Source organism: Lithobates pipiens, unplaced genomic scaffold, assembly GCF_037356315.1.
Source record: "Lithobates pipiens isolate NorthernLeopardFrog02 unplaced genomic scaffold, aLitPip1_a1.2 Scaffold_28, whole genome shotgun sequence".
Taxonomy (NCBI): Eukaryota; Metazoa; Chordata; class Amphibia; order Anura; family Ranidae; genus Lithobates; species Lithobates pipiens.
Window position 1 is genome coordinate 168,267,184 of NW_027507789.1, and position 61,741 is coordinate 168,328,924.

General features: G+C 43.3%; 2 protein-coding genes and 1 pseudogene across 4 annotated transcripts; all 3 read right to left on the reverse strand.

Moving 5' to 3' along the window:
• Nucleotides 1-8,413: 8,413 nt before the first annotated feature.
• Nucleotides 8,414-9,676, reverse strand: LOC143934917 (Ig-like V-type domain-containing protein FAM187A). Its single transcript, XM_077458482.1, has one exon. The coding sequence runs from the start codon at nucleotides 9,674-9,676 to the stop codon at nucleotides 8,414-8,416; it is 1,263 nt and encodes a 420-aa protein (XP_077314608.1).
• Nucleotides 9,677-17,069: 7,393 nt separating this feature from the next.
• On the reverse strand, nucleotides 17,070-18,332 carry LOC143934918 (Ig-like V-type domain-containing protein FAM187A pseudogene; annotated as a pseudogene).
• Nucleotides 18,333-23,767: 5,435 nt separating this feature from the next.
• On the reverse strand, nucleotides 23,768-59,238 carry SMARCE1 (SWI/SNF related BAF chromatin remodeling complex subunit E1). Of its 3 annotated transcripts, none has more exons than XM_077459860.1 (11): nucleotides 59,134-59,238; nucleotides 55,988-56,030; nucleotides 52,609-52,652; nucleotides 51,206-51,304; nucleotides 47,625-47,705; nucleotides 47,316-47,447; nucleotides 39,100-39,271; nucleotides 36,127-36,299; nucleotides 30,981-31,082; nucleotides 28,667-28,910; nucleotides 23,768-24,991 (listed from the first exon to the last, which is right to left on the reverse strand). In XM_077459860.1, exons 2-11 carry the CDS (start codon nucleotides 55,992-55,994, stop codon nucleotides 24,768-24,770), a joined length of 1,278 nt encoding a protein of 425 aa, XP_077315986.1. In that variant the 5' UTR covers nucleotides 55,995-56,030; nucleotides 59,134-59,238; the 3' UTR covers nucleotides 23,768-24,767. The 3 variants fall into 3 exon arrangements, with proteins under 3 accessions (XP_077315986.1, XP_077315985.1, XP_077315987.1); XM_077459859.1 differs by having other exon boundaries at nucleotides 51,200-51,304; XM_077459861.1 differs by lacking the exon at nucleotides 51,206-51,304.
• Nucleotides 59,239-61,741: the final 2,503 nt, after the last annotated feature.

The following is a 61,741-nucleotide window of genomic DNA, read 5'->3' on the forward strand; positions in this document are numbered from 1 at the left end:
TGCATTTACAGACTGATTTTAATTTTTTGGGTTTAGTAACACTTTAAATGGGTTGTAAACGCTCGTGTTCACCCGTATATCACCCCAACAGGAAAACTTTATGGTAATGTCAACACGACCCAAAGCACTAGGTACCCGGGGTTCAGCCCTCCAAAGAGAGGTGTTACAGGCAAAACCTCACTCTTCCTATACGAGGCCCGGGTACCATCCACTTTGACCTCAGTGGCACTTTGGATGGATCCGGTTTGCAAAGGCTGATTTTATTCCAAGGAAAAGGATCCTGCCAGCAAAGCTCTCTTAGAGCACATTTTTAACTGTGACCAAAACCTTAGACACTGGCGAGGTAGTCCTAGTAAGAGGAGGGGTTATATAGGGAGTGAATTTCCTGTCTTGGGAGTGCCAGTGTCCATCACCTGAAGGTGCCTATATACCCATATAGTTACTACTAGGGATGAGCTTCGAGTTCGAGTCAAACTCATGTTCGACTTGAACATTGCCTGTTCGCCTGTTCACCGAACAGCGAACAATTTGGGGTGTTAGTGGCAAATTCTAAAAAAACGGTGGAACACCTTGTACAAGTCTATGGGAGAAATCTAAAGTGCTAATTTTAAAGGCTTATATGCAAGTTGATCCATCCGCTGGTGGACGCCAGTACTGTAAGATGACATAACATCAGCTCCAAACTGCCAGGAGACACCTGCTGGTTGACCTCAGTACTGCACGGCAAAAGACAGATATTACCAGGGGATGGAACATTTCCTGACAGACCCAAAAAAAACAAAAAAACAAAACAAAAAGCAAACCCCCCTCCCCCTTCCAATACTCCTCTCTATTGGGGGGGTGAACAAATTCCATATTTGTTCCGTGCATGGGTCCGACGGCATCTATATTGATGTCGTTTGTCTTCCATACCTTCTAAGGGTAAAAAGCTCTCCAGTTAGAGAGCAGGGCTTCGGCTTCTATTTTCCTGATCCTCGATTTTATATAGAAGCAACCTATTTGTTTTTTGGAGGGATTCCATTTGCGTGTTTATTTCCACCAGTTTTTGACCATATTTATCCATTCTCTCCTCCATTTCTTCTACTCGTCCAAGAATCTGCCCAATATCTGCTCTCACTTCCGCTATATCCACTTTCAGTGATATTTCAGCTTTAGATAATGTCTCGGTCAACATCTCTACTTGGGCCCCCTTCAATCTCAGGGGACGCCCCCCTTTTCCTCTTCTGGTCCCCATTAGGTGTCTTAGCACTTCCTTGGGAGCTTTCCCTGGTATTTCTTGACCGTGTGAGAGATGTGTCATTAGTTTTAGCCACTTTAGTCTCTTCAGCTGTCACTTTGGGTTTACCAGCCCCGGCCCGTGTTGTAGTTGCCTGCCTAAGGCTACTGTGTCCATTCTCCACCAGGCTCATATCTAGTCATAAACCACTGAATACCCCCTGGGCTGACAGCAGGTGGGCCCCTTTTACTGTTTTGCTTGATTCCCCCCTCATTGTGGTTGGCTCTACCTTGACAAGATTCCTGTTAAGATAGGGGTTGGGATTGGGATTTCTCCACCGAGGTCCCTTCATTCAATAATTACTGGTAGGTGGGGTTTATCCACATATATTATCTGCGGGCCATTACACTTTTAAAATCCTTGGTAGAATATGTAGCTCTCTCTCCCCATCTCTCTCTCTCCCCACCCTCTTCTCTCTCCCCCCCCCCTCTCTCTCTTATTCAGTTTGTTTTGTTGTGATTAGCTATGATTGGCCAGAGCTAATCACATAGAACAGATTGGTTGTGATTGGCCCTGTCTGTACCTGTGATTGGCCCTGTCTCTCTCTCTCCCCCACCTCTCTCTCTCCGCCTCTCTTTTCCCCCTCTCTTCTCTCTCCCCCCCACCCCTCTCTCTCTCCCCACCTTTCTTTCTCCCCCCCTCTTCTCTCTCTCCCCCTCTCTCTCCCCACTTCTATCTCCCCACCTCTCTCCTCACCTTTCTCCCCAATTTCTCTCCCCTGCCTCTCTCTATTTCCCCATCTCTCTCCTCACCTCTCTCCCCAATTTCTCTCCCCCGCCTCTCTCTCTCTCTCTCTCCCCCCCTCTCCTCTCTATATGTAACTCTATATATAACTCAACTTCCATATAGTTAAATAGTGTGTGACCAGACCAATGACTTGTAGTGACCCATGAACGACTCCTTAGACCATGTCTGCTATGCATAGTGATGGAGAACACTTACAATTATAGGCGCTGCATTTTATGCAATGGACTATCACAAAAATAAGGAAAAAAATGGCAAAACTGACACCAATAATTCTCTCTGCGCGGATGGAGTCAGAATCTGTGAACTTTCGCTTTTCTGTTGGGTCCATTGAAAGGGTTTAGCTTGATGCCATCTTTAAGCTTCCCTTGCAGCCAACAGTAATATGTTGCTTGGTCGCTGTAGACAGCCGGCATACGCCGTAGACAGCGATGCCTGTCTTTCGGCAAATATCTCCTAAACCGCGTAGGTTTAGGAGATATTTCTTGGACCTACAGGTAAGCCTTAATCTAGGCTTACCTGTAGATCAAAGTTGGTTGTAAGGGTTTACAACCACTTTAATAGGCTGCTTTCATTCCATCCGCTACAGTCAAGGTTCTCTGCCGGTTGATTGACAGTTATATCAGTATAATGGTGGTTATATCTGTTTCGATAAACAATTTATTTTTCAATCAATCTCTTCCATTAGGAATAATCAATTTATAGTTAACCCATTTGATCGATATGTCACACAAAAGAATGTGGATTTCGATTGATGGTTAAGATATGATAACTTTTGATTGTACATTATCGATCCCATTTCTGCATTATCTAATCGTATAATCTGATTGATTGAAATACGATCGTATTCCTGACCAAAGGTGTAAGGATGAGCTTCGCCTTTTATTTCAAATAGATCAAACAGTTCTCATGAAATAACACTGTTAAATGTTTTATTCAGAATTAGGTTACAAAAATAGACAACAACAACTTTAACAATATTAACATAAAACAATGTAAACATAAAAGGAAAAGAACTGCTTTCCCTAAGTGCAAGTGTGGTATTAAGGCAAATAAAACAGGGGGGGGGGGGTATTTTAGGGAATCTCTCTTTTTGCTAGTTCATTCTTTTCAAAGTCTCATTGAAAGAAAGTCCATTTTGAATGGAGAGTTTCATGTCAGCCCACTGGGCTTCTAAAAGGTCAACGTTGTCCTCAAACTCATGCAAAACATGCTTTGCAATTCTGTGCAACTCGGTCAATCCAAAGTTGAGGATGTGTGCTTTGTCTGGCCATCAGATATATTAAAAATTTGCACAATATCAGAAGAAACTGAAGAAAGCCTCAAAATGATATATCTTTCAGCTTTGTCCAATACAGTTTGGCGTATAGAATGAAATTCTCTTTCACCGGCATCAAGGTTGGTCAGCTGTAGCCCATAAAGTGTTCCATCACCTGTAAACTTATCTAGAAATTCAAGTTTGTTTTTTCTTCTCACTTTACAAAGATCCTGGAGAATTTTAACTGAATGTTCTAGTTTGGTTTTTACACGACAGATCATAAGTTCTTTGTTTTAAAGACCCTCTGACAATGGTTTCAGCTTGCCATAAAAATCCAGTAGGAAAAACAAAAGTTTCACAAACTTCACCTGTTTTAGGTCTTTCAGGATACCTTTAACCTTAGCAGAATCAATGGATCCTTCAGATGATATCTGCTCAAAATGCCTCACCACTGATTTCCAGTTTTGACGAAAATCACGCAAAGCATCAACTTTGCTGCATAACCAGCGCACTGTGTGTATATCTTTCAGTTCCAAGATTTCCTCGCTTAACGATTTTGGCATTTCTTTCAGTTGCTGTAGGCGTTTGGCAGAGCCATGATAATATTTAAAAGCAGGGGCGGACTGACCATTGGGCAACTCAGGCACTGCTCGAGGGCCCCATGCCACTAGGGGGCCCCATTAGGGTTGCCAGCCTCAGTAAAATCAGGGACAGTATGTAAAAATGTGTGTTTTTTTTTTACATCTGTCTGTGAAATGTCCCTTACCGACATCCTTTTGGTCTAAAAATCCCAAGATTATAGCTGCCCCACCTCTCCAGTACCTTCTCAGCCAATAGAAACATGTCCGTGTATACTGTGTGATTGTAAACAGTGTGTGTGTGTTTTTGTGTATACTGTGTGGCCCCATAATCTCTGATTGCTTGGGGGCCCCATAATCTCCTATTGCCCGGGGGCCCCATGAGTTGTCAGTCCACCCCTGTTTAAAAGTACGCCGTACCACATCATCGAATGTGTGTAGGTATGGCACTTCCTTGCAAACACCCAAGACTGCAAGCTGCAAGCGATGAGCCACACAATGTATACTCATCATCTGTGGGCAGATGTCTTTCATCTGGACTGCCAAACCAGACTTGTGGCCAAGCATGCTTGCAGCCCCATCCATTCCCAAACCTGCAACCCAAGAAGTGCCTTTGTAATTAAGATGCAGACTATCCAAAAAGGCAGTCAATCCTTTGAAATAACCTTGATAGGTAGCTCTTTCTAGAGCAAAAGTACCCAAAAAATATTTTAGTTCTCCTTCTGAAACATAACGGACATAAATGTTTGCATGTTCAGTGGACGTTCGATCAGTAGATCCGTCAATCATGATGCCACAAGACTTTCTCTGATTGTTTTTGCAATGAAATGAATGAATTGTTTGCATTGCACATCATTTCCATACTTCTGCAGAACTGGTACATCAAGTTCAGCAGCTAACATTAATAAATCAGGGAAATCTCGAAAATGGCTTTTCATATTTAGCTACATAATAAGCAATGTTAAACATGTGCGTCATGTGCTGAAACACTGCAGTGTCCATTCTTCTGACACACACAGCTAAAGGTCTCTCTTCAGGGTTTTCTTTAGCCTTTACTTTATCAACATTCTCCTTGTGCTTATTACTTTTCTCGTGCCATACAAAGGTTTCCCTTTTAAAGGGAGCCTTTATCACATCTTTCCATTTTGCATTAGCAGTTTGGGGGAACCGACTGCAAACTTTACATGTAACTGTATCTGTATCCTCTGAGAAAATAAGCCATGAAAATTGTTGCGGCCAATGCATATTGAAAGAGCATTTTTTAGAGGTCTTGTCCGCATCACCATCGTTTTTCCTCTTAGGTGTTATGGCAGTTGGGTTGTGAGGCAAACTAGAGCTAGCAGCTGGATTTGTTCTTGATTCATTTTCTTTTTCTATAGGATTTGGTTGTGACTCCACAGTAGTAGGCCGAGCTTTTGCTTTAATGAAAAAGTTGAATTTGCTGTTTGCTGTTTCGTGTTTCTTTTATGTGCTTTCAAAAACCTGTAAAGGCTTCAAAACTGAAGAGAAAAGCCAGTTGAATTTGTGGACTAAGATGAGGAGTCACATCTCTGCTGAGAACAAGAAAGTGGCAATACAGAATACCACCAGGACTACATATCCCAGCAATACATAATACCACCAGGACTACATATCCCAGCAATACAGAATACCACCAGGACTACATATCCCAGCAATACAGAATACCACCAGCTATAGAGGACTACAAATCCCAGCAGTATATAATACAGCAAAGCAAAATACCACCAGCTATAGAAGACTACAAATCCCAGTAACAGAGATAGAACATTGACAAATTGTGCAGTTCATCTGATTCAGGTGCCCTTCTCCTCTCCTGGTGGTGGTAGTGGTCATGGGGTGCAACAATGTTCTTCTTACATTGGTGTCCTCTGCCCCCCCCTGCATATCACAATCCCCCTTTTACATCACAGTACATGTCTACCTCCAACGCCTCCCTAGTACACCTCTACCTCCAACGTCTCCCCCAGTGCAAACAAATGGCCACTACCCTCACCTATAACTGACCTTTGCAACAAGGAGCAACACATGCAAAAGAAAATCAGAGAAATTACTTGCTCAACTTATCGACCGGCCTGCTAACCAGCTGAATTTTCCTGTTTAACAGTATGCGGCAAAACCAGGGGTTTAGTCTGCACATATTTGCAAATACATGCATAAGCTACAGAGCCCCGTCAAGGCACCCCAGTATTTTCTGTAGTCCTAACTCTAAATTTTGAGAGCCTCCACAGTGGAAGCCCATGCATTATAATGGATAGGCAGAGGGCAAGTGAGTCTGGAGGGAGACCACCTCTCCTTAAAGGCACAGGAGCACACTGGACACCCAGCACATGGCAATAAAGGTGTCCAGTGCCCACCCTCACCAATATTTTCCCAGTACAAACAAATGGCCCCCGCCCTCACCTATAATTGACCTTTGCAGCAAGGAGCACATGGAAGGGGAACACATGCAAAAAAAAAACTGAAATTCCTTGCTCAACACCTCTATCTCCATCACAGTACACCTCTACCTCCATCACAGTACACCTCTACCTCCAACTCCAATCCCTTCTCCCCCTAGCACACCTCTATACCTATAATCCTTCTTGCCAGTATATCTCTGCCTCCAAATCCCCCCCCCAAGCAAACCTGTGCTTTGTGCACCTCCAATGGCCCCCAGCAACCCTCCATTCTATCATACCTATGCCTCCAATTCTGCAGCAGCAGTAATGCCGTGATCACTGATTGTAGGCTTTGTGAGCTCTCTGCGAAGTATGTACCTCACAAACTCTGCTGTCTCAGTTGTCTCTTCCTTTATGCGAGGTGTTGTTGGCTGAATGGTGCTGATTGCGCTATCTTTGACATTGTTGTTAAAGGACACAGGGAAATATGGTGCAGCAGATGCGTTCAAGTGAGTTGCTTGCTTGAAGTCGGTTGTTCCAATGGTACGTTGAGCTTGCAGCTTGCTCTGACGCTCTGTGACGTAAGAAGTAAGGTTAGGTAGGCAGGCAGGAAATACACTGGAGTGATTTTGCGTGTTGGAAGTTGCTGGAACCTCTTTAACTTGAAGCTGTGAAAGAGTCTCTATGTTATCAGGAGCATTGGAGACGATGGAGTGTACACTGCAGTGCCTTAGGACATAGTCTTTAGTACGTTTGAGGGGATCTTCCATATCTGTTATGTTGAGGTTGATTCTGTCTTTCTTACTTATTGACGTGCGGTCTGAGCTTCCAACTCTGCTCTTTGACGTGCGGTCTGAGCTTCCAACTCTGCTCTTTGACGTGCGGTCTGAGCTTCCAACTCTGCTCTTTGACGTGCAGTCTGAGCGTCCAACTCTGCTCTTTGACGTGCGGTCTGAGCGTCCAACTCTGCTCTTTGACGTGCAGTCTGAGCTTCCAACTCTGCTCTTTGACGTGCAGTCTGAGCATCCAACTCTGCTCTTTGATGTGCGGTCTGAGCATCCAACTCTGCTCTTTGACGTGCGGTCTGAGCATCCAACTCTGCTCTTTGACGTGCGGTCTGAGCTTCCAACTCTGCTCTTTGACGTGCGGTCTGAGCTTCCAACTCTGCTCTTTGACGTGCGGTCTGAGCTTCCAACTCTGCTCTTTGACGTGCGGTCTGAAGCACTGTCTCCGTTTTCAACTCTGCACTCTTTTCTGCATATGCGACTTGCACCTTGCTGGCTTCCGCTTCAGCGCGGGCTCTAATAAGTCGCTCACTGAGTGTTGAGTATTTTGAACTATGACTTAAGAAGCAGAGGAAGCTTCTCATTCATCAGGAGCGATCGTCATGAATCTGTGGCCTCCCCCTCAGGACGGATCACCCCTGAAACAAAGCCGACCACCTCGAGCACCGGGGGGGACGCCCATGGGAGGGAGTAACGTATGGATACATTACTCTGCCTGCCCATGCCATTCTACTGCAAGTGGTTAAAGCTGAGTTACACTAGGGCGGCTTTGTGCTCTCTTCTTTGTGTTTTGTCTAGATGTGTTCCTGCCACCCAGAGGATCCACAGAGAGCAGCCGCACCCCCTGACTTGTCTAATTATCACCAATAGCCAGCTGGAGGGCTATACCAAACTGTTGATCAGCGCATCTGCTAGTTTTTTCTTTTGTGTGCATTTTTAGTGATGGCTTTGCTGGATATCTCCTTGTACTGTAGGCTGCGGAATTAGAGCCTCCCACTCCTTGATTTGTAGTGACCTTAAGAGAGTCTCCTTTCTCTCTCTCCCAATGTCTCTCTCTCCCCCCACCGTTTTCTCTCTCCCCACCCTCTTCTCTCCCCCCTCTCTCTTTCTCTTATTCAGTTTGTTTTGTTGTGATTAGCTATGATTGGCCCAAGCTAATTACATAGTACAGATGGGCTGTGATTGGCCCTGTCTCTCCCCCCACCCCCCACCCTCCACCTCTCTTTCTCCCCCTCTCTCTTTTCTCCACCTCTCTCCCTCCCCTCTCTCTTTTCTCCACCTCTCCCCCCCCCCCCCCCACCTCTCTCCCTCCCCTCTCTAAATAAATAGTGTGTGACCAGACCAATGACTTGTAGTGACCCATAAATGACTCCTTAGACCATGTCTGCTATGCATGGTGATGGCGAATACTTACAATTATAGGCGCTGCATTTTATGCAATGGACTATCACAAAAATAAGGAAAAAAATTGCAAAACTGACACCAATAATTCTCACTGCGCGGATGGAGTCAGAATCTTTGAACTTTCGCTTTTCTGTTGGGTCCATTGAAAGGGTTAGCTTGATGCCAGCTTTAAGCTTCCCTTGCAGCCAACAGTAATATGTTGCTTGGTCGCTGTACCGGACGTAGCGGAAGTTCAGATGATTGCCGTGATCTATAAAGATACGTGACGCCTGCTTTTGGCCAATCAGATAGTCTGATTTGTAGAATTGTTTGTCGTTTTTATCCCAGGCAACAGCATCTCCTGGTTTGGCACCTGGGCAGGCAAGAGTAAGACTGCTCCCCACGGTGTGTGTATGTTTCTCAGTCGGAGCCTTGGAGAGGAATGGGATATAATTCTTAAGCTTGCCTACTTTGTGTAGCCAGTATTGGGCGGTACCTTTTAACCCTGGAACCCTTGTGTGGCAGGGGGTCCGACAACTCCTGATGAATATTTCTGGTTTTCGATCGGAAATTTCCTTTCGCAGGTTGTCGGGAATCCCATGTGAGCCACAGGGAACAACGCTGTTCTGTAAGAGCAGGTGCCTTGGTTCAAGATGGGCACTGCTGACATAGCAAAAGCCTAGCTTTCTTTGTTCCCCGGGGACATCACAGCGGTCACACTTTTCCCAGTTCCAGAAAGCGGTGAAGGCTGTCAGGTGCTCCGTTTGGAGGTCTGGCTGTGGGTCTTGGTAGTGCTCCTGAAATGCCACATAAGCATTTGAGGTATCCTGCACATCAATGTCGTACCCCCAGAAGAACGCACCATCGCCGTTTCCACATATGTAAATTCCTGAGTCTTTTACACGAGCCTTGTGTATGATGATGTTGTACACTTTGATGACGATCTTCGACTCCACATGAAGAGACTTCTGTGCTCCATCTGATGTCAGCATCTTAGTTTTTACACTGTTCACTGATTTTTTATAGAACCAGTAAACACGTGTCTTTGTGTCTGGTCTGCACTTACAGGGCAGTTCTATGGTCATATCGGTGGCATAAGCCACACTTTCATAAATCGGAATAGACGGGCATAAAAGCTTTTCATTTGTTGGTTCCTTTTCTGCAAGAACATAAGCATTCACTGTTGTGATATGCCAACAGATGAAAAACAGCAAAATACTAATAAGCTTTGTGAATTCCATACTAGAATGCATCTAACAGTCTGCACTGTACTGAGGTCAGTGTCTTCTGAAAGGAGCAGTGAGGCTGCAGGCTGTTTATATCCTCAGCTGGAGCCGTTATTATGATGTCATAGAGTTCAGTGGTTGCCATGGAAACCACATCCAGGCATTGCAATGGAAAACAGAGGAAAAATACAACCCTGTAAACTGCTCTAGCAGATGAATTAGTTTGGTCTGGCAATATTACTGGATGGAAATTGCTACATATTGTATTGGAATTCATTTATAAGCATTGAAAGATATGGATCAGCCTATAGAAACCAGAGATAGTAGATTTAATTTTATCAGATTAAATGCAATCAGCAAACCCTCCTATTTCTTCTATAATGAGTTTAATGAATAAAGATTTAACAGGATCGGGGTCTTTATTTTCAGCTGTGTGAGTGTAATATTCAAGTCTGTTTAGACATGGATAACAATATCTGTGTTAGCGATGACAGTTAGCCAGAAAACAAATTCAAATTCCAACTGTCATTTGCTAACTGCGGGTCTGGAAGTGGGGATGTATTTTTTATTTTTTATTTTTAAATATCTGTAAACCCAAACACTATATTTGTGCGAATAATTCCCTAAGGACAATTTCCATGATGTGAACAGACCCAAAATGTGAGGTCTCATATGTTATAATAACGTTAGAAAAATGCCAGTAGCTTTGCAGTGAGTCTTTCCATGTTTTTGCAATAGCATTTTTTTTTTGTTTTTTTTCAATGGCTCAAAAACATAAAACACTGGTGTGATGCGTTTTTGAGTGTTTATCGACGTTTATCAGTGCTAGAGCATTTTTACAGCTGAAAAACACCTCTCAGAGCCCATTAGTTTTGGGCTTTTTTTCAGCCAAAAAAACACCCCAGCCAAAAACAGTTGATAACAGCCTATGTGTGTATGGACACACAGCATAACATGCTGGAGAGTTTATTGATTGTAGAAAAAATGTCTGAAGCCAAAAACAGCAGCTGTAAAAACATCCAAAATAATCCAGTGTGCATGCGACCTAACTGTGTAAGGCTTCCTAAATAAATGCCTGTTTTTTAATTTAATAATATTCAAATTTCATTTTATTTATTTTTAAATAAATATCTAGTTTCTGCTCTGAGACCCTTGTTAATAGGCTGCTTTCATTCCATCCGCTACAGTCAAGGTTCCCTGCCGGCTGATTGACAGTTATATCAGTATAATGGTGGTTATTTCTGTTTCGATAAACAATTTATTTTCCAATCAATCTCTTCCAATAGAAATAATCAATTTATAGTTAACCCATTCGATCGATATGTCACACACAGGAATGTGGATTTCGATTGATGGTTAAGATATGATCATAACTTTTGATTGTACATTATTGATCCCATTTCTGCATTATCTAATCGTATAATCTGATTGATTGAAATACGATCGTATTCCTGGCCAAAGGTGTAAGGATGAGCTTCGCCTTTTATTTCAAATAGATCAAACAGTTCTGATTTTGCGAGCAATCTATTGCTCTGATCGTCTAGGACAGGCCTAAAAATGTCAGGTCCTGAGCTACTAGCCAGGCCTTAAGAGTTACTCGCCACCTATTGCCCCACGCAAACCCTACCCTGCCAGGCCCCTAAACACGCCCTTGTAAATGATCTCATGAAATAACACTGTTAAATGTTTTATTTAGAATTAGGTTACAAAAATAAACAACAACAACTTTAACAATATTAACATAAAACAATGTAAACATAAAAGGAAAAGAACTGCTTTCCCTAAGTGCAAGTGTGGTATTAAGGCAAATAAAGCGGGGGGGGGGGGGGTATTGTGGGGAATCTCTTTCTGCTAGTTCATTCTTTTCAAAGTCTCATTGAAAAAAGTCCATTTTGAATGGAGAGTTTCATGTCAGCCCACTGGGCTTCTAAAAGGTCAACGTTGTCCTCAAACTCATGCAAAACATGCTTTCCAATTCTGTGCAGCTCAGTCAATCCAAAGTTGAGGATGTGTGCTTTGTCTGGCCGGGACAGGCTGTCAGATATATTTAAAGTTTGCACAATATCAGAAGAAACTGAAGAAAGGCTCAAAATGATATATCTTTCAGCTTTGTCCAATACAGTTTGGCGTATAGAATGAAATTCTCTTTCACCGGCATCAAGGTTGGTCAGCTGTAGCCCATAAAGTGTTCCATCACCTGTAAACTTATCTAGAAATTCAAGTTTGTTTTTTCTTCTCCCTTTACAAAGATCCTGGAGAATTTTAACTGAATGTTCTAGTTTGGTTTTTACACGACAGATCATAAGTTCTTTGTTTTGAAGACCCTCTGACAATGGTTTCAGCTTGCCATAAAAATCAAGTAGGAAAGACAAAAGTTTCACAAACTTCACCTGTTTTAGGTCTTTCAGGATACCTTTAACCTTAGCAGAATCAATGGATCCTTCAGATGATATCTGCTCAAAATGCCTCACCACTGATTTCCAGTTTTGACGAAAATCACGCAAAGCATCAACTTTGCTGCATAACCAGCGCACTGTGTGTATATCTTTCAGTTCCAAGATTTCCTCGCTTAAAGATTTTGCCATTTCTTTCAGTTGCTGTGGGCATTTGGCAGAGCCATGATTATATTTAAAAGCAGGGGCAGACTGACCATTGCGCAACTCGGGCACTGCCCAAGGGCCCCATGCCACTAGGGGGCCCCATTAGGGTTGCCAGCCTCAGTAAAACCAGGGACAGTATGTAAAAAATTTGTGGTTTTTTTTTACGTCTGTCTGTGAAATGTCCCTTACCGACATCCTTTTGGTCTAAAAATCCCAAGATTATAGCTGCCCCACCTCTCCAGTACCTTCTCAGCCAATAGAAACATGTCTATGTATAGTGTGTGTGTGTGTTTGTGTGTGTTTGTGTATACTGTGTGGCCCCATAATCTCTGATTGCTTGGGGGCCCCATAATCTCCTATTGCCGGGGGCCCCATGAGTTGTCAGTCCACCCCTGTTTAAAAGTACGCCGTACCACATCATCGAATGTGTGTAGGTATGGCACTTCCTTGCAAACACCCAAGACAGCAAGCTGCAAGCGATGAGCCACACAATGTATACTCATCATCTGTGGGCAGATGTCTTTCATCTGGACTGCCAAACCAGACTTGTGGCCAAGCATGCTTGCAGCCCCATCCATTCCCAAACCTGCAACCCAAGAAGTGCCTTTGTAATTAAGATGCAGACTATCCAAAAAGGCAGTCAATCCTTTGAAATAACCTTGATAGGTAGCTCTTTCTAGAGCAAAAGTACCCAATAATTTTTAGTCCTTCTGAAACATAACGGACATAAATGTTTGCATGTTCATTGGACGTTCGATCAGTAGATCCGTCAATCATGATGCCACAAGACTTTCTCTGATTGTTTTTGCAATGAAATGAATGAATTGTTTGCATTGCACATCATTTCCATACTTCTGCAGAACTGGTACATCAAGTTCAGCAGCTAACATTAATAAATCAGGGAAATCTCGAAAATGGCTTTATCAACATTCTCCTTGTGCTTATTACTTTTCTCGTGCCATACAAAGGTTTCCCTTTTAAAGGGAGCCTTTATCACATCTTTCCATTTTGCATTAGCAGTTTGGGGGAACCGACTGCAAACTTTACATGTAACTGTATCTGTATCCTCTGAGAAAATAAGCCATGAAAATAGTTGCGGCCAATGCATATTGAAAGAGCATTTTTTAGAGGTCTTGTCCGCATCACCATCATTTTTCCTCTTAGGTGTTATGGCAGTTGGGTTGTGAGGCAAACTACAGCTAGCAGCTGGATTTGTTCTTGATTCATTGTCTTTTTCTATAGGATTTGGTTGTGACTCCACAGTAGTAGGCCGAGCTTTTGCTTTAATGAAAAAGTTGAATTTGCTGTTTGCTGTTTCGTGTTTCTTTTATGTGCTTTCAAAAACCTGTAAAGGCCTCAAAACCGAAGAGAAAAGCCAGTTGAATTTGTGGACTAAGATGAGGTGTCACATCTCTCCTGAGAACAAGAAAGAGGCAATACAGAATACCACCAGGACTACATATCCCAGCAATACAGAATACCACCAGGACTACATATCCCAGCAATACAGAATACCACCAGGACTACATATCCCAGCAATACAGAATACCACCAGCTATACAGGACTACAAATCCCAGCAGTATATAATACAGCAGTGCAAAATACCACCAGCTATAGAAGAGTACAAATCCCAGTAACGGAGATAGAACATTGACAAATTGCGCAGTTCATCTGATTCAGGTGCCCTTCTCCTCTCCTGGAGGTGGTAGTGGTCATGGGGTGCAACAATGTTCTTCTTACATTGGTGTCCTCTGTCCCCCCTGCATATCACAATCCCCCTTTTACATCACAGTACATGTCTACCTCCAACGCCTCCCTAGTACACCTCTACCTCCAATGTCTCCCCCAGTGCAAACAAATGGCCACTACCCTCACCTATAACTGACCTTTGCAACAAGGAGCAACACATGCAAAAGAAAACCAGAGAAATTCCTTGCTCAACTTATCGACCGGCCTGCTAACCAACTGAATTTTCCTGTCTAACAGTATGCGGCAAAACCAGGGGTTTGGTCTGCACATATTTGCAAATACATGCATAAGCTACAGAGCCCCGTCAAGGCACCCCAGTATTTTCTGTAGTCCTAACTCTAAATTTTGAGAGCCTCCACAGTGGAAGCCCATGCATTATAATGGATAGGCAGAGGGCAAGTGAGTCTGGAGGGAGACCACCTCTCCTTAAAGGCACAGGAGCACACTGGACACCCAGCACATGGCAATAAAGGTGTCCAGTGCGCACCCTCACCAATATTTTCCCAGTACAAACAAATGGCCCCTGCCCTCACCTATAATTGGCCTTTGCAGCAAGGAGCACATGGAAGGGGAACACATGCAAAAAATAAAATAAACTGAAATTCCTTGCTCAACACCTCTACCTCCATCACAGTACACCTCTACCTCCAACTCCAATCCCTTCTCCCCCTAGCACATCTCTATACCTATAATCCTTCTTGCCAGTATATCTCTGCCTCCAATCCCCCCCCCCCCTGTGCTTTGTGCACCTTCAATGGCCCCCAGCAACCCCCCATTCTATCATACCTATGCCTCCAATTCTGCCCCCCCTCCCCCATTCTATCATACCTATTCCTCCAATTCGGCCCCCCCCCCCATTCTATCATACCTATGCCTCCAAGTCCGCCCCCCTCCCCCATTCTATCATACCTATTCCTCCAATTCCGCCCCCCCCCCCCCCCCATTCTATCATACCTATGCCTCCAATTTGAGAAGAGACTGTACTCACTGTAGGAACTTGGATCAGTCTCGGTCTCTGCAATTTTCCTGATGAATTTGCAGAAGAAAGAGAATGGAGGGAAGGAGACCTTGTTCTGTTTTTGTATGATGGCCCTAGTGCAGACCATTTCTCTTGTAAACCATACGGGAGCTTGGAGACGATTGGGTTTACCCCTCTTGCAGTGTCAAGGTAACTGAGTCCTGGTAGTTTTGGGTCTGCCTTGGCTAGCTGAAGCTCAAGGAGAAAGTCAGTCTCTGGAACTCCTTGTTGTCCTTACCAGATATCTTTGGGAAAGTTTCCAGACGCATAAACAAGGCGTTTTCTATAGCTTCTGGACTGCCAGAACTTTGCTCTACTCCCATGCAGCTGTGAGGCCTGCTGTAGGATTGTCCATGAAAACTGACCTTAATGGCTTAACACGGGCAGCAGATAGGATGATAGGAAATTGAGACTTGCTTGCAGCTTGCTCTGATGCTCTGTGACGTAAGAAGTAAGGTTAGGTAGGCAGGCAGGAAATACACTGGAATGATTTTGCGTGTTGGAAGTTGCTGGAACCTCTTTAACTTGAAGCTGTGAAGGAGTCTCTATGTTATCAGTAGCATTGGAGACGATGGAGTGTACACTGCAGTGCCTTAGGACAGTCTTTAGTGCGTTTGAGGGGATCTTCCATATCTGCTATGTTGAGGTTGATTCTGTCTTTCTCACTTGCATCTTCGTCTGCACTGATAGCTTGCTCTAGGACCCTTAACTTTGCCATAGCTGCATCATGTTTACACTGTTCGTTTAAGATTTCTATTGTTGCTTTTTGACGTGCGGTCTGAGCTTCCAACTCTGCTCTTTGACGTGCGGTCTGAGCTTCCAACTCTGCTCTTTGACGTGCGGTCTGAGCTTCCAGCTCTGCTCTTTGACGTGCGGTCTGAGCTTCCAACTCTGCTCTTTGACGTGCGGTCTGAGCTTCCAACTCTGCTCTTTGACGTGCGGTCTGAGCTTCCAACTCTGCTCTTTGACATGCGGTCTGAGCTTCCAGCTCTGCTCTTTGACGTGCGGTCTGAGCTTCCAACTCTGCTCTTTGACATGCGGTCTGAGCTTCCAGCTCTGCTCTTTGACGTACGGTCCGAGCTTCCAACTCTGCTCTTTGACGTGCGGTCTGAGCTTCCAGCTCTGCTCTTTGATGTGCGGTCTGAAGCACTGTCTCCGTTTCCAACTCTGCACTCTTTTCTGCATATGCGACCTGCACCTTGCTGGCTTCTGCTCTAATAAGTCGCTCACTGAGTGTTGAGTATTTTGAACTATGACTTAAGAAGCAGAGGAAGCTTCTCATTCATCAGGAGCGATCGTCATGAATCTGTGGCCTCCCCCTCAGGACGGATCACTCCTGAAACAAAGCCGACCACCTCGAGCACTGGGGGGACGCCCATGGGAGGGAGTAACGTATGGATACATTACTCTGCCTGCCCATGCCATTCTACCGCAAGTGGTTAAAGCTGAGTTACACTAGGGCGGCTTTGTGCTCTCTTCTTTGTGTTTTGTCTAGATGTGTTCCTGCCACCCAGAGGATCCATAAAGAGCAGCCGCACCCCTTGACTTCTCTAATTATCACCAATAGCCAGATAGAGGGCTATACAAAACTGTTGATCGGGGCATCTGGTAGTTTTTTCTTTTGTGTGCATTTTTAGTAATGGCTTTGCTGGATATCTCCTTGTACTGTAGGCTGCGGAATTAGAGCCTGACACTCCTTGATTTGTAGTGACCTTAAGAGAGTCTCCTTTCTCTCTCTCCCAACATCTCTCTCTCCCCCCTCTCTCTTTCTCTTATTCAGTTTGTTTTGTTGTGATTAGCTATGATTGGCCCAAGCTAATTACATAGTACAGATGGGCTGTGATTGGCCCTGTCTCTCCCCCCCCCCCCCCCCACCCTCCACCTCTCTTTCTCCCCCTCTCTCTTTTCTCCACCTCTCTCCCTCCCCTCTCTTTTCTCCACCTCTCTCCCTCCCCTCTCTTTTCTCCACCTCTCCCCCCCCACCTCTCTCCCTCCCCTCTCTAAATAGTGTGTGACCAGACCAATGACTTGTAGTGACCCATAAATGACTCCTTAGACCATGTCTGCTATGCATGGTGATGGCGAATACTTACAATTATAGGCACTGCATTTTATGCAATGGACTATCACAAAAATAAGGAAAAAAATGGCAAAACTGACACCAATAATTCTCACTGCGCGGATGGAGTCAGAATCTTTGAACTTTCGCTTTTCTGTTGGGTCCATTGAAAGGGTTAGCTTGATGCCAGCTTTAAGCTTCCCTTGCAGCCAACAGTAATATGTTGCTTGGTCGCTGTACCGGACGTAGCGGAAGTTCAGATGATTGCCGTGATCTATAAAGATACGTGACGCCTGCTTTTGGCCAATCAGATAGTCTGATTTGTAGAATTGCTTGTCGTTTTTATCCCAGGCAACAGCATCTCCTGGTTTGGCACCTGGGCAGGCAAGAGTAAGACTGCTCCCCACGGTGTGTGTATGTTTCTCAGTCGGAGCCTTGGAGAGGAATGGGATATAATTCTTAAGCTTGCCTACTTTGTGTAGCCAGTATTGGGCGGTACCTTTTAACCCTGGAACCCTTGTGTGGCAGGGGGTCCGACAACTCCTGATGAATATTTCTGGTCTTCGATCGGAAATTTCCTTTCGCAGGTTGTCGGGAATCCCATGCGAGCCGCAGGGAACAACGCTGTTCTCTAAGAGCATGTGCCTTGGTTCAAGATGGGCACTACTGACATAGCAAAAGCCTAGCTTTCTTTGTTCCCCGGGGACATCACAGCGGTCACACTTTTCCCAGTTCCAGAAAGCGGTGAAGGCTGTCAGGTGCTCCGTTTGGAGGTCTGGCTGTGGGTCTTGGTAGTGCTCCTGAAATGCCACATAAGCATTTGAGGTATCCTGCACATCAATGTCGTACCCCCAGAAGAACGCACCATCGCCGTTTCCACATATGTAAATTCCTGAGTCTTTTACACGAGCCTTGTGTATGATGATGTTGTACACTTTGATGACGATCTTCGACTCCACATGAAGAGACTTCTGTGCTCCATCTGATGTCAGCATCTTAGTTGTTACACTGTTCACTGATTTTTTATAGAACCAGTAAACACGTGTCTTTGTGTCTGGTCTGCACTTACAGGGCAGTTCTATGGTCATATCGGTGGCATAAGCCACACTTTCATAAATCGGAATAGACGGGCATAAAAGCTTTTCATTTGTTGGTTCCTTTTCTGCAAGAACATAAGCATTCACTGTTGTGATATGCCAACAGATGAAAAACAGCAAAATACTAATAAGCTTTGTGAATTCCATATTAGAATGCATCTAACGGTCTGCACTGTACTGAGGTCAGTGTCTTCTGAAAGGAGCAGTGAGGCTGCAGGCTGTTTATATCCTCAGCTGGAGCCGTTATTATGATGTCATAGAGTTCAGTGGTTGCCATGGAAACCTCACCCAGGCATTGCAATGGAAAACAGAGGAAAAATACAACCCTGTAAACTGCTCTAGCAGATGAATTAGTTTGGTCTGGCAATATTACTGGATGGAAATTGCTACATATTGTATTGGAATTCATTTATAAGCATTGAAAGATATGGATCAGCCTATAGAAACCAGAGATAGTAGATTTAATTTTATCAGATTAAATGCAATCAGCAAACCCTCTTATTTCTTCTATAATGAGTTTAATGAATAAAGATTTAACAGGATCGGGGTCTTTATTTTCAGCTGTGTGAGTGTAATATTCAAGTCTGTTTAGACATGGATAACAATATCTGTGTTAGTGATGACAGTTAGCCAGAATACACATTCAAACTGGCATTTGCTAACTGCTGGTCTGGAAGTGGGGATTTTTTTTTTTTTTTTAATATCTGTAAACCCAAACACTATATTTGTGTGAATAATTCCCTAAGGACATTTCTCATGATGTGAACAGACCCAAAATGTGAGGCCTCATATGTTATAATAACGTTATAAAAATGCCAGTAGCTTTGCAGTGAATCTTTCCATGTTTTTGCAATAGCGTTTTTTTTTTTTTTTGTTTTTTTTCAATTCATTAAGTGCTGGTGTGATGCGTTTTTGAGTGTTTATCGACGTTTATCAGTGCTAGAGCATTTTTACAGCTGAAAAACGCCTCTCAGAACCCACTAATTTAGGGTTTTTTTGCAGCCAAAAACAGTTGATAACAGCCTATGTGTGTATGGACACACAGCATAACATGCTGGAGAGTTTGACTGTAGAAAAAATGTCTGAAGCCAAAAACAGCAGCTGTAAAAACATCCAAAAGCATCCAGTCTGCATGCGGCCTAACTGTGCAAGGCTTCCTAAATAAGTATTCTGGAGGAACTGGATAGGATGTGACAGCGCCGTACTTGATTTATTTCGTTTCCTGTTGTACCTGTCTTGTGGGCATCAAGTGGCAGCGACCGCCTTCCATTGTTACAAAGTATTCTGGAGGAACTGGATAGGATGTGACAGCGCCGTACTTGATTTATTTCGTTTCCTGTTGTACCTTCCTAAAGAAATGCCTGTTTTTTAATTTAATAATATCCAAATTGCATTTTATTTATTTTTAAATAAATATTTAGTTTCTGCCGAGACCCTTAATAGGCTGCTTGCATTCCATCCGCTACAGTCAAGGTTCCCTGCTGGTTATATCAGTATAATGGTGGTTATATCTGTTTCGATAAACAATTTATTTTCCAATCAATCTCTTCCAATAGGATTAATCAATTTATAGTTAACCCATTCGATCGATATGTCACACACAGCAATGTGGATTTCGATTGATGGTTAAGATCTTATCATAACTTTTGATTGTACGTACATTATCGATCCTATTTCTGCATTATCTACTTAATAATCTGATTGATTGAAATACGATCGTATTCGTGACCAAAGTATTTTTTGTTCAGGTCGATGCAAAACAATTAAAATTTTGACCTGATCAACTCTGTTTATTCAAATTTGTTCTAAATGGAGTTCAAAATGATCTGATGGGAACTTATGGTTATTCAATTGTTTGCAGATTTGGTCATTTTGATCAAATCACACATCGATTGGATCTTAAAATCAAAGTGTGTATTGCCACTATAAGCCTCATAATGAAGTGGGATACCCATCAAAGTGTATAATGCTTACTCACTGAACCCTGCAGAGCATTTTTGCACACGTTATGCTCCCTGGTATCCCCACTCCCATAATAAATCAATTGATTTATAAAATCTCACCTCCCCCTTCCTGAAGAAGTGGGTGAACAGTGCAAGACATCAAAATATATGGCTGTTGCAAGGAGAACAATTATGAAATTGATGTACACTAGTTTAATTGGGATCTTATTTTAAGTATGTGGGTTTTATGAGAATGAACAATTTTGTTTGTCTATATCAAAATATTTTATTTTAGTATATTATAATCTGTTATATACATATAGGTGTCATGTGAGAATCTTCCTTATGGTGGATCTTTTTTGATTGACAAATACTCTGACCCTTTAGCAGCTGGGACTGTAACTGGCATTGTTGCTCTACCAGCAGGATCAACTGGAAATAGAACTTTTACAGGGGAACCTAGAAATTCGCTGGCTGGGTAAATGCTAGTAACAGGTTGCATTATACTGTATTTGATCCCCTGCTGATTTTGTACGTTTGCCCACTGACAATCAGTCTATCATTTTAATTGCGGGTTTATTTTACCAGTGAGAGAACAAAAATATCCAGAAAAACACATTTCAAAAAAAGTTCTACATTGGATTTGCATTTTAATGAGTAAAATTATTTGATTCCCTATCAATCAGCAAGATTTCTGGTATGCAGATGTCTTCTATACAGGCAACATGCTGAGATTAGGAGCACTCCTAATCTCAGCTTGTTATTTGTATAAAAAAGACACCTGTCCACAGAAGCAAAGATTCCAATCACTCCACCATGGCCAAAAAGCTGTCCAAGGATGTCAGGGATATGATTGTAGACCTACACACAGGCTGGAATTGGCTACAAGACCATTGCCAAGCAGCTTGGTGAGAGGGTGACAACAGTTGGTGTGATTATTTGCAAATGGAAGAAAACTAGAACTGTAAATCTCCCTTGGTCTGGGGCTCAGTGCAAGATCTCACCTCGTGGAGTTTCAGTGATCATAAAAACGGTGAGGAAGCCCAGAACGACACGGGAGAATCTTGTCAATGATCTCAAGGCAGCTGGGACCATAGTCACCAAGAAAACAATTGGTAACACATTAGGCCGTGAAGGATTGCAATCCTGCAGCGCCCGCAAGATCCCACTTCTCAAAAAAGAACACCTACAGGCCCGTCCAAAGTTTTCTAATGAACATCTGAATGATTCCGAGGAGAACTGGGTGAAAGTGTTGTGGTCAGATGAGACCAAAACCTAGGTCTTTGGCATCAACTCAACGTTTGGAGGAGGATTAAATGCTGCCTATGACCCCCAAGAACACCATCCCCACCGTCAAACATGGAGGTGGAAATATTATGCTTTGGGGGTGTTTTTCTGCTAAGGGGACAGGACAATTGCACTGCATCAAAAGGGATTATGGACGGGGCCATGTACCATCAAATCTTGTGCGAGAACCTCCTTCCCTCAACCAGGGCATTGAAATTAGGTCATGGGTATTTCAGCATGACAATTACCCGAAATACATGGCCAAGGCAACAAAGGAGTGGCTCAAGAAGAAGCACATTAAGGTCCCAGAGTGGCCTAGCCAGTCACCAGAGCTTAATCTGAAGGTTCACGTTACCAAATTTTAGATTTGAAACCTTAAAGACTCGGAGAGCAAAGAGGAGTGGGAAAAAAACCCTCCTGGGACGTGTGCAAACCTGGTGGCCAACTACAAGAAACGTCTGACCTCCCATTGGCAATAAGCATTTTGCCACCAAGTGATGTTTTGTGAAGGGGTCAAATTAATTAAAATGAGAATTTAGAACTTTTTTGAAATGCATTTTTCTGGATTATTTGTGGTTTTTCCTGTCTCTGACAAAGAAATGATCAAACTATAATTTTAATGGTAGGTTTATTTTAACTGTCAGTGGGCAAACGTACAAAATCAGCAGGGGGTCAAATACTTTTTTCCCCTCACTGTGTATATTGTTTTCGGTTGTTGTGATCATGGCTGATCCTACTAATGTTTTGCCCAACGAGTGGTCCTCAATGGCCTCTTGACGCCACTTCTCCAAGGAAAAGGGTAATTGACCGATAGCTTTATGCTTTTCAAAACCACTTAACGTGTTTCTAAAGGCAGAAGGTTTGTCTATGCATTTTCATTCTATGCATGACGATAAAAAAAAACCTATGTGCAGCAGCCCCTTCTACCTCCTGCCCTACTACTTACCTGAGCTTCCTCTCGATCCAGCAATGTCCACAAGAGCCTTGCCTCTCCAGAGACTCGCACTCCTTATTGGCTTTTGGCAGCGGGAGCCATTGGCTCTAATTGCTGTCCATCATAGCCAGTGAGCCAATCAGGAGACGGAGGGGGTAGGGCCAATCCACGCCTTCATATGTGAATAAAAGGCGCAATTCGGGAGCGCAAATATTTAAAATTAAAAAAATATTAAACAAAAGCCAATGCTTCCTCTGCAACTCTGCCTCCAGTCCCAAGTGGAGGGACACCAATTGCACGTCGCCTGGGACCTTTCTAGCAGCCTGGATAGTGTTTAGTGCACTTTCTGAAATTGCACACAAAATCTCCTAAATGTGGGAGTTTTGGTGCGATTCCAGAAAGTGCACCACACCCGCAAGATATAATAGAAGTCTTTGGCCCAGTACAGGTAACCCGCAGAGCACTGGTGTGAAAGAAGCCCAATGGGGGGCTTGTTTACATTCGAGGTTAGGGTGGTGGTAAAACCCTATAGTTCATTGTGGTCAGTGACCAAATGACTTAAATGGCCCTTTCTCTTCAAAAAGTTGAGCACCTTTAAAGAATGTGCTGTCAATATTATGATAAAAAAAATGTGTTTCATCCCAGTTTCAATGCTCTGCAGGTCTAGTGTGTTCCAGGTGCAATATATAGGCTCTTGCATTGCTAATGCTCCAATGCGTCTACAGAGCAGTGCTTTTTTCAGGAATTCCAGCTATGGATATTCTATACATCTTTACATTGGCCCAGCTTGGATCAATGTAACTATGTATATACCATACCTGGTCAATGCCCCTGGATGCTGGAAAACACCGACGTTGACACCATTTTTCCAGAGGTCCCAACTTGCTTGTGGGGGGAGGGCCGTCCACTGAGCAGCTGCTCTGCTGCATTTTGAATACAGGAGCTTCACCACTTAGACAAAGCTTTGCATTTTCTGAATAAATGCAAAGCAATCTCTGATTGAAAGAGGTATAGTGGTGGTGATATCAGGCTCTCCATCTTGTTCAATCAGCAAACAATTTGCATTCAATCACAAAATGTAAAGCATTTCCGAATGGTGCCTGAGGTGAGCATCTGACCTCCCCTGTTAATTTAGCAGGACAGCCGTTCAATACCAGACCCCAAAGCAAGCAGAGATCACTGGACTAGCAATATTTACTTCAGCGATTTCCAGCGGGATTGGCCAGGTATGGTATATACATAGTTATATTGGTGCAGTTTGGACCAGTCTATGTATAAAATATTCATACCTGGAATTATTCTCTAAGCCATGGTAAGGCCATATCTCTAATTTGTGTCTATCTGATGAACCAGTAACTTACAGAGGCAGAGTATATTATATTTTAAAAGGCGTAGCTTCGGTTTACATAATGAAAATCAAACACAAGAAAGACGATTCGATCTTTATTCAATCTTCAGGTATTAAAAAAAATAAAAAAAAATACAACCTTGTACACTGTCATCGAAAAAACAGCATTAAAAATTGTGTGGAGAACATTCAGCTACAAAACTGCAGCAGAATTGGATGGAGGGGACGTTAAAGGACGCCTGTCATGACAGAGTTGGCCATCACGCTGACATGAAATGCTATGTTTCTGGCTGTCTCGGCTTTAGCACTTTGACCTGGAGCAAGTATGCACAGCAGCAATACTGACTTCACCCCCGTCGCTGCTTGCTGGATACTTCTCACAGCCCAGTGCTTCAGGGAGTACCGAATTCCAAGATGGTCAAAAAAATCTTGCATTTTCCAAGTGGCAGATTAAAAGGGAATGCGTCATGAGGGAAAATGTAAATTGTAACTTAAGCGATGTCTGATGAGTTAAAGTGACCTATACTGAGGTTTCAAAATAGATTTGGTAGTGGCATGTTTGTGTGTACAGTTCAGCCCCGGACTACCAGGTAAAACCTCCCACTGCTGTCAGTCTTATCCCTAAAACAAAGGGAGCAGACACACACACAAGGGTAGACAAGTACCTGCAAAAGGATGGCTGCAGTTCAATGAACATGAATATGAATATATCCCTACGACCAAAAATCTATTTCTCATTACGGTATATAAAGGCTTACTGATCTGTCAGGTGTGCCATTGTAGCACTGGGTTTAGATGGGTCCAATAAGGTTATTCAGATTAAGTGGAACAATCGTTGGTGATCCTCCCATGTACATTTGCAGCTATGCCAATTAGGATGTTACAAAAAACCCCAACATATAACAGCTCTACGCAGTTCTTTTGTCACTAAACCAATGGAACCCATCAAACCAGGGAAAAGACTGGCAGATATTATCCAACCTCTCGTAGCATTCTCTTTTTTTAGGTCACTAATGTTTAGGAATGACTTGGATTGCTGTCTAACCAAGGTTTGGGTCACGTGGAAAACTGTAGATGGATGCTCATTCCTTCCGCTCTCCCTCCTCTGTGATCGGATCGGCTGTTGGCTCTTCCACGGTTCCACTGTTAGTCTCAGATCCGGTATTACTGTCACTAGTTCCTTCATCCAGTGTACTGTCCACAGCCTCCTGTCCACTTTCCTTGTCCTCTGGAGTGGACGTCCCCTCCTCTCCATTCTGCTGGCTCTCACTAGTTTCTTCTGCAGGGGGCAGAGATGGCGTGTCCTCTGGAAATAAGAAATGCAATTTATATATTAGGCAGGCAAGTCCCAAAAAATGTGTTGAGTCACAGTCCTATTAATCCTGAACTGAGCAGGTTGCACCAATTATAAACCTCCCCCAACACACACACCTATCTCTCACTATCCAGTCCTCAATAATCAAGTAATTCCCAGCATCCATGTCAGAAGTGAGCTGCTCCTTCCAGTATAGAGCTTAGTTTTCACATTAACAGTTGCCAGTCTCCAGACTATGTGCAATAATCCCCCCAGTTGCTAGTCTATATGCAATAAACCTGCAGTGGCCTGCCTTGAGTGTATGATAATAAAGGCTCAGTTCAGTAATGGTCTGTGCAGTGGTTTTCCACAGAGCAACCCAGGTTCTCCTCTTCTCGGGTCCCCTGCTGGCACTCCTGGCTCCTGCCTCTTGCTGAGTGCCCCCACAGCAGGTGGCTTGCTATGGGGAACTCATGCACCCAAAATCTGCTGCTGTCTGAGCCAATGAGGAGGCAGAGAGCCCAGAGCAGCTGCTCTCATGCACTTGCTGGATCAAGATGTGGCTCTGATAAGTATTGGGTGAGTGGGGGTTGCTGAGATGGGAGCTGCAAATTAAAAGTTTTTCCTCTTTTCACCTTTAGAATTACTTTAACCCTTCAGTGGATAACTTTTCTTTTTTCCAAAGAGCCAAGAATAAGATTTCCTGAAAGGTAATGGAAGTCAGTGCAATAAGGCTTTTGATTAGACCAGCTACTCCACAGTACTGCCTGGCACTGCGTTCATTGCTTGCAGCAAAGATGTCAGAGGAAACAAATTTAGTTTAACTTAAGCCGGGAGGGTTATGAAATAATTCATGTGAAGCATTTTTCACCTTACAGCAGTGTTGCTTTCAGTGGGTCTCCCTTAATACAACATCAGTGGCTTAATGTAGTGGCGGCTCCTAGGCCATGACTGTCAGTGATCGGGATCTCATTTCCAGGTCCTCATTGGAAGCAGTGACTGAAAGCTTTCAGAAACAATGTGGTCACTAGCTTTGAACAACTGCACCCCCAGCCCAAACAAGGGATACCAGTTGTATGCATAGATATGGCAGCTTGGCGTTAAAGCCTACCACCATACAAACCAGGTGTAGCTCAAAAAAATGGAATATCAAAAAGTTAATTTCAGTAATTAAATGCAAAAAGTTAAACTCCTATGATATGGATTCATTACACACAGAGCAATATATTTCAAGCATTTTTCTTTTGACGATTATGGCTTACAGCTAGTGAAAAACTAAAAAAATTCAGTATCTCAGAAAATTTGACTATTACATAAGACCAATAAATAAAGTTTTTTTTCTTCCCAATATTTATTTTTCAAATTCAAGCAAGACAATGTCATAGAAAGTATATTCAATAAACAGTAAAAGATGTGAAATTAAGCATAAGCATCCGAATGTCCTTCCATCAGGATGTCAAGATACAACAACTCGAAACTTTAACCGCATGCCGACCAGCCGCCATAGTTATACTGCGGCAACATGGCTGGGCTGCACGAATCGCTGTCATGGTACGTCAGTACTATAGATGGCCACTAGGGGGGTGCACCCGCTGCTCGCCCACATTGCCAATGCAAGTGACCGGCGGTCGCGATTAACGTTGGGCTCTCCTGGTCGCTCAGGGCACACCAAAAACCAGGATCTGTGTAAGGGGAGAACAGACAGATTGTCTGTTCATACAGAGTATAAACAGATGATCTGTCATCTCCCCTGCATAGTCCTCTCCCCCCTTCAGTTAGAACACACAACCCCTTCACTGCCAGTGACATTTTTACAGTAATCAATGCAATTTTATAGCATTGATCGCTGCAAAAATGCCAATGGTCACAAATATGTCAAAATAAAATTGCCAAAAATAAATAATAAAAAAGCCATAAAACTATCCCCTATTTTGTAGGCGCTATAACTTTTCTGCAAACCAATCAATATACGCTTATTGCTATTTCTTTTACCAAAAATATGTAAAAATACGTATCGGCCTAAACTGAGGGGGGGGCAAGTTTTTAATATATTTTTGGGGGATATTTATTATAAAAATGGTCGCTCTTTTTTGTTTATAGTGCAAAAAATAAAAACCACCAAAATATGTGGGGGGGGGACACGACATTTTGTGTGCCACTTCGCACGACCACCCAATTGTCAGTTAAAGATAAACAGTGCTGAATCGCAAAGTGCTCTACACGGTTTAGGAGATATTTACCAAAAGACAGGCACTGCTGTCTACGGCACATGCGCAAATCAATATACACTTATTGCGATATTTTTTTTTATACCAAAAAAGAATACATATTGGCCTAAACTGAGGAAGAAATATATATATATATATATATATATATATATATATATATATATATATATATATATATATATATATATATATATATATATATATATATATATATATATATATATATATATATATATATATATTTTTATATGTATTTTTTGGGGATATAGCAGAACGCAAAACAAAATTTTTTTCTTCAAAATCATCCATCTTTTTGTTTATAGCGCAAAAAAATCAAAAACCGCAGGGGTAATCAAATATCACCAAAAGAAAACTAATTTTGTTTGGGTATGTCGCACGACCACGCAACTGTCAGTTAAAGTGACAGTGCTAAATTGTAAAAAAAAAAGTGCTCTGGCCAGGAAGGGGGTAAAATCTTCCAGGGCTGAAGTGATAAATTTGCTTGGATACAGCACTCTGAACAGCCAGCTTCTTTAGCAATGATCCTTTGTGACTTACCCTCCTTGTGGGGGTGGCAATGACTGTCTTCTGGACAATTGTCAAGTCAGCAGTGTTCCCCATGATTGTGTAACCTACTGAACCAGACTAAGAAACCATTTAAAAGGCTCAGGAAACCTTTACAGGTGTTGATTAGCTGATTAGAACGCGACACCAAGATAGTTTTCTGAGATACTGAATTTGGGGATTTCACTAGCTGTAAGCCATAATCAAAATTAAAAGAAAGAAATGCTTGAAATATATTACTCGATGTCTAATGAATCCATACAAGAGGAGTCTTTTTTAATTGAATTACTGAAATTAAATGAACTTTTTGATGATATTCAAATTTTTCTAAATTAACCTGTATGGCACGGCCAGTGTTTAGGGGTTAAACTTTAATTTAATTGATCATACTGTGCCTCCTGCTGATTAATAAACCTAAAGCTTACACTTTTTCCCCAGACACACAACCATTATGACAGATACGATTATCACTTGTGATGACACTCAGGATGAGTCATGTGACTGCCTCAGTGGTTGGTAGAGGGGTTTACTGGGTACCATAGCATTGTTTCGGATATCTGGAGGGTTGCTATGGCACCCAGTAATCGATGCAACACGTTAAATACTTATTTATATTGGAGTTTCGAGGGACTGAAGCATAAAACCCAGTTAGAGCGGAAGCAACAGTTTATGAAAAGCCATAAATTTGATTCCATATTCCTGCATGTACTTCAACACAGCATCCCATCTCTTATATGAAAGATGTCCAGCCAACCGGTATAGAGAAAAGCCATCATAAAAATGGTCACCCTCCTTACTGCCAAAACTCAGCCAATCACCATTACATTCAGAGACGGTGATAAAATGGGTTTTTCTGATGGTCAGGCATCAGCACTAGATCTATACTGGGACTTACCAGTCTCCATGGGAGGCGTTTCTTCCTCTTCTGTCTTCTCTTCAGACTTTGGCGTTTCTTGCTCCTCCTCGATGGCTGTGGCGGCGGCAGCAGCGGCAGCTGCCGCTGCCGCGATCTGGTTGCGCTCAGCTTGCTCTGCTGCTTCCTTCTCTCGTTCCTCTTGCCGTTTGCGAGCCTGCTCCTCAGCCTGGGCTATTTCTGCAGCAATCTTGTCCATGTCCACCTCCACCTTTAGGCTGCATAACTGGATGAAAAAACAAATAATCATACTTTTAGGAATCATGCAAGTACATACGATATTTATAGGAGCAAAGAACACAACACATCATTCTGCCATGTCTGTATCAGAAAAGAAGAACAGAGGGGCGCCAGACTAACTTATGATGCCACACCATTGAGACAATCCAGAGAGGTCCAGAGACTGACTGCCACCACGATATGTGCTTGAATTATTCATCCTTTTGTGAGTTGCCCTTTTTCTTACCCTCAAACTGTTGATTTTAATGCTGCACTTAGTCTGGCATCCCTCTGTTCTATTCCACAATACGGAGTCACTTGCTTCACTCTAAGGGTACTGCTTGTCATGTTATAGCCCTATGGACTTTAACAATAGACCTACTCATTTATCATGATGTTTTCTGATGCATGAGACTTTAAGTACATCCCTCCTGCTACTACATTCCTACTGTCATAGCTGTATAAGAGCAAGTATGTACTAAACACTATGCATAAGCCTACCTATGTGATAGGCAAAGTAATTACCCACTAGGACTCTGGGCTACTAAAAAAGTAATATATACTGATCAGCCATAACATTATGACAACAGAGGTTGAAGAACTACTGCAGTCTGCTCACATAATATGCTGCAGAAGTCTCCCTCCACTAAGTTTGGCTGCAACCATTTTAACTGAGCTATCCGCGGAGCTATCCTTTTGGGGAGCAGATACCTGGTTTTAAAAGGTTCCCACTTCCAGGTGAGTTCGCCACGGCGAACTCAACCAGACGTTTGCCTCCTTCCACCAAAGCTGGCCCAACCAGAGATTTGAGCATAGTAGGGGCCACCCAATAGCCGATTGAAAAATCAGCTCGGGTGAAGACGCCGCTGCATTCTATGACAGGTAAGTGTCCTAATATTAAGTGAGCAGCTACAGTATTTTTTTTTTTTTCTGCAGGAGCCTGGAGCTTCTCTTTAAAGCGGAACTTCAGTTATATTTTTTAATCTTCTGCCCTTGTTTTAACTTTGGATAGTAAAACATTTTTTTTCCTGGCAGTAAATACCTTATACAGCCCACTTTCTTGTCTAGGGGGGAAAAAAAAAAAAAAGCCTGGGCTTGTGGCATGCTCGCTCTCGGAGTCAAAAGGGGGCCAATGAGAGCTGCAGGACTGGAGGTGTGTCTGTAAATCCAGGAAGTGAACAGGCAGCAGCTGAAGTAGAGCTATCGTAGCTCAATTCGCTGAAAACGTTAATGCTGGTTCCAATAGAAAGGTGTCAGAACACACAGTGCATCGCGGTTTGTTTTGTATGGGGCTATGTGACCACAAAACCGGTCAGAGTGTCCATGCTGACCCATGACCACAGGCAAAAGTGCCTACCTTGGACCCGTGAATTGGACCACAAAGCAATGGAAGGTTGCCTGGTCTGATGAATCACGTTTTCATCATGTGGATGGCTGGATGCATGTGTATCGTTTATCTGGGGAAGAGACGCACCAGGATGCGGCAAGGGAAGAACGTAAAGCCAGTGATGGCAGTAATCAGCTACTGATGGTGCCAGATACCTCAGAATTTAGGGGAGTCCATGCCTCCATGGGTCAGGACTGTTTCAATCAAAAGGGGGCTCTACTCAATATTAGGTGGGTGGCCACAATGGTATTATTGATTAGTGTATAATGTACAATGAAATATGCATTCTTTTTCAAAGGTTCTGGGTTTGAGCCCAACACCCAAGTGGAAGCCTTCTTTTGGAACAAGCTCATAAGTACGTCAGTCAGTAAAGAATTTTTTTCCCCCTTCAGGCTGGGTTCACACTATCAATACAGGCTCACAGCAGGAGTCTGGTGTGTCTCCAGTCACCGTATCAGGTACAATTTCAGCCTAAATTTTGGGCTGAATTTGCGCCTGAAACTGACCAAGAGACGCACAGGACTCCTGTGCAATTCACACTTGCGGAGAGGTGCGAACTGGCTTCATAGAGAGTCGGTCACAATCTCCTGCTATGCGAATTGGATGCTGTGTAACAGACATCCAATTTGCAATATTGTGAACCCAGCCTCACTCTTGATAGCTGGTTCTCCACTTTAAATTAAGACTTACCCGTTTAAGCTCATTGTTGAAAGCTTCAGTACTTTCTAGGAACTTCCTTTTCTTCTCCTGGTGACGATCTTCAATCTGTAGTAGCTCTGCTTCCAGTTTACGCTGGTGAAAGTCAAGAGGATTGTGAGACAGTGGCAACAGGATTGCTCAGTAAAATATGTCCCATTTTTTCTAGGTGGACCAGATACTGAGCTAGCATGGTCAACATCCTCCTGGACCCCTTACTTTCCAGCTTTCTTCCACAATAGTCCACAGAAACAGCCCTACTAAAAGACACCCCTACTAAAAGACACCCCTACTAAAAGACACCCCTACTAAAAGACACTGGACACTAGTCAGTACTATTACCATTATACAGCCTTCCACACAGCTGACCACCAATTCCCCCTCAAACACCCCACTCCCTTGACCTCCAAGCCACTATTCTTTCCTGTTGCTTCTACCTACCGCTCCTTCAATGTCACCTACAACCTTCCTAATCCTCTTTTCCTAGGGGTTCCCTAATGCTCTGTCCCTGGACCTGTTTGATTCTAGATCTTTTCTTGGTCAGTTAATAACCTTGAGTAGCTTCCAATACCATCTTTATAGTGACCACATCCAAAATTTATCTCCACTCCCCAGCTCACCCCGTCAGCTTCCTACTATCTTACCAATTTAATACCAGACATAAAATCGGTAAGGGTGTCAAATCACCAATTCTTAGAACTCAGTCTTTAAAAAACTGAATAATATTTCCTCCCCCAGCAAAGTGCCCCAGACTTTTCCCATTGATATTAATAGCACAACTATACCCCCCCCCCCCCCCCCAATCCTGGGGTGCTAGATGTAATCACAGACTTTTTAAGCTGTATCCATCAATTCCTTTCAACCAAATACGAGTCCAAAATCCACAGCAGAGGGGGCAGAAGTAACAGATCTGGTTTAAGCTAACAGGAATGCCTATTAATTTGGCTTCTGGAATGCAATGAGCTGACAGACAGACATGGAAGGAAAACCCCTCAAACCCATACTTCTCTTAACTAGGACCACCAATTAAGATTTTATGGTTCATAAGAAAATTAACAACTGGCAAAGAAACAAGTATGCAGATCAAGAGTTTTGACTTCACCAACATTCCAAACTAGGGACTTTTGTGCTAAGTAAGGTGGCTGATCGTCAGAACTTTTATTAGTACTGTTTGCCAAATTATTTTCTAACCTTGTCATACCAGAGAAAGCACCATTAAATAAGGAATTCAAAATGTTTAGTAAAGCCTAGTTCACTTTAGCATGCCGTTAGCAGATCTGTGTCCCCATTATGTGAAGCTTTAGGATTCAGAACACACCTTTAACCACACCTGTGGATCTGGGTGAGGGAAATCTACCTCATTTTAGCAAATGCAGTGACATTTCTAGTTTGATGAAGCCATCAGCACTCTTTAGGACGAACTCCTACATAGCAGTTTATCTTTCATAGCCATTAACCACTTCAGCACCGGACCACTTTGCTGGTCAAAGACCAGACCACTTTTTGTGATTCGGCACTGCGTCGCTTTAATTGACAATTGCGCGGTCATGCGACATGGCGCCCAAACAAAATTGGCATCCTTTTTTCCTCATAAATAGAGCTTTCTTTTGGTGGTATTTGATCACCTCTGCGGTTTTTATTTTTTGCAAACAAAAATAGAGCGACAATTTTAAAAAGACGCATTATTTTTTACTTTTTGTTATAATAAATATCCCCCAAAAATATATATAAACATTTTTTTTCCTCAGTTTAGACCGATACGTATTCTTCTACATATTTTTACACAATTTTTATTGTGACTGCAACATTATGGCGGACACATCGGACATTTTTGGGACCATTGTCATTTATACAGCAATCACTGCTGCTGCTGTTAAATTTGAATGAGGCTGGTTCACATATGTGCGTTGCATTCGCACTCCACATTGCCCAAAAAACTTGTGCGTTTTCTGGGCATTGCGGTGCGAATTGCAAGCACATCATTTTCTATGGGAACGCATCTGATTCGCAGATGCATTCCATTGTGAACAGGATAAAATCCTGATGTAAACCTGACCTGATAAAAAACCGACGTGAAACGCTGAACTACTTCTTTGTCAATTAGCTGTGAAAACGGAGCTTCAATTCGCACCACAGATGTGTGAACCCAGCCTTAATGATTGGTAAGCTGCAATAGATTTGGTTTAGGATTTAATGCCTCTATAAAGGAGAAGTTTCCTTTATTTTAAGGAAAATACATTTTTGCACAGATAAAAATGTGCATTTACTTTTTTTTTTTAGGAGTCTGGAAAGCATTGTACAAACGATCAGGAAGACTCATTGAAATACCACAGTGCTCAACAGCAGAGGATGTGGTGACTTGTAATTCATTCATGGAGCCCCACACGGCCACTCCATTTTCAAAAAGTGGCGGCTAGTATGGGGGAACTTTTCCCTGTACTGCTGTCATGGGGGGGGGGGGGTGGGGGGGGAGTTATGCTTGACATTAGCTACCAGCTCACCCCAGGAGCAGAAAACGAAAACCTTTTTTATCAATACAGCAGCTCCTGTTTAGACAGAACTCTGGATCTGCATGTGTTTTTTGCTAGTTGTTACATTAAAGTACAAAATCACATTATAATATCTTGTAATAGTAGTTTCTACATGGCTTTGATTGTAATTACTTTTTTGTATCTTTCCTGACCATTTGCTACACTGATGTAAAAAGCAGTTCCTGGAAATCTGAAGTTTTTTTTTTTCCCTTCCTTTTTTAACAAATACTCCACATAAAAAGCGATTTAGTTGTTTAAGTTGCCAAGCACATGAGCCATTCAAAATATTGTTTAAAACCCATAAAAAACAGTGGTTTGTGCTTTTACATGACTGACATCAGACTTTAAATTTATAAAACCCCAAATCTGATCTCCAGCTTTTAGTGGAGTTTAACCACTTAAGGACAGCCCACATACATATAATGCGGAAGGGCGGACCTTAAAGCGGAGGTCCACCGTAAAGTGGACCTTCCGCTCATCGGAACCCTCCCCCCCTCCGGTGCCACAATCGGCACCTTTCAGGGGGGAGGGGGGTGCAGTTACCTGGATAATCCAGGTAACTGCACCCACTTCCGGGATAGCTCTCTGCGGAAAGGGGCGTAACTTACGCCCCTTTCCGCAAGTGCCCCGCTGCCTGCTGGGAAACACACAGATCCCAGAGGCAGCGGGGAGCGTCCTTATTGCGCAGCGCGATTCGCGCATGCGCAGTAGGGAACCGGGAAATGAAGCCGAAAGGCTCCATTTCCTGATTCCCATACCCAAGATGGCGGCGGCAGGACCCGACAGACGACCTAGAGATCGGCTTCGGGTGCCGACATCGCGGGCGCGCTGGACAGGTAAGTGTCACTATTTTAAAAGTCAGCAGCTGCAGTATTTGTAGCTGCTGGCTTTTAAAAAAAAAAAAACGCGGAGTCCCGGTGGACTCCCGCTTTAAGCACAAAATGAATGTACCTTTACACCATTCCATTCTTCAGCTCTGGGGTGCGCTGCTGGAGACCCGCTCCCACTATGACAGGATACAGCAGGAGCCAATCAGCGGGTCCAGCGGATGTCTGCCGGAAACCCAGAGATAGTTCTGAGAGAGGCAGATCACCATTCTGCTAGTAAGACAGATTTTGTGTTTCTTCTGAGCAGGAACACGGATCTCCGTATTCAGTCACAGTAGGATAGCACTCCCATGGAACAGTTAACCCTTTTGACCGCCCCTGATGTTAACCCCTTCCCTGCCAGTGTCATTAGTACAGTGCCTGCATTTTTTTTTATAGTATTGAACTTATGTATTGGTGTCACTGCCTCCCCCAAAGCGTGTCACTTAGTGTCAGATTTGTCCACTGCAATGTCACAGTTCTGCTAAAAATAGCGGATTGCTGCCATAACTACTACAAAAAAATAAAAAAATAAAGCTATCCCAAAGTTTGTAGACGCTATACCTTTTGCGCAAACCAATCAATATAGGTTTACTGGGGTTTTGTTTACCAAAAACACATAGCAGAATACATATTGGCCTAAATTAATGAAGAAAAAAAGATGTTTACATTTTTTTACTGGATGCGTTTTATAGCAAAAGGGTAAAAGATGTTTTCAAAATGGTCGGACTTTTTGTTTCTAGCGCAAAAATAAACACTGCCGAGGTAATCATATACTGCCAAAAGAAAGCTCCAATTGTGGTAAAAAAAAAAACGGACATCATTTTAATTGGTTACAGGCGTCACACAACCGTGCAATTGTCAGTTAAAGCAATGCAGTATTGCAAAAAGAAATGGCCTGTCAGGATGGGGGTAAAACCTTCGGAAGCTGAAGAAGTTGTTAAATTTTTTTGGGCCAAACTATTTCATTAACAGATGCAGCAGATCTCTGTCCTGTATGGACTTCCTGTCCCACACTCGGAACAAAATCAAGTTGGGCTGATCTCTGCTCAACCATTCACAGGAAACTTTGCCCTTTTTTTTGGAAGAACACAAAGCTTCCTCTGAATGGCTGAGTCAGAGATCATGATATCTGCCCATCTCAGTCATTCAGTGGAAGCTTTGTAATATTAACTACAAAATTCTCTGTGAATGACTGAGCAGGACTTGTCCTGACACTAGTTTGTTCCTTAGTGTGGGAGCAGATGTTCTTATCCCATTGCTGGACCACAGCGCTGTATGTGGCTAAAGCTGAAAGATTGGGAGGGGGGGGGGGGAATAAGCTTCAAAATGGAGCTCAAGGTTTTTTTCTGGAATTGGAAAGTTTTATAGCCCCTGGAATGCTTTTACTGCAGTCCATGTACTTGCTGGAGAGCCTTAACCCAACTTCCCATCTTGAAGGATACTACTGGAGCATACAGCACTTACAACAGATCATCTATGCCTCAACCCACTTCATTCTACCAGCCTCTAAAGTTTGTTGTAAAAACTCCAGTCAATTTCTGAATGACATGGCTCAGAGAGATTCTGCACAGAACTCGTGGCTTCCTTAAAATATAATCTAAAAGCAGCATCCAACAGCTAATCCCAATTTGTGCTTTCCTGAAAAAGACCATTTCTCATACCAATAAAAGCCAACATGCTCAAGAAAAGCATTGCAGCACAAACACAGCATAATATGGGGTTCAGTTTCATTGTTCTCACCTGATGCACCATGAGGGACTGGACTTGTCTCTTAAGAACCTGCATCCTGGCTGTTGTGACCACGGACCTCACATCTGGCACTACGCTCTCACTCAAGATCTCACTGATTAACCGGTGATTCCTCTGGAAGCGAGCAGCGGCAGTGTGCTTCATGGAAAAACCATCATCATAGTCTGCAAGACAAAGCAAAGCTTTGTTATACTAGTCTGACCATTTTTTTTTTACAACCTCCTCCTCCTCCCCCCCCCCCCCCCATATAGTTTGTAATGGCAACATTTGTTTATTCCATATGCAGGTTCTGTTTCCTGCCCAATGGTTCTACCCATCAACAGGAAATGATCTTCATGCAATCCAGACAAGAACTGTATAGTGGAAACCCAACCATAACTTTGTAATTGTGAGATTTCTTGAGGCGGATGCAAGATCCAAGTGTTACCATTTTACAGTTAAATGGTTCTTAACCTGCCATGTGGACAACTTACGTTGCTGAATTTTCACATTTAATATCTTGTGTGTTGGTCTTGGAATTTTTTTTTTTAAAAGAACTACTGGATCAAGAACACCTCTTTTTGAACCACTAAAGGGGGTGTTACAGCACATACAATGTGTCTCATAACTCAGTTTTAATATTGTCATTATACAAATTGCATGTACCAGTTTACTTCCTGTAATTACGTTTATCCTTGAAATGTGATCCAAGGCTGTTTCACTGCAATGTCGCGCAAGAATGTCACTTACAGCTTAAAAAGCAAGAAAAGCTAACTTTTTATTAGCTTTACCCACCCCTACCAAGTTTGTTTGTTACCCGTGTCCCCCTGCAGAGACTTCCTTACTTCCTGTCCTGGAGATTGAACAAATAGGAAATCTCTTGAAAATGTATATAATAGCCATTCCAGGAACAAGTGTCCTTAAGTGGAGGATTTGGCCTCATCTTATGCTGCGATTACAATTTAAAATTCTTGGATTTCCCCCACTTTGTCTTGGCAGCAATTGCCAGCAGACAAATAGAGAGGTAATTCCGCCCAGTGGGGACAGCAATAAACACTTAACAGATGGTGTAACCCTCTCCACTCCAGAGTGGGGGGGGGGGAGAAGGCCTTTAGACTGAAAAGGTGAACACATATGGGCAGTATTGGGGACATAACCCAAACTGTATAGAATGGTGGATATAGATGCTGGGTAAAGTTGATCTGAAGGACAGATTATACATGAAATATTACAACTTGTAAATTTTCTGCCCATAACAGAATCTGTCAGTTACAACAAACAAACATGCCATTCAAATAAACATATCATTCAAACATCAATGCCAGAGTCCATCAGTGTAAGGTGTAGCATCAGGTCAGAAAGAAGAGTCTGTAGAATAGAGCATTACCAGATACAGCAGGACTAGGCCTCTTGCATATGGCACTGATGCTTGAGCATCGGGGTTTATGGCATTTGTGCAATTTCAGGCATTTGTGCTGCGCATATAGGCCAAATTAAATATTCAAAACATTTATGCTCATATGCGCTTTCGCATTTATTTGCACATGCCGGTGCAATATATTGACCTGGAGCCCAGATCTTCTCACCCTCTTTTAATGCAGGAATAGGCAGCACTTATTTACGGCCCGTGTGTACAGCCACAATGTTAAACAGTGGACTGTATTTTAGAAGACAAAAATCGCTGCACTGAGCCTTCTCAAGCTGCAGTGTGTAAGAGGCCTTATTTTGGTTTTTGCCACATATACTCACTTTACGTTGATGTTATAAATGCATGTTTTGACAATGTCCTTGATTTGCGAATATATATATATATATATATATATATATATATATATATATATACACACACACACACACTTTTTTTTTTTTTAAGATAATTACTGTACATTTCCTATTCTCTGTCAATTGGTTGTACTTGCTTTGAAAATTCCCGAATTAAAATATAATCTTTAAAAATAAGAGGCAGCGAGGACTCTTTTTAGATGCATAAATATTGATCTGAGAATTATCAAAAATGGTAACTGCAGGTGGCACAAGGTACATTCTTCCTGCCACTACTACAGATAGTATCCTCGATAAGATTTGCTTTAACAGAAAGGATCCTATAGCTGTGTGTACATAGGTTCCTTCCTTAAGACATTACTCTAATTATATAAAAAGGTTATTTAAATCCAAAAATAAAAGTAACGCATTGCAGCTTACCAGCTTGTAAAAGTGGTGGCTGCATTGCTTTTCTTTGTTTTAGCACCTATCAATTCTGGGAATACAACTTCCTGCCCCTGGGTAGATACACTCATTCCACCCAGGAATGACTCCCAATGCACCCGCCTTTATTATCTTCCATCGCATAGGGAATGTAGATTAGTAGTTTACAGACAGCATTTTCGTGCCCCGTTCAGCTCACAGGTGACGATGGATATTGCATGTCTGGCAAGATGATCAGGTATTTTCCATATTTGCTGTAAATGTTTTAGCCTGTCAAAGTCTAGGGGCTTGCAAGTCGTAATACATTTTTTATTTAGTCAATCTGCAAGACACGAGGGTTGATTTACTAGAACTGGAGAGCTCAAAACCCTGTGCAACTCTGCATAGAAACCAATCCGCTTCACAGTTTTAGGGCATGTTCACACTGAAGGCGGGTTTGAAATCAGATGAACTTGCACAATTTCAGACCCGCATTTCAGTAGGAGTTTGGGGGGAGACAGGTTCATGCATAGCTGTCTATTGAAAGTCACCAAAAGTAGTGAAGGAACTACTTTTGAAAAGCAGTGCCGCAAAGTCTGTGTCGCACCGATTGAGACAGTGCCGTTGCCGGCAATAGGCTGTGACTTAACATGTCAAATCGCGCCGTGTGAACAAGGGCTTATTGTCAAAGCTTAATTGAACAAGCTGAAGTTAGAAGCCAATTGGCTAGCATGCACAGCTGCACCAGATTTTGCACTCTTCATTTTTAGTAAATAAACCTGAATGTTATGTTTGACTCACCATCAGGATCCTCTGCTGGCTGAATACTCATATAAGGCTCTCCTTTGTCTATGCGGGACTGGCGCTGGCGACTTTCTTCCTCTAGGGCGGCTTCGGCTCTGCTTTTGGCATTGATATAAGCGAGATAAGCAGGCGAGTTGTGGTAGGTTTTCATTGACTCATTGTACTCGATCTGCAGGAAATCACACAAAAGCCCACAATTAATACTTCACACAAGAGGTATGAACCCGACCTCCCTAAGTCCAACCCACACGATCATATAAAAGTAGTCAGTTTTATGGTTGGGTCTACTGTGTCTGCCCCTGAAAAAGAAAAGTTGGCTTGCTCTTTAAAATTACCTTCCAGGTGACACCAACTGTTTTCTACAATGAAGATGTGTCCTGAGGTATGTGAGCAGAATCAGAAGTCATACCTTGCCATGTTGTCAGGCACTTTTTTCACCTAGCACGGTCAAGGATTTAATGTTTATCCAAATAGAATAAAGGGTGCGAATACAACTGCCCAATATTTTGAATTGGGGTAGGAACATTTGCAAGCCTGTGAAATGTCCAGCATCAGAAGCAGGATTTTTTGAAAAAAAAGAAATTAAACTAAATATATATATTATACACATCCTCTCCAAAATGAGAATGGTCAGTGCACCAACTGTCCCATCATAAAACATTATCTATATATTCTTATCTATCCACCTCATGTGACAAATATTGAGGCCTGTGTCGATGGACATGTGTCAATGGCATCAGTCAGATGCTTAGGAGATTCAGCGTCAAATGTGACGATTATTAACCACTTGCTGACCGCCCTATAGAAGTTTTACTGCTACAGCACAGCCACGCAGGAGCACAATAAAAAAAGATACGCACACACGTGATCCTGGACTTTTGGGTAGCAGGCGGGTGCTGCTACCGGCTCGCTCCCACTGATTCTACACAGCGGGAGCCAATCAGCGGGTCCCACAGACTATGTTCACCAGCACCCGCTGATTGTTATTGACAGAACTGCCTTTGTACTGAACAAAGTAATGGATCCCGTGTTCCTGCAAAGCAGGGACACAGATCCATGCCTTCTCATAGTAAAAGAACCTTCCACACTACAACACTGGCTAGGCACACAGTTAACCCTTTGACCTCCCCAATGTTAACCCCTTCCCAGCCAGTGAATATTTTTTAGCACTGATCACTGTATTAGTGTCACTGGTTTCCAAAAAAGGGGGTCAGTTAGGTGTCTGGATTTTACTAGTAAAAAAATAAATGAAAATAAATACATTTCTATAAATATATCCCATAGTTTGTAGACGCTATAAAAAAAAAAAAACTTTTGCACAAGCCAATCAATATACTCTTATTAATTTTTTTGGTAAAAAAAAAATCCCATAAATAAAACCCACGTAGCAAAATACATATTGGCCTAAAATTAAGAAATTTGATTTATTATTATTATTATTATATTGGTTTTATAGCAGATTGTACTTTGTTTATAGCGCAAATAAAAAAAATAAACGCAGTGGTGATCAAATGCCACCTAAAGACAGCTGTGAGAGTACAGTGTCACATGAGCGCACAATTGTCAGTTAAAATAATGCAGTGCTGCATCAAAAAAAAAAAAAAAAAATGGCCTGGTCATGGAGGGGGAAAATCTTCTGGAGCTGAAGTGGTTAAAGTCTGCGTCAGATGCTTCTGAGAAGATTCAGAATTTTGCAGTCCTTTAAAAGCAAAGCACTAAATGTGCAAAAAGGTGTTTAAGGCCTCTTTCACATGACCGATCCGTTGAGGTGCGCCTGTCAGTTCTTTAGGCGGGCCTGAACGGATGCTCCAGACCTAAAAAAAAAAAATTTAAAAAAAACCCCCACACACCTCGAAAAAGTGTGACTGAGGAAAAACCTACTTTTCCATCCGTCTGCGGTCCGTCGTCACACGATTTCCCATAGGGGAGAGCAGCGCTCTGATGGGTCCATCCCTGCGCAGTGTGCAGAGACGGACCTGTCATCTTTCTGCTCAGAGGGGAATCGACAGACCAATACCCGATGAGCAAGCAGATGTTCACAGGTGGATCATCACGGATCCATCCCGTGTGAAGGAGCCCTACATCAAAAGTTCTCCCCTCCCCCCTGCAGAGTATAACCCAACAGGTCAGCGAGGCTTGTCCTTGCATTAAGCAAGGTTGGGGGTGAGGGGCGGGCAAAGCTCCAACTTTTGCACTGTTGGCTCACATATGCAGCGCAAGCATCTTGTGCTTCGGGGTACTTAGAAATCTCCATATTCTAGCACCACATTTCTGCTGTCTATATAACTGTACAACAGACCGGCTTTAACCCTTAGCTGACCTATACAGTGACCAAGCTAATGGCAGCATGGTGGCTTTACAGCAATGTTGCCTTGAAGCCCCAGTTTGATCTCCTCCAGAGCCTCCATTTGTATGGAGTTTATATAGTCTCCCTTAAAGTGTTACTAAACCCAGTAATATGAAAAATAGTTCTGCCACCCCACAGTGCCCACAGCCTATAAATCTTTTCACATTAAAAATATTGCCACAGTATACCCTTTTGGCTGATCTGTATACCACAGTTACATGGTAAACTTCAGAGTTTCTCCAGTGCCCAGAGTTCAGGAAGGTGGAGATTTTTACTTCAGCCTGTATACATGCCCACATGTGTGATGCGAATATCATGTGACCTGGCTAGCTCTGAGAACAAGTCAATGTTCTCTCCAGCATTAAAAAAAAAGACAACTGAGCATGTGCAGGTCGGCTACTCTGCCTGTGTTAGCTGGCTTCTGTCCAGGGTCTGTGCGTACAGGATAAAACAGCCTCTTTACACAATGCAGAGGATTTACCCCTTAAGTTCCAAAGTGAGTATATCAAGCATGCTATGCTGCATATACAGACTGGTTTTACTGTTGTGGGTGTAATAACACTTTAAAAGAGGAAGTAGACCCTGATGGGTTTTACGTCCTGTTTCCCTACAAAAAGTAAAGCGTAATGGGCTACTATGCACCGCATAGTAGCCCATTATGTGTCACTTACCTGAAACAGGAGCCAGCGATGTCACCACGGTCCCCCCTTCCACGTATCGCAGCTCCGGCGTGATTAGCCGGAGCCACAATGATGTCACTAAACATTTTCCCCAGTGTGTGTATATGATGCTGTATCCACAAAATAAAAGGGTATACTAAACTTCAGCTTTACCACCCTAACCATTAACCTAGCTAACCTCAAAAACTCAATAAGACTGACTTACCTTTTATGCCATTAGCAACACCGCACACACCATCCCACACTGTAAAGCAACAATGTGCCATTCCCATGCCTCTGGCTGTTCCAAGCTTCTCACCTCTCTTGATCCAAACACTTTGTAGACTGGCTTTTGATCAACCTAGCCTTCTCCTGTGAGTATAGATGTTCTAGGACTGTACTATGGATATCAGAGTGCAAGCCTCTTGGGGTGGGAGTCATATCTGAAGAGCAGAGGGTAGGACATATGCCTATCCTTTTATTGCTTGGAAGCAATGCGATATATTGTGGAGCTGACATGTTACTGGCACATACCTAACAAAAATTGGTAAATGGGAATAATTGATACTCCCTCTCACTTTCAACAAACTAGAAACTAATTGAATAAATCATGGAAGCGTTTGTAAGTAAGCACTGTAACATTTAAACTAGTCCTTTACAAAGTTATTTTACTGCTTAAAAACGATAAACCATGATGATTGGCAGTTGTGTGGGCACAGAAGGAATGATCCACCAGTAGACTCAAGGCTCCAACAATCAGCTTTTTCCACAAGACTGTAAGGGCTGATTCACAGCAGTGGTGAGGAGGCGTTATCTCCTCATCACCATCTGCTTTAAAGAACAAGTAAAGTCTTCCTTTTTAAGCCTATAATAAATTTAGGAAACATGGACTAGAAAACCTTGACACCAACAGCGCACACGCTCTGAAGAAACAGCCACCAGTGCCGATCCTTCAGGAACTTGTGCCATGACCGACGCTCTATGTGTAGGACTCCCACGAACCCAGTGCAAATTCTGGGGGAAATGTCAGCCAGCTCAGCGGTGTGGGCACTGCTGAGAGCTTCATTCTAAAGGGATTTCATAATAAGCTAGTATGTGATGCAGGAGAGTGGAGGGGGAGGAGTTACAAGAAAGTTGCAGGGCTGGATGGGGGAGGAGACTGCTGAGAGCACAATACTTGACAAAGCTCTGGACGTGAAACATGTTGACACAGTGACGGGACCCAGTACTGGAATTGCCTCCACTTACTCCATTGGTCTTTGCCGGGTTCTTCAGCATGGGTGAGCGAGGTCATCCTCAGATGCCGTGACTGCACGGAGCCACACAGGTTACCAGTGGAGCCTCCAACTGGATGTACAACACTCGCTGATCCCTAGTATATATCTCCACTCTGCTTCTGGGGTCCATCACCATCTACACCCACAACACCGCTGGTACCCACAGTGACACACCAAAGTCCCCTCCATCCAAGGACAGGCACGACCATATGCTACTTTGTGATCTGTGGGCAGAACATTGGCTTTTTGGGATGGCAGTTCCCATGTAAGTTTACATTTTTTTGGGTCAATAAATGATTTTTTTTTTTTGTAATTCTTGCTTATGCACACCCCCAGGCGCTGCGTCTGCAGCTAAAGAGGGTAGCGCTTGGGTGGCACAAGCATTGGGTTTTACTATCACCGCCCCCCCGCCAGTCTGAATGAGCTCTAAATCTGTTATGGGAGCATCTGAGGCACGGAGGTGGTGTTCTTGCAGCTGCATATTTATCCTCTCTACAATGGGTTGTGTGACATTATATACTTTGTAAAGGCTGTGGCAGTTAGACAGAACTGGGAATGCTGGTGGAGATTGCAATATTGAAAAGGTGTTTAAATAATTAAATTTCACCTTTTGGGAAACAAATGCAATAAATGCAGATTTAAAAAAAAAAAAAAAAAAAAAAAAAAAAAACTTGCATTTTTTTTTTTTTCCCTAAGGAGCCTAGTAAGCATTACATCCATGATCAGGGGTGCAATGCCAGGCTCCTGCAGACAAGCCCTGAATAAGGGCTGGCTGTTTACAAGCTGCAGGGCTTGTGAATGAACTATAAGGCTGCTCATCAGTGACCTTGCAGTCCATTCAGCACTACCAAGCCATCAGCTGCATTGGCGGATGGTAGTTGTAAGTTCATGCATTCACAGGAAACTGAAAGAATGACGCGCCCATGTGGGCGTAGCCTCGCATGGGTGTGTCATTTTCAAATAGTGACAGCGGATGCCAGGATAAGATCCCTGCTGTCACATGGAGGGCTGCAGCTGCTGGAACATATAACATGTTCCGTGTTGCACCCTAAATACAGGTGGAACTTGTAACATGTTCCAAAAGGTGGTCTTATACTTTAAAAAGACAGCATGAGAGTCTACATTCCAGCAGCCACCATATAGCAGTTGGTCATTAGAAATGTAAGCACCTGTATACTGTACATAGTGCCAGCACTAGTCAAAGTTTTACCAATGGTATCCTAACCACAAAAGCCAATTTTGCCAAGGCCCCCATTGCTAAACAATGCAGATTAGTCAGAATAGAAAAAAGTTACAAACAAACCAATTGCTCTTCTCTCTCCTGAGAATTTACATTCTCCAGTAAACATTTTCTAACACTTGGAAGTACATTTGTCATTTATAGTTTGTGTAGCAGAGCAGCAACATCTGTACAAAAACAGCTATTGTGCATTTATAAGCCAAAAAGAACAGAGATATGAAATACATCACAGCAACAAAAAACACAAGCTTCATGCATGAACATAACAGAATGCACAGATGTCTCTGAGGGCAAAATAAATCTAGAATACAGTTTATAAAAGGACAACATTCACATAATTTCTTAGGTTATATAGTAGATTATACAGAAAACACAGAGGTATGCATGTTTGTTCAAAGGGTGCCTATTCAGATAGCAAGTTTCTATAGAGGGATTAGGAAACCTATTTTCTCTTTGAACGTATCCTGCCAGACTTAATCTAAACCATAGCAAACCGGGAATGTTTACTGAGATCCATTGTCTGCCTTGGTAGCATAACTCAGTCATCTACCAAAGTCAGTCTGTCATTGTGAGGAACATCATCATAAAGGAGGACAGCTTAGTCTACCTAAAAGGACTTCATTGGGGTGTGGCGTGGAATCATTGGGGAAGTGGCCAGAGCCAAGTAGACCGAACGTGGAAGAAAGCAGGCATTACACAGACAACCCTCTCGCCTGTCACAGAGGACTCAAAGCCCTATTCAGAACAAAGGTGTACCCATTTTTACATTTTACAAACTGGGTCCAGGAATCCAATTAGGGAGCTCCATGGATAAAATATATTCAATAGAACTGCTGTGAGCCTATTAGAAATAAAATCAAAAACTAGGTGCCCCAACTATACTGCAGAACAAGTATATCACATTAAACACTTAGGACTCATTCACAATGCGCATGTTCCCACACTGCACAAAAAACCTTGCAGACGTGTGTGGGTGCCACCAATTCTTCACGTTGGTGCATGCCAGAACACGTTGCACGATTCTCGGGCATGTGGCTGCCCTAAAACATGAAAGGCAGGAATGTGGAAAATCAATTAAGCGCACACGCTCAGACCCACCTCCTGATATGAAGGAGCCTTTAAAAGTTAAGGCCAAGTAAGGGTCTTTATTTAAAAGGTAGTGGTTCAAATTTGGAGACCACTAAGCCTTAGAAAAAGCCTGTGAAAATTGCAGAGCCCTCGACTAGTGGCCACGGCTCAATGAAATCTTCATATCAGAGCTGTTCATCACCTTATAAAAATATAACTAGAACACAACTATGACTGTCCTACAGTTGGACAGGTAGAGATGCACTGAGGATTTGAGAATTCTGACACATATTCCATGCTCTTTTACCAAACCATATGCAATACAATGGCAAAATAGCTAGCACAGCTAACTGTGCAGTTCAAATCAATGTACTAAATACAGGCCAAACTGGAATACAATGCATGTGTCTATACTGCTATACAGATTCAACAATGAGGGTTCAACGAGTACTGTGTACTATTCTATAGTACGGAGAAAAGCGATCTCTCTTAAAAGAGTACAGCGTAAATTGATAGTGTTCTGAAATGTCCTTTGTAGATCCTATTGTGCCTCTGGTCTAAAACAAAAAGGCAGCCAAACTATAATTCATAGGGCATCGATAACGTATGGATCCATAGCCACAAGTGTACTCAGTAGAATACCAAGTGACAAAGGGCAGCAGCATGGCCTATGTCCAAAATGGCATTTAAGGACTAGTTCACACTAATAGGCGCTGTGAAGAAACTGGTACTTATGTGTTGAAATGACACAGATGCTTTACATTTTTGTTTAAAATATTAAAAAGGTCACAAAATGCCATTTGATTTATCTGCTGCAAGTCAGAACACACTGCGCTAAAAGAAAAACAAAAACACAAAAACAGCAAAAGTTGAAAGTACAGCATGTCGTCCTACCTTTTATCAGAGCACACCACTGCAACAAAGTGGTGTGAACTGAACTCATGGGACTCGGAGCAAATTGCCTCGTCTATGCACCAAGACTGCATTAGGCAAAGCTGCCCAACACCTATAGTATAAAATGGGCCCTAATTGGACTTAATGATTTATTAACTATCTAATTCTCAGCAAATTTTATAAAATTACTGTAAAGCACATTTGACTTTATGTTTCTTAGCTTCGGACAACCATAAATATAGTGCAATCCCTAAAGCAACTTAAAGGCTGTTTTCCCATAGGACACAATCACTGTACAAAGGAGATCCTTTTTTAATAAGTATCACTGCAGATAGCATAAGGGATTAGGACTATCACTAGTTTTTCATTGAAAACAAGAATTATTGAGTCTGTATGCTCAGGGATGGATAGAGCTCAATTATCTAGAGATTAAGACAATTGCTACTGAAGGGATTTACTATTCCATACATTTCTTTTATCAATCTTAACTCTCCTCTAAATTTTAGCTAGGGGCAGATGTTTCTTTCCATGAGCACTGGAGACAAATGTTTAGCTGGGGATCATCCACCTAATCCTGATGTTTTCCAGCCTGGGACCTAGTGAACAGCAGCGTCAACCCTCACACTCTACACAATACAGCACCTCGAGCCTGGAGAGTGGCACCTGAGGCTCTACTGGGACATTTAAGGATTTTTTTTTTCTCTTATCTAAATACTAATTCCTCGTACCTTTTCAGCTTCATATTCGTTCAAGTACTCTTGCTTCTCCTCATCGGTTAGGTCACGCCACATCCCACCAATGATCTTGCCAATCTCCCACAACTTAAGGTCAGGGTTGGAAGCCTTCACTTGGTCCCAGACCTATTTCAGAGACATTAAGGGTGGCGGAGAGGATTTTTGTTTTAATTACTAGAAGGTCTAAAGGTTTAGTCTACGTACAATCTTTATTCTAGATTTATTCTACAGAAATACAGGGGTGATAAGGAATCTATTAAGGTGGAGACACACAGCAGCACCTCCCCCCAAGCCATCACTTACCTTTCTGCTGTATCTCATGTATGGCATCAGTGGCTTATCCGGGGGCTTTGGTGGTTTTGGGATGGTAATCCCAGATGAGGCCTAAAAGAAAAGCAGACATGAAAGTTAAGCAGTGCATTTAACAAACATCTTCACTTTGTCTGTTCCTACAAAAAAAAAAAAATCAATCAGAAATTCAAGAATTTATGTTGATGCACAAATTTCTTTTTGGACTTGTGCAACAACTCCTTTAGGAGTAGGCTGAAAAGAACATCTTTGGAAATGAATGACCTAGGTTTTCAGTGCCCAGGTACACTCTTTGTATTGCCACTAAGATCATATAAAAGGGTATTTGTTTCATTTTAGCATTGCCATTATATTAACCACAATGAATAGGCTAGCTGAAAGCAGTTGTAAACGCTTCATTTTTCCCCTAAAATAATAAACCTGTCATGCTTACCTGCTCTGTGCAATGGTATTACACAGAGCAGCCCTGATTCTCCTCTTCTGGGGTCCCCCACTGGTGCTCTCAGCTCCACCTCTTCTGTGTGCCTTCATCGCAAGCTGTGTGCTATAGCAGGGGACATGTAAGGAAGTGCTCCTGATCCCTGCTGAGGGCGCCCATAGACAGCGCGGCTTGGCCCCACCTCCTCCTCAAAACAATCTGATTGACAGCGCCAGGAGCACATGGCTCCCGCTCTGTCCTGTGAAGACAGGAACCGCTGCATGTCATGGAAGGTTGCAGAGAATGCCTTAAAAGGTGAAAAAAACACAACCCTTATGTCTTGTCAACCACTTTAAATCCTGGCCCCACGTTACATTGTAATAGTACAAGTGGTTAATAAAGCTTGAAAAAGTAATATAAGACTGGAAGGTGCTTACTCAGCTTAAATATGAAAGGGCTAAAAGAGTTCTAGCAATTTCTGCAGGTTTCATTTTATTGTTCAACAATATAAAGTTTAGGGGTTTTGTAGCAAACCTGTGCAATGTTAAGGCAGGACAAAGCATCAGGTTAGCTTTGAGGCTTGGTCCCACTTCAAAATATACTTCACTTCTGTCCCCCACCACTGGGGATTGAAGAAAATACCCGTTACTTCTGGAAATGGAGAAACATGCGATTCCCTCCATGAGACATTGCTGGTACTCGATAATTGGCTCAGTTCTGTTATATGGGGGTGGAAAACAGAGAAGCCCATGTCAACTCTGAGTGATGACCTGACTAGGGCTTACATAGGGATACCTTTCTTTGGTCTAGTCTAGTAGCTTAAAAGAATTAAAGGATACAGATTAGGTTGTCCTGCCCGTTTAATACAAAACAGGTTCACTTTAACAAACTCTGTAGGTGCTTTCTTTCACTCCTATACTATTCATTTTTTAGGAGTAGAGACAAAATAAATCCTATGTAAGCCCAATTGGCAACTGGAAGGCTGAAGAGGAACAAAAATGATCAGTTATTGGGGAAAAGCAGCATAAAAATGTACTTTAAGCCACCCCCTAAAACATAAAAGTGACAGCCCATATAGCTCTGGTCATCATTTATACAAATACACTAAGGCCAAACACTATCATCCTGCTAACTTTTCTTATTCCAGTGCAGGGTAGAAAACAGGAGGACGATTGGATGTTAGTGGCATTACAAGGATCTCTTACACTTTCCACCATAGGTACCTATAGAAGAAATAAGATCTATACTAAAAAGGACTGACTGTATGCTGGAAAAAACATGTAGAACAACTTTAGCTATAAACTGTCAGTTTAACACGACTTGTCCACATGCAGAAAAAGGGTAAAGAAACTAAAAGACAAGCAAATGCATAAAAAAACAAAACAAAAAAAGAGCTACTAGTAACATTCGATATGAGCAGGTTTCCAAATTTATCTAAACGGAACCTATTTGAGAAGAATTGTTGGGAAAGGAGAAGAAAAGTGTCGATAGTCACCGCACAGAGCTAGAATAACCAATATTTTACACGCAGGTTTTCCCATTGACAAGACTCGTTATTTAATGCTTACATTCAATACCAGATTTTAATGTCACTTAAATTTTTTTAGGATTGTTGCATTTTACTTTAAGTGCAAGAACACATCTTATTTTGCTACTGTGGCTCATTTTTACTTCTAGTTTATTTTGGGAAATGTGGAGCAAAAGCCTAAGGCCCCTTTCACACGGGGTGGATCCGCTGGACGGACTTTGCTAGTTCAGCAGGAGATCTCTCCGTTGATCCCCGCTGAGCAGGCAGATGACAAGTTAGTCTCTGCTCAATGTGCAGGAACGGACCCTGTCAGAGCCCTGCTGTTCTCTATGGGGAGATCAGATGAAAAAGGACAGCCTGTTTTTATCCGATGGCGAACTTATCACCATCCATCTGTTTTGAGTGGATCTTGTCAGATCTGATGGCAGGCGGGTGTCGACATCCACCTGCCAATACAAATCTATGGGTGGCCCTCTCGGATCCTCCTGAAAAACAAACCGGCCGATCCAAGCGGCTGATCGCAAGAAAGGGGCCTTAAACTGCATTTGCTTAAAGATCCCTGATCAAAAGGAAACCTGCCCATTCATGAGAAGAGAGCTTTAAACCTACACAAACGATGTGCACTTAAAGGGTTAGATCACCTTTACCTAAAGCTACCTTTGCAGGTAAGGGGAGCCTGTAAATAAAAACAAACTGTGTAGCTTTGACACCCACAGCCACTTCTGCTTACCTCAATCACAGGAGCGAGTTATCCAACCAGCACACTTGTGCTCCTCTATTTCCTCCATTGCAGCATTGTGACAGGAGACAGAGTGCATTGGGAAAGGGAGGGGGTTACGTTTTGAAATCAGAGGGTCTTAGCAACGTCCTATCCTCCAGAGAAGCCATCTCTAGGGTTTTCATCCAGGCTTCTGGAAGTAAAATGACCCACACCTATAGCAAAGGCATTGTCCAACTTTAGTCAAAGCTGCACAGTTTGTATTTTATGTACAAGTGCCGCTTACCTGCACAGTTTGTTTTTGGTAAAATTGAACTAAACATTTAAACCTACCAGCTGCACAAAGAGTGTCCTTTTCTCATGCAGCAATTATTGAAAGCTTATATCATTTGCCAATTATGGGCCAAAACCTGGTTCCTCTTAGTGTTGTATGGCAAAGCTGTTTTCCTTCCCATTCTAAGTCTTCCAGTAACATCGTTGCACTAGAGTACAGTAGGTAGCCCTTTGGCTCTTATAAATGTATAAATCTTTGTGGTCTTTTCAGCATCTGGGAACATTACCTTCACAATTATGAATACTAGTAGCTCTTTTTGTATGCAGCAACTTGCATTGCAGTTTTTTTAAAAACCCTCAAGAGTATCTGCATAAGCACAGTTCAACCAGCCACCCTGTAGGGACAATGATGGGACATGGTGATTTGCACTATTCACAGTCATGTTTATTTGCAATAACCAAAATGAAAAACTCAGCACCATGTCTCATACCACAGTTAGCCAGGCAATGCCATTGCACAGATTGCCTGGTTAGTCCCTGCTTTGCAAAGAGGCCGGTTTCAGTTTAAAGCACAATTCCTAGTTCCATCTGTGCTGTAACGCCTCAGGTCACACATCATGACAATCTCCTACCGTTACCCTGCTGTTGCTGCCTGGGTTCCCTCCCAGCCTGTAGTTGTTGTAGGCAAGATGGCTGTATGGATTGTATCCCACAAACCCTGGTGTGCTGGGCATTTGCTGATGGAAACAAATGAGACAAAAACACGAATGAGAAATGATTTCCAACAAAGGAAATAAAATATTTAAAAAAAATAAAAATAAAAATTACAAAATGAAAAATGGTTTGCATATGGCATGTTCAAGAAGCTGTGAAAATTTGTCTTTTAGAAGCTCAGCACAGGGGAGAGGGGGGTACTGCAGTATACAGATTTTCATGATAATTTTAGATTTTAAATTTGTGCAATGAGTTGAAATGTTTACAAGTAAAAAAATACCAGTTGGCACACGGAGATTCCATATACAATGTATCTAATATCTCCATATTGTGAAGTGTAAGAGGATCTTTATTCTGTACAGTAAATGAGTAAATGCACTATGGATGGACAATTTAAAAAGGAGAAATCACATATTGATAGGGCCAAAGATAGGAGCATTTTAAAGAAGTCAGGGAATGCAAATTCTAAAGCCTAATGCACAATTGTTTAGGCACACAGGCTATTCAGCCACTGTGGGCATTTTTTTGTTTCAGTCTTGATATATACCGCAATTCAAAGAGGAAGGGCGATTTTTTTTTTTTTACTTGGCACTATACGTACCACAGTGCAAGCTTTAAATAATCACAAATCTATAAAAAGGTTGATGTAAACATGTAAAGGCCAGTGGTGTTTCTGCTACTAATTAGGCTCTATTTATCTTTAATAATGAATACATTATTATTAAAGAGCATGGTAGAACAATTGGCAGCATCTAATTACAAAAATGAAAAAACAGAATGCAAATTCTTAAACAATCAGAAAAAATAAAACAAAAAAAAATAAAAATAAAGAAAGCTGGGAACTATTGTAGATGCAAGTTTATTACATTGCGGAGAAAGCAAGCACACGGGCACCACAAACACACGGGATGACAGCACGCATCTGACAGACATGTAATTATATGAAAAGCAAGCATGGAGATTTGTTTCATATAAAAAGCTGATTAACTGGGAGGAAAGGGGCTGCCCATAAAGATATTAACTAATTTTAAGTCACATTTAGATGTGTTTAAAATTAGCGCACATCCGTTATCTGGGTTTAGGAATTGACGCCTGTTGGAGAAGTGTGGGGAGTGGCCGTTTTACACAAATAAGACAAACATCCAATAACAAACCTAGTAGTGCAAATAAAGCTTTTTATTGTTCAAAACAGCCACTTCAGAACCCGTGTAAAATCATATACTGAGGAGGAAACAAATGTCTCACTATAACCTGACCTACAGGGCTGCACTAACAAAAACTCTTGTTGGTAATAAAGGGTTAATGGTTTATAGAATCGTTTACTTACTGCAGCGGGTGCTGGGGTAGGGGGAGGAGCATATGACGGCCGCTCTAAGAATAACAAAAAAAATAAACACAATTAATAGACATGCCTTTATTTTATCTAAACAATCAAAATGGCAAGTAAAATATGTAACATTATAACTTTCATTTACAGAATAAAAAGACAAATCTTCACACCCTAAGGCCCCTTTCACACGGGACGGAACCACGATGATCCGCCCCGTGAACATCCGCTTGCTCAGTGGGGATCGCTCTGTTTATCCCTGTTGAGCCGGCGGATGACAGCGCGGTCCCTGTACAATGTGCAGGGACCGCCCTGTCATATCTCCACTCTCCCCTATGGGGGAATCGGATGAACATGGACCGTCTGTCCGTGTTCATCCGATCCGCTCTGCAGATGGATAGAAGAATAGGATTTTCCTCCGTCTGCAGAATCAGACCATGATTGAGACGGATGATATCGGGTGTCAGCGGATATTCATCAGCAGACACCCGCTATCCCATAGGGATGCATGAATGTCCGTATTTCATCCGAAAATGGATGGATGAAATACGGACAGACTGTCCGCACGTGTGAAAGGGGCATAAAGCAGTGGTTCTCAATCCCTGTCCTCAGGACCCACTAACAGGCCAGGTTTGCGAGATAACTGAAATCCATCACAGGTGATATCATTTTCTGCTCAGTGATTGCAGTATTCCAGTCTGCATCTCTCCAAGGTAATACATAAAATCTGGCCTGTTAGTGGGTCCTGAGGACAGTAGTTGAGAACCACTGGAAAACTGATTGTATTCACCCAGTCTATGAATAGCTGAACATATAGTACATTCTGCTTCAGAAATGAAAGCAAAGACAATATCCAGGGATCAATTTTAGTCCCAGTTGAAAAAAAACCTCCATACACACGGCCAAATGCGGTTGGCCAGCTTCTGTCGCATGTGCATGCTGGAAAACCAGCAGCTGACCGGCTCCAGATCAGCACTCTCAGCCAATGGCCAGTCAGTGTTCTGGCGGGGTGGGTGGGGGTTTGTCCCCATGTCAGAACACAACAGCTCAGTGGAGGAGATCCCTGTACTAACCTTAGATCATTAGTACATTGGCTCTGACCGGAACTGACCATTTGATTTTTTGTTCAACCTGTTAGGTTGAATGGGAAAATACTAATAGTGTGTACCAGGCCTAAAGCTTGACATACATCACTTGAATTTTTTGCCGATTCTTGCTGTCAAGCAGCTATTCAACTTCAGGTGCATTTATCGTTCGGGGATTCCAGCAGCTGCGGGTGTTGGATGTCAAAATAACATAAGCTGCAGGGAAGATTCCTCCATCCACACTGTTTAGCATGGATGGGGAAAACCAAATCATTTCTCCTGTTCAACCCATGGGCTGAAAGAGAGAAATCTTACGCTTTATGGCTGGCCTTCCATGAATAAAATACATCTTAACTATACATATCTACAATGCCCACACAGCTTCATAAGTTTGTAAAGGCAAACCCGCCCACGTCTCAATACTGCACCAATAAAATAGCCCAAACTTGAATTAACCCGAGTCCATGAAATCCATGCTGAAGTTCCCAAATAGACTTTACATAGAATGACAAACAACATGCAAAAGACTGCAGGCTTGCAGGCAGTGGAGCAGAGCAATGGACATCCTGTGTTCTAGTTAACCAGACCTGTTGAGACGTCCGTCTGCCGTATTCGTAGACGTCTCTGAATGAATGGCACAGCTGCACCAATTTTAAAAGTGACAGCGGCTCTGGGGAAAGGAACCCTTGCATGCGGTCATCCATATCTAGGTACATGGCGCTTGTACCTAAATAAAAGAGTGGGTGTATTTTGTGGCTTTGTAGAACAATGGCTACTATCTGAAACATCTGTAAATGTATTTAAATTTATAACTGTTCTCTGCCCTCATGTTGTAAAGTGATGCACAAACTGTTGCGCTATAAAAATCTTGTATTATAATAATATTAATGGGAACAACTGCAGATTTACAAATATCCCATCCAATAAAACCAAAAGTGATCACCAACACTGTAAAAAAAAAAAAAAAAAAAAAAAAAAAAATTGCTACCCAACCCATGCAGGTTCGTTTGCTATGTTAAGTGTCTGTTAATTTTCGGGGTCTGATTTTGATACCGTATATACTCGAGTATAGGCCGACCCGAATATAAGCCGAGGCCCCCAATTTACCCCCAAAAAACTGGAAAACTTATTGACTCGTGTATAAGCCGAGGGTGAGACATGGCTGTCCATCCCTGTGTGTCCGTCCATCCCTGTGTGTGTGTCCGTCCATCCATCCCTGTGTGTGTGTCCATCCATCCATCCATCCATCCCTGTGTGTGTGTCCGTCCATCCATCCCTGTGTGTGTGTGTATCCATCCATCCCTGTGTGTGTGTGTATGTGTATGTGTATGTGTATGTGTATGTGTATGTGTATGTGTATGTGTATGTGTATGTGTATGTGTATGTGTATGTGTGTATGTGTATGTGTATGTGTATGTGTGTATGTGTGTGTGTGTGTGTGTGTGTGTGTCCGTGCAGCCTTGTGTGTGTGTCCAGCCTACCTGTGTCCCAAGCCTCCGTCCCGAGCCGCCGTCGTCCCGAGCCTCCTCCGTCCCGTGCCTCCTCCGTCCCGTGCCTCCTCCGTCCCGTGCCTCCTCCGTCCCGTGCCTCCTCCGTCCCGTGCCTCCTCCGTCCCGTGCCTCCTCCGTCCCGTGCCTCCTCCGTCCCGTGCCTCCTCCGTCCCGTGCCTCCTCCGTCCCGTGCCTCCTCCGTCCCGTGCCGTGCCGATGGATCGCCGCTCTTCTCGGCGGCCATTCTACAATTCAAAAGCCGCGCCTCCGCCTCCGCCTGTGATAGGCGGAACACTCAATTTCCCAGCAGCCTGTGTTCCGCCTATCACGGACATCCTCTCATACTCGTCCGTAGTATGAGAATGAGCGGATGTCCGTGATAGGCGGAACACTGACTGCTGGGAAATTCAGTGTTCCGCCTATCACAGGCGGAGGCGGAGAAGGAGGCGCGGCTTTTGAATTTTAATGTCCGCCGTCTGTCTGCTCGATACGCTGATCGAGCAGTCAGACAGCGGTGACTCGAGTATAAGCCGAGGGGGCACTTTCAGCCTCAAAAAAGAGGCTGAAAATCTCGGCTTATACTCGAGTATATACGGTAAGTGTCTTTTATTGCCAAATTAAAGTGTAGGCGCATTCAATGACAAAAAAAAGGAGGCCATACAAAATACCTTACCCCGTCCCAGCAGTAAACTGAAACCTGATTGACTTTGCACTCACATTCTGAATATGTATATTGATCTATACAGTCATTTTTCACAACATTAAAAAAAAAAAAAAAAAAAAAAAAAAAAAAAAATCACTTACTCGACATTTTGGCCAAATATTTTATTCACGTTTCACATTAAACCTGCAAAACAAAAAAAAAAGGTATGCTTGTTTACAAATGACCCAATTTATAAACAGATTCCCCCTTACCCCAAGACAGACAAAAAAATAAAAATGCACATCTTTTGAGCCTGTAAAGCATTGCACCTGTGATCAGCAGATTGTGGGTGCAATGCCAGGATCCTGCAGACCCTCACTACATGGTCTTGCCTGTACCTCTGATATGTGCAGGCAGTTGTGACTAAGCACTGAGGAAGCATGAAACACCTTAGCTGGTCATGCAGCTCCCTTCTATTAATATTTTTGGATATGTTTTTACTTGCTGAAATAAAGGGGATTTTAATGGACATGCGGCCAGGCACAATTATATTTGCTCATGGGCAGGCAGAAGGAAAAAAATAAATAAAAAAAAGTAACACTGAGAACGCTCAGTAGCAACCTCACAACTGATTGAAAACTTCAAGACATCTGCCGCAGTGGGCAACGGTACTTGTAGTACATTCATTCACAGAACTCTGAATGAATTATGTGGGCGGAGCCCCACATTGTTTTTAATTGTGACACCAGGTGCAGGGAGAAGATCGACCGCCCACTGTCACGGGGAGGGGAGGATGCAAAAGCCGGTTGCAGATTACATGTTCTACCCCAAAATACATGTTCCAAAGGTAAACTTAGCCTTTAAAGCAGGGGTCTCAAACTGGCGGCCCTCCAGCTGTTGCGAAACTACAAGTCCCATGAGGCTTTGCAAGGCTGACAGTTTTAAGCATGACTCCCACACTCAGAGGCATGATGGGACTTGTAGTTTTGCAACAGCTGGAGGGCCGCCAGTTTGAGACCCCTGCTTTAAAGAGAACCTTCCCTCATCTGATAATATCCCCATAACTGTAAATATAGAAGAAGAATATACACGGATTGCTGTATGCCTTCTCCTGGTCTGTGGGGCCACACACACTAATGTGCCTCTGAGCTTCCTCCTCGTCATATCCTGTACTGACAATTTCAAAAGACATCATTGGTGGACAGCTTCTTGCTTGTTCTGTGCTGACCCAGCAATGACATCACTCCTAATCTCATGCATGTGCCATATGAGATCTGGGGAGGTGTGCTACTGAATAACAACAAGCCACACTAGACCTCCTATGTACAGTGTCATGAGTTTTATGAGACCTGGTACATGTAAAGGGGTGGCTTGTCTCTGTTTAATAACAAGCTGTGTAGATCTTGGATGCGTAAGATCAGGTGGTATTGTAGTGCGGATCATGGTGTGGCGCAAGATGAACCTGGAGTCTGTGCAGGGAGACTGGCAACAGGCTGCCCTGTGTGGTTGTGATGGTATATCCAGAAATCGGATGTCTGCCCAAAGTCAGTGTGTCCAACTGGAGTAGTGAGAGGAGCGGTCAGTCCAACCGCTGCGTGAGCCAATGATGATGCGTTTTGGAAGCTTAACCACATCTCCATCAGCGGTTCCTCTCATTACTCCAGCTGGACACGTCTTTGGGCGGCCATCCAATTTCTGGATATACCATCACAGCCTAACGCCAGTCTCCCTGTATGGACTCTGGGTCATCTTGTGCCCCACCACAGCCGGCTTTCTTCTCCAAAGACTACCACACAGCTCCATGCTGATTACTAGGGATGAGCTCAGGCGTGTTCACAATCAGCACGTGCAGAGCCCGCCAGGAAGTCGGCACTGCACAGCACTACATTTCCCGATCTCTGCAGCCGCGCATCAGGACAATGTCTCACTGCCTGTGATTAGCGCTCCGCAACACAGACTTCCTGGCGGGCTCTGCACGTGCTGTTTGCGAACAGGGCTGAGCTCATCCTTAGTCATTACAATCCACTGCAGACTGTGATCCTCTCTCCCCCTCACCCGCTTGTGAGTTCCATTTGTTTTATATGGTATTTTACTTTCTTCCCTTCCTATATTACAGATTGTGGATTTCCAGCCCACATATGAAAGCAGCCTTGCCAGCACCACAGCTATTTTCTACCAATTGGCATTTTTATTCCTATACCTCCTGGAATAAGTATGAATATTTCTTTAACCTGGTATATAACATTTGATCACTATAGGATGAGCAAAGTGTCAGCGCTGTAGAGTTTTTTTTTTTTTTGGTCACATCTCTACAATAAAGTTTCCCTGGAGGTAAAGTGAAGATCTCCTAAATGGGCAGGAGATATTCTAGAGTGCAGCAGCTGGTGCCATCACTGGGGCACGCTCCCTGAAGGAACATCATACCCGTGCGATTCCTTCAGAGCTGTGCATCATGCATGGGAGGGACATCGTCACAGCTCAGCCAATCAGATGACTGGAGCCAACAAACCCAGAAGACTGGAAGGAGATGGAATGGATAGGGCACCACTGGAGGGATCCCTTCTAAAAAAAGTGAGTCTAACATAATGTGCTAGTATGCAGTGCACACAGAGCGCCCGCAGTGCCATTCATTGCCAACGAGCCCTCAAATGCGGGCAAGCACATACAATTTTTTTCAAAACAAAAAACTGGAGTTAGGTCACCACATTGAAGAGAAATGAATGTCTGCCATTGGTGAGCAGTGCAAAAATGTGAACATTTTGAGATGGGAATTAGGGACGCTTACTAGCAAATGTATGTAGGCATAGGACACGCCCCCTGCCACACCCCCTTAAAGGAGAATTAACAAAACAAAAAAAAGTCCATTAAATCCACAAGGGATTTTTTTTACCACAACTATTCCTTTATATTGTCTTTTAAAATGTAGAAATGCAGCAAAATTTAGAAATCAGATGAAATGTTTAGCACTGGGAAACACTTTTTGAGAGATAAAAAGTGCATTTTATATACAACTATATGGATGAGGCCAAAATGAGGGGGGGGGGGGGTGAGTGAGGGACATTGCTATTGCAGGGACAGTTGGGAGCGATGAACACACGTATGGCCGGTATGACGTTACTGAGGGGGGTCACACAACACCACAATGTGAATGAGGCCTAAACCAGCCCGTGTAATGTATGAATGACACACACGATTATATCCGAGCCCACAGAGAACGTCCCCCTCACTGTACACAGAGGAGGCCTCACTCCTCTACAGGACAGGCCGGTCTCCCCACACCACACACCGGACCCCTCACTCCACTCACCTCCCCGCTCCGCTCTCTTTGTCCCTCACACAGGAAGAGGAAGCCTGCACTTCCGCCGCCGCACTTTTCACACCACGCCCCCTCTCCGCCCCGACAATAAAAGGCGCCGCACACTCCGCCTGCCGTCACACGCCGTTGTAGCATGAAATTCACTACGCTACTGCGCATGCGCCGGTTTCAGGCAAAAGAAACCGAGCGCAGAGCTGCTCAAAGCGAATACAGCTGACTCGGATTAACCCCTCACACGCCGATCGATCGGCTACACAGAGAGCTGGGGGGGGGGCGGCGAGGGCTCACAGGCTGGTTGCGAAGGGACAGCAACAAGCTGTATCACATACACACAGGCTGGATGGGGGCACAGAGAACCTATAACAGGGGACACACCATGGATATAATGAAGGTGGGGGGCACTGACCCCTGTATGATGGAGGGGGGTACTGACCCCTGTATGATGGAGGGGGGCACTGACCCCTGTATGATGGAGGGGGGGACACTGACCCCTGTATGATGGAGGGGGGCACTGACCCCTGTATGATGGAGGGGGGCACTGACCCCTGTATGATGGAGGGGGGCACTGACCCCTGTATGATGGAGGGAGAGGGGACATTGACCCCTGTATGATGGAGGGGGGCACTGACCCCTGTATGATGGAGGGGGGCACTGACCCCTGTATGATGGAGGGGGGGCACTGACCCCTATATGATGGAGGGAGGGGGGACACTGACCCCTGTATGATGGGGGAGGGGAACACTGACCCCTGTATGATGGAGGGGGGACACTGACCCCTGTATGATGGAGGGGGGGGCACTGACCCCTGTATGATGGAGGGGGGGGGCACTGACCCCTGTATGATGGAGGGAGGGGGGAAACTAACCCCTGTATGATGGGGGAGGGGAACACTGACCCCTGTATGATGGAGGGAGGGGGGAAACTAACCCCTGTATGATGGGGGAGGGGAACACTGACCCCTGTATGATGGAGGGAGGGGGGAAACTAACCCCTGTATGATGGGGGAGGGGAACACTGACCCCTGTATGATGGAGGGGGGGGGGCACTGACCCCTGTATGATGGATCCCTTTACCACAGGTGGACTCCAATCAAGTCGTAGAAACATCTCAAGTGGAAACAGGATGCACCTTATGTGCATGGGATTTTTTTATTTATAATACATTTCAAACAAACTTCTTTCACTTTATCATTGTGGGGAATTATTTTAGAATTTTGAGGACAATAATGAATTTAATCAATTTTAGAACAAGGCTGTAACATAACAAAATGTGGAAAAAGTGAAGCACTGTGAATACTTTCTGCATTCACTGTAGATCTTGGTCCCCATCAGAGCCTCCCTGACATCAGAGTCCTTATGAAAGTCCCTCCTTACCTTGCATCAAGGTCCCTATTAGATCCCCCTATTACATCAGATGCACATCTTTACATCAGAGTCCTCATCAAAGTCCTCTCTTACATAAAAGTCCACCCTTATATCAGATGTCCCCATCAGAGCCCCCACTTACATCAGAGTTCCCATGAAAGTCCCCCTTTACATCTGGCATCCCCATCAGGGTTCCCCCTTTACACCAAGGTCCCCATCAGAGCCCCCCTGACATCATAGTCCCCATCAAAGTCCATCCTTACATTGTGTGTCCCCATCAGAGCCCCCCTTTATATCAGGGTCCCCATTAGAGCCCCCTTACTTCAGGGTCCCCATCAGAACCCCCCTTTACATCAGCATCACCATCCCATCAGAGCCCTGCTTGTATCAGGGCCCCCATTAAATCCCCCCATTACACCAGAGTCCCCATTAGAGCCCCCTACATCAGATTCACCATAAAAATTCACCTTTATATCAGGGTTCTCATCAGAGTCACCCCTTGCATAAGGATCCCCATCAAAGTCCCCCCTTACATTGTGTGTCCCCATCAGAGCCCCCCTTTATATCAGGGTCCCCTTTAGAGCCCCCTTACATCAGGGTCACCATCAGAGTCCCCATGAAAGTCCCTCCTTACTTTGGGCATTCCCATCAGAATTCCTCCCTTACATCAGGGTCCCCATCAGAGCCCCCCCCAATTAAATCAGGGTCCCCATCACAGCCCCCTAACATCAGAGTCCCCATCAAAGTCCCCCCTTACTTTGTGTGTTTCTATCAGAGCCCCCTTACTTCAGGGTCCCCATCAAACCCCCTTTACACCAGTGTCCCTATCAGAGTCCCCCTTGCATCAAGGTCTCTTTTAGATCCCCCTATTACACCAGGATCCCCATTAGAGCCCCCCTTACATCAGATTTACCTTAAAAGTTCACCTTTACATCAGGGTTCCCATCAGAGTCCCTCCATACGTCAGAGTCCCCATCAGAGTCCTCATCAAAGTCCCCTCTTACATTAGAGTCTTAATTTTAGTCTCCATACATCAGAATTCCAACAGAATTCCCATTTACATCAGAGCTCCCTTCTGAGCCCCTTTATAACATAGTTCCCTCTTACATGAAAGGGTTGGATAAAATCGTGCTGCGCATTTGACCTGCAGTTTGCAGACCTCTGTTTTATCACATGGCATTAAAACAAATAGCCAAGTCCAGGAATTGCAGGGAGGGAAAAATGTATTAGTTCAG

Bases quoted from the DNA above. Each gene is read 5' to 3' on its own strand.
- LOC143934917 (XM_077458482.1), bottom strand. From the start codon at position 9,676: ATGCATTCTAGTATGGAATTCACAAAGCTTATTAGTATTTTGCTGTTT.
- SMARCE1 (XM_077459859.1), bottom strand. The intron at 51,305-52,608 runs GTAAGTAAACGA...TGTTTCCATCAG, and splicing joins CTACCCCAGCACCCGCTGCA to CAAATGCCCAGCACACCAGG. The intron at 31,083-36,126 runs GTGAGAACAATG...GACTTTCACCAG, and splicing joins AGTCCCTCATGGTGCATCAG to CGTAAACTGGAAGCAGAGCT.